The sequence below is a fragment of the Amaranthus tricolor genome, chromosome 8 (assembly GCF_026212465.1).
Source record: "Amaranthus tricolor cultivar Red isolate AtriRed21 chromosome 8, ASM2621246v1, whole genome shotgun sequence".
NCBI lineage: Eukaryota > Viridiplantae > Streptophyta > Magnoliopsida > Caryophyllales > Amaranthaceae > Amaranthus > Amaranthus tricolor.
The window spans coordinates 19737693-19809781 of record NC_080054.1 but is presented as its reverse complement, the minus strand read 5'-3'; the positions used below and the strand labels follow the sequence as shown (position 1 = coordinate 19809781).

General features: G+C 31.3%; 4 protein-coding genes across 6 annotated transcripts; all 4 read left to right on the top strand.

The window, feature by feature from the left end:
* Positions 1 to 18663: 18663 nt before the first annotated feature.
* LOC130820229 (GPI ethanolamine phosphate transferase 2) lies at positions 18664 to 34032 on the top strand. 3 transcript variants are annotated; one of them, XM_057685519.1, is made up of 17 exons: positions 18664 to 18934; positions 19011 to 19104; positions 20801 to 20845; positions 20995 to 21162; positions 21252 to 21336; positions 21430 to 21536; positions 22213 to 22293; positions 24141 to 24193; positions 24277 to 24379; positions 27548 to 27694; positions 27920 to 28016; positions 28140 to 28362; positions 28511 to 28607; positions 29148 to 30152; positions 30330 to 30422; positions 30572 to 30855; positions 32951 to 34032. In XM_057685519.1, the coding sequence occupies exons 1-17, from the start codon at positions 18801 to 18803 to the stop codon at positions 33093 to 33095; spliced, it is 2961 nt and encodes a 986-aa protein (XP_057541502.1). In that variant the 5' UTR covers positions 18664 to 18800; the 3' UTR covers positions 33096 to 34032. The 3 variants fall into 3 exon arrangements, with proteins under 3 accessions (XP_057541502.1, XP_057541503.1, XP_057541504.1); XM_057685520.1 differs by lacking the exons at positions 18664 to 18934; positions 19011 to 19104 and having other exon boundaries at positions 20823 to 20845; positions 20920 to 21162; XM_057685521.1 differs by lacking the exons at positions 18664 to 18934; positions 19011 to 19104; positions 20801 to 20845 and having other exon boundaries at positions 21015 to 21169.
* Positions 34033 to 34972: 940 nt separating this feature from the next.
* Positions 34973 to 39877, top strand: LOC130820227 (uncharacterized). The gene is made up of 2 exons (XM_057685517.1): positions 34973 to 36250; positions 37951 to 39877. The coding sequence occupies exon 1, from the start codon at positions 35105 to 35107 to the stop codon at positions 36221 to 36223; it is 1119 nt and encodes a 372-aa protein (XP_057541500.1). The 5' UTR covers positions 34973 to 35104; the 3' UTR covers positions 36224 to 36250; positions 37951 to 39877.
* A 2428-nt stretch (positions 39878 to 42305) lies between these two features.
* Positions 42306 to 43439, top strand: LOC130820228 (protein PELPK1-like). Its single transcript, XM_057685518.1, has one exon. The coding sequence runs from the start codon at positions 42758 to 42760 to the stop codon at positions 43310 to 43312; it is 555 nt and encodes a 184-aa protein (XP_057541501.1). The 5' UTR covers positions 42306 to 42757; the 3' UTR covers positions 43313 to 43439.
* A 1761-nt stretch (positions 43440 to 45200) lies between these two features.
* Positions 45201 to 57918, top strand: LOC130821627 (uncharacterized). Its single transcript, XM_057687414.1, has 18 exons — positions 45201 to 45287; positions 45407 to 45478; positions 48281 to 48337; positions 48444 to 48580; positions 51382 to 51479; positions 51651 to 51806; positions 51891 to 51959; positions 52188 to 52280; positions 52424 to 52468; positions 52553 to 52588; positions 52722 to 52757; positions 52867 to 53104; positions 53210 to 53261; positions 53369 to 53488; positions 53628 to 53681; positions 53766 to 53922; positions 54083 to 54134; positions 57645 to 57918. Exons 1-12 carry the CDS (start codon positions 45201 to 45203, stop codon positions 53046 to 53048), a joined length of 1068 nt encoding a protein of 355 aa, XP_057543397.1. The 3' UTR covers positions 53049 to 53104; positions 53210 to 53261; positions 53369 to 53488; positions 53628 to 53681; positions 53766 to 53922; positions 54083 to 54134; positions 57645 to 57918.
* The last annotated feature ends 14171 nt before the right edge of the window (positions 57919 to 72089 follow it).

Genomic DNA, 72089 nt, shown 5'->3' with positions numbered 1-72089 from the left:
ATATGGCAAATCCCTATCTCAAAAAATAAATATGGAAAATCCCAAAATATGCTTCTTTTTTTCCAACCAGCAGAGTACTTACTACATTCCTTGTTATGTTCTATAGCATCTTCTTGTATTCTAAAAAACAAAATTGTTCTATTTCAGCTAACATTTCATATCCCGAACGAAATGAAGGGGAATCTCTTTTTTCTACAACCCCGAACCTGAAACAAAAATTAATGTTTGTCTATTGTTTTATCACTAATAATTTATACCTATTGAGGCAAACTAAAAATGTGTACCTGAAATTAGTTATATTTCTCATTCATGTCTAAAAACCTCCTATGATAATGTAACCAAAGTCAAAAAACTTTTGTAAATTTTTGTATAAAATAACACTATTTAATGAACCAAATTACATAGAATTATAAACAACCAACTTGCAAAATGAACGTTAACAAGCCCGCGACGAATACCTCCACAGGAACGTGAAATTTTGAAAATAGCGGTGACCTTGCGACCGACAAATCCGTCGCAAATTTGAAATTCAAAATTACGATGAATCTTAGGACGAACTTTGTCATCGCCATAATGCTAATGGAATTTGCGATAAATTTGGCGAAGAAATTGTCTCTCGCTAGTGTACATTATTGCAATGACAATGTTTTCGTCGCGATTCCGCGCAATATTGTAAAACTCGTGACGATTTCAAATTCCATCGCAAAAACCGTCGTAATTGTCAAAAAATCGCAAAAACAAATGTAATCACAATTTTACCGTTGCTATTTCGACTTTTCCTTGTAATGTACCTATTTCTTTGAAATCCATACTACAAAACTTAATTGATTGATGTTTATTTCACAACTAGATAGATTCTCGTGTCAAGCACGGTTTATAAATTATTCAAATAAATAATTATTAATTTTATATATATAATTAAGTTATTATATGATTGCTAAATCATATTGAAATTATAAATTGAGATATATATTACTAATATATATATATATATATATATATATATATATATATATATATATATATATATATATATATATATATATATATATATATATATATATATATATATATATATATATATATATATATATATATATAACATAATCATAAAACCATGCACTAAACAATATAGATTATAAGTAATTACATAAAAATAATAAAAACTTTCAACACATGAAAATAATATAAATAATAATTTAAATGTTTAACGTCTTTGTAAAACCTTAAAAATAAGTTTTCAGCCTAAAGAACATACTTCCACCATTTCTTAAAGAAGTTTCTATTTGTTATTTTGGAATGCTCCATTTGTTGTTCATACAAGGAATCTTTTTGCTTATGTCACAAATTTTGAACAAAATAACCTTATTCAACCCAATTTAATATTTTAATAATACTTATAGTCTCCATATATCTTTCACTAACTTCAATTTAACATTTTAATATTTTTTATGCCCCTATATATTTTCCACTAACTTTAATAAAAATATTTTTCATTAGTTGTGGTCCTTATATTTTTTCCACTAACTTTTATTTAATATTTATTGATGTTTATGGTCTCTACTTTTCCTCCATTAAATTTATTATTTAATAAAATAATATGTCTATTATTTAAAAGATTTTATTTTTCTTAATTCCCATGAACATTACTTGTGGGAACTTTATTAAGAAATGGAGGGAGTATTTTTTTACTATAATAATCAACATATAACCTAATTTATTTATTTATGTGTTATAACTTTGTCAAACATATGTGATAGAATTATCATTTGAAATTTATTTCACCAACATCTTTTCTTTGTGATTTACTTAAATAATTAATGTATAATGTATTTGATTTGTTTAGTTTTTGTAATATAGCCATGTAAGTAGTGTATATGATCATCTATAAAAAAACCTATTTCAAAAGTATTTTCTTTACTTAATTTATTACAAAATATTTTAATGAAAATAAATTTTTTACATAGTTAATTAATATGTTATCCGATAATTATCCATTGTAATTTAAGATACTACATATCTTAATTGATTTTATATGTAAGATATAATTTTAAAATCTTTTGTAACTAATCTATTAAACAATCTAATCAGAAAGATAATACATGATATGTTAAAATATATTTGCCTAAAAAGAACATGAAAAGAGCGGGAAATTTTTATTATAAAGTTGACATATGTCCTAATTGTTTTTTCATTAGTATATTGTATAGAAGATAGATAGATTCACTAGTAGAAAAATCCTTATTTGTCTCATATATATATATATATATATATATATATATATATATATATATATATATATATATATATATATATATGTATATATATATATATATATATGTATATATATATATATGTATATATATATATATATATATATATGTATATATATGTATATATATATATATATATATATATATATGTATATATATATATATATATATATATATGTATATATATATATATATGTATATATATATATATATGTATATATATATATATATGTATATATATGTATATATATATATATATATATATATATATATATATATATATATATATGTATATATATATATATATGTATATATATATATATATATGTATATATATATATATATATATATGTATATACATATATATATATATATATATATATATATATATATATATATATATATATATATATATATATATATATATATATATATATATATATATATATATATATATATATATATATATATATATATATAGGGTCGCGTTCAGGTGCAAACCAAGGTTTTATGCGAACCGTGAGAACCAAAAAATGTGTTACCTTTTTATAGAAAACGTGCTACTTTTTCATAAAAACTGTGTTACTTTTGTTTTTACAAAAATCTGGTACTTTTTATCAAAAAACAGTAACTGTCAAAAAAAATATACTAATCCAAAGTAACACTTTTTTCTAAAAAAAGTAACAATGGTTCTTACGATTCTCATATAAGGATGGTTTTCACTTGAATTTTTCCCCATATATATATATATATATATATATATATATATATATATATATATATATATATATATATATATATATATAGGATCAAATAAGAAGGATTTTAAAATGAGAAGGGTGAGAGGGTTTTTGTTTGAATTTGTTTGGTTACTATATATAGAAAAAAGGATATTATGTTATAAATTAAGAACATTTTAAAAATTATTTCATAGTTACCTTTCTGTGTAACATAGTTACTTTTACAATTATGAGTTTTTGGCTCAATCGTGACCATAGATTTTTTATTTTTATTTTAGTGAAATCAAGGGTTTAGAGTCCTTCTTACCCTTCTCATTTTTATACCCTTCTCAATGGATCTTTCTCTTATATCTATATATAACAAGCGATTGAATAGTAAATTAGAAACTATTCTTCATACAATCAATTCATCTATTACAGAAATGTATTAGACACAAAATCTGAACACTTGAACTAGTTAACAGTGTTGTCTTCATTTCACTACCAGCTTCTGAGACTGAGTTGTAGTCCCTCGATGCAGAAGCTTTAGTCCCTGCCTATGTAGATACAACATTAGCTACAACACTACCATGTTGAAAGACACCTTTTCATAGCTACTGTTGCTTGGGCAACTTCAGCACTGAAAACAACAAGCACATTCTTATCATACAACCACACGAGCTCACATTCACACCAAAACGCAAAACCAATGTGCTGAAGTCTGCATCACTGGAAAGATCTAGCAGGGCGACAACATCTGAAGGCAGTATGCATTTGGATTAGAAGGCAAGTATGCATTTGGATTAGCAGGGCGACAACATTCACACGAGCTTGGTAAAAATCATGTTGTGTACCTTGGATTAGAAGGCAAGTATGCATTTGGATGAATCCAACATCTGAAGCAGTAAGAATGACACCAAGCCCTAAATGCATTTGTTGAGTAGATAGGTATATAAGTTCGATTATAGACTGAGTGTCTAATGTCATGGTTATTGTTCCTTCTGTTGTATTCTCTTGTACCATTCTCATTCTTTGTATGTCCGGTGAAATATGAAGCTAACATCACCACAACAACAAAGAAAGCAACTACCTGAACGCAACATCAGGTCCCCTCGCACTAAGCAACAATCTTGCATTCCCTCGCAACACATGATATCGAAACATGACTATGAAAATAATCATAGAAGTACTTACTGAATAGTTGTAACAGACTTTTGATACCTTTCATAAGTTTATTAACCCCAATTGACAAGTTAGGTCTTGGAAGTGCCATAAACCTTGAAGAATGCTTCAAACTCTCACAACATAAACTCTCATCATCATCCTCTTCTTGAATTCCTTTATAAGATTGAACAAAATTCAACACCTGAATTTAAATACACTTAAAAAATCACGAAAACAACAATGTCAAGGCTTGAAACTCACAACATTAAGAAAAACAAGAAACTTGATCATACATACTTAATGAAGGTGATAGTAAATCTGTTTTTTATCCTTTATTCATTATTGTTCAGCCACAACAACACTAGTCTGAGAAACACATCCCATGGAGAACGGAAGAACGATGAATTTCTCCATTCGATCTCACTTTAGAAGAAGTGTTAGATACCCCATGTTGGTTTGGTGGGAAAGAAACAGGGAGAATAAAAAAGTTCATTTAGAAGAAAATTTGTAGTTTTGTATCCTTATATAAGTGCGATTGGAACGCAATGCCACTTCTTTTGATCAACCAAATCTCCATAAACACAACCATATCGCTAAAACAATCGTAAATTGTGTAAACAAGACAGAATAAGAAGGGATATCATCTTCATGAACAAGAGGGAGAGATATCTAAGTCCAATACATATTGCACATTCAAAGCCTTAGAAATTCAAGCTATAATATAATCAATTAAGCAAGACAAACAAAATGTAGCCGGTGCCAATTCCTGAGTTCACTGTTTTAATGCAGCAATTAGCATTGATATATAGAGTAGAGTGTAAGAAACATTGTAACAATCCGTCTTTCTAAACAACAAAAGGTTTGCGGAAATAACCTTTAAAACGGTTGTCACTTACTCTTAAATAAATAAGAATGACATAACCTTATAAATCTAAAAGTATAAAAAAAAAAGCTTAGAGGAGCTAAGCCTTATTATATCAAGGTAGAACAAAATTCCTTTAAAAGGAAAAGAAACAAAAGTCTCAAAGTCTAAAAACAAGAAACCATATGGCAGAGAAGGTCCTAGAGTCCACTCTTACACTCTCAGCCCGCACGGTATTGATCATCAAAATATAAATCCACAATCAGTGGTGAATAACTAGTTGTCCTTCCTAATTATCTATTATCTTTAATTGCAAAGAAATTTAAACATCTATACATTATTCATATTAATATATAAAATCAACTTAAAACCAGTCAATGTTAGAAAAACAAATTCAAAACATTAAAACTTCATTTAATATAAATTTCATATATTAATTCAAATAATTTAATAAATCAAATATGGTTTCAAAAATTTCAAAACATAATCAAAAAGTGGAGAAGGAGCGAACGTCGGTGCTAGATGCCCACAAGATGGTCTTACACTAAGACCTCCTAAGGTTTGTTAAGCGAACCCCAGTCTATTAAAAATAGACCTGTCTAAGAATGGTCATTTCTCCTCTAGCAGTAGATGCCTCCTTTGCCTTACACCATTGGGTACCGGGATGACAACAATTAACCCAGGTATATAAATATCATCAGAAGTATGTTCTAACCATTTAGAGATGCCAAAACAGGCCTTACACTCGTATAGCTCCTTGCAAAAAATATATAAAGCTCAAAACTTGTAGACACAAAATTATTATCGCAAACGTTCATGTGATGCCAAATAGGCCTTACACTCGGAACCGTCATCAAAACACTTAACACAAATATACTTTATCAAATAATTTTTTTTTAAAATAAAAATTTCAACTAATAAATTTCAATTTTTATATGAATACCAAAACTAATGTTATAAGTAATGTATGACTTTGGGAATAAAGTCAACTAGAAATTTAACTTAGTCAATAAAAGTCAACCCTATTACTAACTCTTGACAAAGAGATATTAATAAAAGTGTTATTTGATTCAAAAATACAATGTGTCAACAACACTCTTAACATCTTGAAAAGAAACAATACATTCAAAAATTCATCAAGCCTCAAAATTAAATACTAATTTTGCAATTTTGATCCATAATTATAAGGTATCAAAAACAACCCAATAATTAACTTTAAAGCCACTAATTAGCCAACAAATTGCCACGTTACTCAAGTAATTAGTTTTGACCCTAACATCACAAACTTTAAATGAAAATGTATTATGATCGACCTTTCTAATTAACCATACTAAGCTACCATACTAAGTTTGGAGAAGATTATAATATTTTGTACTCAAAATTGTTATACTACGCTACTATTCAAAATAACGATAGTACTTTATTTTATTATTTTTTTTCGTACAATTACCTTTTATATATATATATATATATATATATATATATATATATATATATATATATATATATATATATATATATATATATATATATATATATATATTTGCACGATTCTCATCTGAAAACTATACCAAAATTAATCTTAATCATAAAATGGATTACAAAATAATTAATTTTAATTATACTTATTAGGTTTACTTTTAATTACCCCTAAATTACTAATCCACTTATAGAAGGATAATAGACCAACAGTTCGAATTATACGTTTCCTTAAGTTCATACACCACAATAAAAAAATTTAATTAGACTAATTTTACATGCATTATTTCGATTTCTAAAAACAAAATTTAACTTGCATATATATTTTTTTCCATGTCTAATTTCAAATATAATTTTAAAATAATTGAGTAGATAAAAGAATGATAAATAATAGCCTTAGAAAATAATAATCCTTAATTAGGCTTGCGTAAATAATTTTTTTAACCCAAGTATAAAAATCGCAAAAAAGTATTCTTCAACCTTGAGTATCTGTTGCTTGATATAAGTTTAATGGATGAAGAACAATTGATTCAAAAACTATTGTAGTTAAAAGGTAATAAAAAAAAAAAAAGAAGAGAAAAAAAAAAGAATAATAATAATAATAAATAAATCATTGCCGTGAGCATTCCTCATCAAAAATGCATACCAATCTGTCCTTTTTATGCTTAGTGTAAGAGTAAGAATATCAAAAGATGTATTTAAATACAAAAAATAAGCCATTAATAATAGTAATTATTGTACATACTAGATAAAATAAGATGACTAACCAAAACTTTTCAAGATTAACCCCAAACCATTACCTTCTCCCTCTTTGAAAACCGTAGAATTACCTTCACCAATTTAATTAATTAGAAACTTTCAATTTATTAATTCATTATTTATTCATTTATTTTATTTTGATATATCTTTATTAATTGATCAATAGTCCTAAATTTGATATTATGCTCAATAATTATTATTATTTATACATGACCTTTGAATTTGTAAATCAACTACTACAATTACTATACATAAACTCATTTAGTTAATTAGTTATGTATGACCTAATAACAATGAATTTTTAGTTGGCCTTTCTAACTAAACGAAGCTATTATATAGTATTTTTTTTTACCCACTTTAAAAATAATATTTTTAGTTAGAAATAACTTGGGTTTGTTTAGTAATACCATTTTACGGTTACTTAAATTATAAAGTTTTCCCTACATTTTGGGTGTTACAAACATAATATGGATACACCTAATGTGGAAGTAGAAAAATATTAGAGACTCTATTTTTAGGGTAATGCGCGGTCGAGCATGTGCCTAGAATCTCCCGGGATCAAAGAAATCTGTGTTTATTTACACATAAAGAAAACTCTCACTTGGAGAAATATGGAATTGAGCCAGATCATCTTGGCTCTGCCAAACAACAGTTACATCAGAAGCATTCAACGCAAGTGTAGACGCGAATATATTTTTTTGCGTGATTCGGATGTAAACACTCACGAGGATCATGCTTTCTCAAATGATAATATGCATTTAATCACCAAGCAAATATGCTATAAATGATAATTGTTACCTTATTTACTAATTATTATATTATAAATGTACAACTATCAAACAAAAAGCAGATAACATCGAATGCTATTGGTGTGTAATACTTTTTTAATATTATGAATTTTATATTTATTAATCTATATTCTATAATTAGGGCCCATAAATTCTGAGAATTTGCAGAATATTATCTCCCATGAGAGACTTCCAACACTTTCAGAAAAATAAGCATATTTTTCTACAATAATACCCTTTAGAGTAATATAAGTAAATTTTTTAGGCCTTTAATTAAATAATACTATCATCCAAGAAATTATTATTAATTTTATACTTCTATACATTGAAGAAAAATCGGTCTTACTTGCTGTCTTAGCCACTCATTTTCTTCCATCAATTGAATACCCTGTAATAAAAATAATAAAAGTAAGAAAAAGACGGTAACAAACAAATTTCGTAAATAAAAAACAAACATGACACGAAAGTGTTATATTTTTTTTTTGTTCCACAAACACTAAAATTTTCTTTTACATTCAAAGTAATTAAATCTATTTATTATTTTGAAATATCAAAACATTACCCACAAAATAAATAGCTCTAAGTCGATCACCACAAAACGGACAGTGGAATTTGTACTTGTCATATTTTTTGGGCTCTAACAGTATGTTAAGATAAGGAGATCTACATATATAGACATACCCTCTTCTTCTATGTAGTATCACAGAATGTCTAATTGAAAGCACATTAATAAATATTCTGTTTTGCTTCCGCAAATTATCACACAGTATAAAATAATAATGCTACATGTCTACATAAAACATTTTTGATTCGATACGAGAAATGAAATGAAAAACGAGAAATGAGAAACGAGTATTTATTGTTTTGGAGACTTAGGAAACGAAAATTGATCCAATAGATGCAAAGATAGGGCAATGATATTGTTAAAATAATATAGAAAAATTTAGGATTTTAATTAAATATAAAAATATCTAAACTAAAGAATTAAAAAATAAAAATATCTAAGATAATATAATGGAAGATCCTAGAAAAGTAATTAAAAAATAAAAATATCTAAGATATTTTAGTAAACTTGTAACCAAACTCAACACTATAAATACCCATTGATATAATCAATTTTTTGGCAATGAAGAACAATATTCATTCTACATATTCACTCATCTTCCTCTCCAAATAAATTCATTTACTATTTTACCATCTAAATTTTCCTACATTTGGTATCAAGAGTTAATTAAAACCAAGACCTCCAAACAACCTAAACGCATTAACCAACATACTCCACAATAAAATAAACCTCTAACCACAAAATAAAAAAATAACCTCAACCATTAATTACTCCCAAGTTAATTGGGTTCCCACATTTAAGGAAGAAAAATATGAACAATGAGCTATGCAAATGAGGTCAATATTTATCTCTCGAGATTTATGGGAATTAGTACAAGAAGGTTACGAGCAACCACCCAAAGATGACACTAAAGAGTCATCTTGGGATGAAACAAAAATAAAATAATATAAACAAAATAGGATAAGGGAAAACTATGCCCTATCCCTATTATATCGTGGAGTCGACGAGGCAATACTTACAACGATTATGCCTGCAAAAACAGCTACGAGGCTTGGAGGATCCTGGAGACAAAGTACAGAGGTTCCGAAAAGGTAATTCTTTTTAAACTCCAATCACTATGGAGAGAATTTGATAATATATTAATGACAGAAAATGAAACAATACATTTATTTTTTGACCGAGTCACTAATATAGTTTATCAAATAAGATCAAATGGTGGTAAAATAGAAGATGAAAATGTAATTCGAAAAATATTAAGGAGTCTATCACAAAAATATAACATTATTGCCACAATAATGGAAGAAATTAACAAGAAAAATTTATCTCAATTAAGTATACCCGAACTAATGGGATCACTACTTGCACATGAAGATAGATTAAAAAGATTTAACGAAGAACCACTAGAACAAGCTTTTCAAGCTAAATTAAAATTTTCTAATGGTGAAAATAAAAATAGTCATTGTAAAAATTATGAAAAAGGACAAACATCAACTAATTGTAGCAAAGGGAGAGGAAATTTTAAAAACCAAAGGAGTCGATTAAATAATCAAACTGACCTTTATTGTAAATTATGTAAGAAAACTAACCACAATACTAATGATTGTCGGTACAAATGTAAGAGGTGTAAAAAACACGCTCACCTCGAAAAAGATTGTTGGTATCGACAAAAAGAAGAAGCAAACTATTCCGAAAACAATAATTCCGGAGAGCAAATATTTTACAATGGATCAAATGCACAAGAAAAAGTAAGTGACATATGGTATATTGATAGTGGTTGTTCAAATTACATGACTGGCAATAAAAATTATTTTGTCACTCTCGACGAAAATGTTAAAACACACATCACTTTTGGCGACGCCGGAAAAGGAACAATCGCCGTTAAAACAAAAAATGGCTCATCAAAATTAATTCATGAAGCTTTTTATGTTCCCGAACTTGCACAAAACTTATTAAGCGTAGGCCAATTAATTAAAAAAGGATATATGGTTAAATTCGAGAATAACAAATGTCAAATCTATGATAAAAATAAGGGTCAGATAATAACAACTGTTGAAATGGCTCCTAACAAAATATTCCCATTAAAATTGTCATTTGAAGAAAAATTGGCTTTAAGCTCAATAAATGATGAATCCACCTTATGGCATTTGAGATTCGGGCATCTAAATTTTAACAGTCTAAAACTATTAAAACAAAAAGAAATGGTAATTGGACTACCATCAATAAGAAATGAAAGAAAAATTTGTGAAGGTTGTATATATGGCAAGATGCACAGATTGCCATTTCCTACTGCACCTTGGAGGGCCAAGGCTCCTCTAGAGCTTATTCATGCAGATATCTGCGGTCCTACCAAGAATCCGTCTCTTGGCGGAAAAAGATATTTTCTTTTGTTCGTAGATGACTACTCCCTCATGATGTGGGTATATTTCCTGGAGAAAAAATCAGAAGCTTTTTCCTACTTCATGGAATTCAAAGCCGTCACAGAAAATCAAAGTGGGCATTCTCTTAAGATTCTTAGAACGGATCGTGGCGGAGAATTTACAAGCAACGAATTCAACAACTTCTGTAAGAAGCATGGAATTAAAAGAGAACTTACAGCAAGGCGTACACCTCAAAAAATGGTATCGCAGAAAGGAAAAACCGCACTATAGCATAGATGGCCCGCAGCATGATGCATGGTAAACATCTACCCAAAAGATACTGGGCCGAAGCTGTTCACACGGCAGTATACTCAATAGATCTCCCACAAAAGCAGTTAAGGATTTAACGCCATATGAAGCCTGGCACAAGAGAAAGCCAAGATTAGAACACCTCAAAGTGTTCGGATGTGTAGCTTATGCCCACATCCCAAAGGAGAATCGGGAAAAGCTCGATGAGAAGGGAGAAAAAATGCATATTCATTGAATACAGTCACGAAACAAAAGGATATCGCCTTTACAAGCCTGAATCTAAACAATTAATCATCTCTAGAGACGTAATTTTCGACGAAGCAGCCGAATGGACATGGAAAGAAAAAGAAACTGAAGCTCGCGAAGGAGATACTCTCCTAAGAGATCCAAGTGAAGAAGACGGAGTAAACCAACCAACAAACCCATCATCTCCGAGTTCAAGTACACCTGAAAGTATAAGATCATTCCCAAGCTCAAGAAGCCAAACATCACGTTCAACTCCTCAACATCAAGAAGCCCAAAGATCAACACGAGATCGGCAACCGCCATCATGGTTACAGGATTACCATTGTGACCAAGCAATGATGGCTCTCTTCTCTAGTGAGCCACAAACATTTCAAGAAGCAGCACAAGAAGAAACATGGATTGAGGCTATGAACGAAGAAATCAAAATGAACGAGAAGAATCACACATTGAAACTTGTAGACAAACCACAAGACAAGGTAGTCATCGGACTCAAGTGGGTCTATAAGGTGAAACATAATGATGATGACTCCATCAACAAGTACAAAGCAAGGCTCGTAGCAAAGGGATATGTGCAACAACCAGGAATCAACTTCAACGAAACATATACACCAGTTGTCCGCATGGAGACAATCAGAACAGTCCTGGCATTAGCAGCACAACATCAGCTACCAGTCTTTCAGCTCGATGTCAAATCAGCATTTTTAAATGGAGAACTCGAAGAAGAAGTGTACGTCGAGCAACCGCAGGGATACGTCATCAAAGGCCAAGAAGACAAAGTATACCGCCTTCGAAAAGCTTTGTAAGGACTCAAACAAGCACCCCGAGCGTGGAACAGCAACATCGACATTTATCTTCTCCAGCATGGTTTCATCAAGAGTCCGATTGAACCTTCATTATACATCAAGACACAAGGTAACAACTTTCTCATTTTATGCCTGTACGTGGATGATTTAATCTATACAGGCACACACCCAACGATGATCGAAGAATTTAAAAAGGCTATGATGAAGGAATACGAGATGATAGACCTTGGTACAATGAAATACTTCCTTGGCATACAAATCAAACAAAGCCCAGGAAGAATATTTCTATCACAAGAGAAATATACAAAAGACCTTCTCAAGAAATTCAACATGGGTGAATGTAAACCGCTGGCTACACCAATGGCAATCAATGAGAAGTTATCAAAGTACGATGGCAAACCAAAAGTCGACGGAGCAATGTATCGAAGCTTAGTCGACTCTCTTATCTATCTTACACATACAAGACCATATATAGTCAACGCTGTCAGCATCGTATCCAGGTTCATGAGTGAACCGAGCAAGGATCATCTAACAACAGCAAAGAGGATTCTCAAATACATTATGGGAACAAAAAGCTATGGGATCATGTACGAAACTGAAAAATATTTCAAGCTCACAGGATACACCGATAGCGACTGGGCTAGAAGCGTGGATGATAGAAAAAGTACAAGCGGGTACGTATTTCAGCTTGGAAACAAGATGGTCTCATGGTCATCAAAAAAACAGGCGACAGTAGCTTTATCATCAGCAGAAGCAGAGTACATTGCAGCAACAAGTGCAGCACATGAAGCAGTCTGGCTTAGAAGGATATTAATCAATCTACAACATAAGCAAGAGACACCAACTACAATGTTCTGCGAAAACATGTCAACAATAGCAATGACGAAGAATCTAGTGTTTCATAGCAGATCAAAACACATCGAGATACGACATCACTACATTCGTGAGTTAGTAAACAAGAAAGAGATCGAACTACAATTCTGCAAGACGAGAGAGCAGCTCGCAAACATTTTCACAAAACCCATATCAACTGATAGATTTATCGAGTTCAGAAGACAATTTAGAGTTCAAGACTTTTCAGATTAGGGGGAGTGTTAAAATAATCTAGAAAAATCTAGGATTTTAATTAAATATAAAAATATCTAAACTAAAGAATTAAAAAAATAAAAATATCTAAGATAATAATGGAAGATCCTAGAAAAGTAATTAAAAAATAAAAATATCTAAGATATTTTAGTAAACTTATAACCAAACTCAACACTATAAATACCCATTGATGTAATCAATTTTTTGGCAATGAAGAACAATATCCATTCTACATATTCACTCATCTTCCTCTCCAAATAAATCCATTCACTATTTTACCATCTAAATTTTCCTACAGATATTGTCCAAAATCATAGATCGTAAGTAAGAAATATAACCACAACACTACTCATAATGAAAAAGTCTTGTATCACAAAGCAGAATATAATATAACTATAACAGTAAAAGAAAAAAGACATGTTTTTCATCGTGATGCAAACAATAACCGAGAAACATTAGTGATATGACGAGTTATGACCCCATTAGTGATAAGTCCTTGCACTAGCTTGTGCCTAAGAGCAATATGACGAGAGTTACCATTATACACTTGACTATAAACTCTACCCAAATCCGTTGTGCAATCCGCATGAATTATCACTGGTGAAATTGGCTTAGGTAACAAAGGTATCTCAAACATAAGATTTCTCAACCACTTCGCTTTATTTGCTGCTGAGGCAAGCGTTATGAACTCTGCAAATATAGTGGAATCAACTAGATGTGTTTGTTTCTTTGAGGACCATGAAATAGCACCTCCCCCATAAAAAGAAACCCAATTACTACTTGAAGAGTTATCTTTTTCATTATTGATCCAACTAGCATCGAAATAAACTTTCAAAATAAGATTTCACCACTATAAATAATACCATAATTTATGGTACACAACAAGTATCTTAATACTCTTCTTATCACCATCCAATGATGGAGACCTAGGTTGCTTGTAAATCTACTCAGTTCACCAACCGCAAAAGTTATGTCTGACCTTATACAGGTCATAGCATACATCAAGATCCAATGACCTTTTTGAATACTTCAATTGTGTAATTACTAGTAAAACTTGCTCATGGATCCACACTTGCATTTGATACAGCCAAAGCTCATTGTTAATAGGAGTATGTATTAGTGTGGCCGGTTCTTGTGTATCGGAAGAGTTGTTTAGCTTGAGGAGGAACTAGTAAAGCAAAGCAGCTTTCCACATGCATATGATACTTACGGTTCCAAATTGGAACTTCCAATAGTGATTTTCTAGGAATAAATTAATCTGTGAAAAATAATTGTATTCTACCTTAGTTATTTGTTCTCTTCCAACAAAATCGATGATGTTTTGCATGTTGGTCCTTCCATCTCATTGTGTCTAGCAAATAGTGAGGATAATAAATTCGTTCAGGAGTTTGCCGAGTCTTGCAAGCTGTCAAGCAAGAGACTTGTCCTATTTGTTGTAAATGATATCGAAGATTTTGATTCAAATGATGGTGGAAACCATTGGAGCATTCTTGTGTATGATAGGCTGAGCAATTCTTTCTTACACTATGATAGCATGACAGGAGTGAATAGCATAGCTGCCATGAAGTTGTATGATGTCGTTAAGGCATGGGGCCAGGCGGTGAAGTTTCAACCCTACAAACCTCATCATCTTTACTAAAGAAACAGAGGAAAAAGAGGAAAAACGTACAAGTTGTATCCAAACATCTGGTAAATGCAAAAACCGATTCTGTTGCTGCTACCACATCTACGGTGGAGTGCAAAACCCCTCAGCAATCAAATGGATATGATTGTGGTCTGTATGTCTTGGCCATTACTAAGGCAATCTATAAATGGAGTGCAAAACACCTAAATATGATGTCGGAAAACTCTTCAAAGCCTGTAACCATTAGAAAAAAGGCTGGTTTGTAGCTCTAATATATTAATTCTTGGTGACCGTGTAAGTAATTAGAAGAAAAGAATGTTGTTGAGATCTCGGTGTAAAAATTTCATATTTAGGGCTTGCCTAGATCCCATATAAAAGATATAGGAAAAATATTAGAGTAATATTTCATAGGAGAAATTATTTAAGGTGTATTAAATACAAATATTTTGTATTTTTACCACTTATTATCTCTCTTACTTTACTTATTTTATGTTGCTTCGTCCTCTTTCTCATTCTCTCATCAAATTAAAATTTCCAACTATAAACATCAATTAATACTCAATACATTTTTTTTCTCTGATTATTTCCTTGTCTATTGCTATTTTTTTTCAACCCGTTTAATTATTTCTTGTAGTACCCAACTAAAAGAAAAAATATATATACTTATACCCACCTTTGATTTTGAGTTTTACAATTTGAATCAAAATAATCCTTAATTTAGAGATGGGGTAAATATTAGAGTATGAGATTTTGGAAGGAAGTTATTTTGGCAGTTGATGATTGTTAATTTTTTTAGATACGCCACTCTTGAAGAATAAAGAAGTTTTGAGATCTGTAATTAGATTTTGAAAATTGAAAATTGTTTGTATTAGTGATTGGGAGAAAATGATGTAAGAGGAAAGAGAGAGTTGGAGAAGACTATAAGGCGGATACATTGTACTTCGAGAATATTTCCTCCGGGAGGGAGGGGAGAGGAGAGTAAATATTCACCCTCAGATAAGGATTAAAAGTTTACTCTTGTAAAAGTTTATTCCAAATCCAGGCACATAATTCAATCTCGAATTTACTATGGTGTACTTAGTATCTTGTAGTTCTTCCAATCCAGGCGATCTCTTAAATGTGGCTCATGAATTAGCCACCGAGGAAGATTAAGGAGACCGTATAGGCATATATAGGAAAAATAGTTACCAATGTTGTAGTTATTGTACAGGCATATAGTTACTTCAATGATGCTTATAAATAAGCAACAAAAACTTATTGGTTAAACAACATGGAAGGTCTCATATAGTTTTTGATCTTGGTGGTTGGAACTTTTGATGTTCCAATTCTTGAAATGTACGATGGTGTTTTTGAAGTAATAATCTTCTTTGTTTTAAGTTATATTTTATTTTTTTATTCTATTAAAAAAATAGTAATAAGGGTATTTTTCCACTTGCCTTTACATCATGGGAGAAATGCATATCTACATGTTCTTGGTTTATAGTGCATGTGACACATTGGATGGGAGTAGTCATATTTGATAGGCATGCGAGCATACTAACTACCGTGGAGGAGCTAAAATGGAAACAACATCATGCGTATCACAGATTTGCATTTGTCATCTACTTAATAATTTCAATCGCCAAATGGAAAATACGAGATCGAAGAAGATGTTTGGTAAAATTGTAGAAGAATGTCAAGCCCATGATGTCATTGAAGGTTTGAAGGCAATAGATTCTTCTAAGAGAGAAGAATGTGTATATGCTTTGTGTGTCATGATAGAGGACAAAGGTACAATATGCTTTAAAACTAACATGGCTGAGGTCTTCAACTATATGATGATGGGTGTTTGATTCATGCCAATGACGACACTAGTTGAATTCTCCTTTTACCGAGTTAATGATTACTTTGTTAGAATGCGTGAAAGGTAATTAAATGGAAAGATGGGAAAATATTTATGTATGCTTCTTACGCCACTAAGATCATCTCACACATGGAGAAGGAGTTAGAATGACAACCACCCTATGTGCATAACATATTTTGAATTGGTCATCTACTTAACAACTTCAACTGCCAAATGGGAAATACGAGGTCAATGAAGATGTTTGGGTAAAATTATAGAAGAATGTCAAGCCATAAGGTCATTGAAGTTTTAAGGGCAATTGGTTTTTCTATGAGAGAGGCTTTCATTAGATTGATCAGGTTGAGGAGATGTGTAAATGGTCTGTATGTCACGATGGAGGACATAAGTATGTGTGACTAACGTACATTAACCTAGCTGAGGTTTTTAGCTATGTGATGAAGTGTTTACTTCTTGATAATGACAACAATAGTTGGGTTCTCCTTCCACCGGGTCAACAATTACTTTGTTAGACGGTGTGAATGTGCAATTAAATGGAAAGATTGGGTAAATATGTATATATCTTATGCCACTAAGATCATCACATGCAACACGCAGAAGGATAAAATCCACTAGATCATTGTCTTTAATTACGATGAGGTTTATATCAGGTGAAGCTTGGATGAGGAAATAGAAGTAAGTCGAAGGATGCTATGATACATATCGTGAACTTGGGAGTGAAGATATGTACCTACCACAAAGGGAAAATCTACCATTTACCTTAGTCTTATGTAGTTGCCATATGCATTTAAATACATTTGTCTTATACGACGTTTATAGACCCTTGTTACATAGCTACACTAGCATAAATAAAACCATACTACATAGCGTTTTATTCCTTAATACAATCTAACACATTATCCAACATTACTTATTGATTATCCTCATGATCCTCTCAGTTTCTTCAATCGCGTGAGTGGTCGAAATTTCCTCTATTTGCTTCTTAGCTTCTAGTTGTCTAATTTGGTTTAGAGGCCTTTTCTCACCTTATCAAACTTAATAATGATATCTTTTTTGTCATTTCTGCCCTTTGGATCAACTAATCTAAAGTACAAACGAATCTTTCATCAAGCTAGGAAAAACGGACATGCAACAAAATATCGATCTTAACCGAAGTCACTTCGATCTCGATCATATTGAACGTCATGGCCACAATGACACTACTTTTCATCGATATCAATGTTTGACATCTAAACAGAAAGAACATCAACATTGACTAATTAGTACATACTAAAAATAAATAATTTATGAAAAAATATTATAAAAAATAGAGTAAAGGCCACTTGATTGAAAAATAAGAGTGGATAATATAAAGCTAGACATTTTAAAATATTTTATAGACAACTTATTCACTATTAATAGCGAATGAAATAACATCTAGTATGTAAAGTCACAACTATGAACAAAGAGAAGTTGATCAAATAAAGACAATCAGATCCGCATTCGCTATCAGTAACAACGAAATAAAGGAATATGGTCAAACAAAGTCAATCAAATACTTGTTCATTGTTACTAGTATAAGACAAACAGAAGGTGACTGTATTTGACCAACTCTGCTTTGTTTACTGTTTAGTAACATGAAACAAAAATTTGACTAGCTCTTTATTAGCCAATCATTTGTTCATTATTAATGACTAGGAAACAAGACTTACCACATTTGGAGTCAAAAAAAAAATTATTTTGTGATATATTTTGCAATTTTTATCAATTTATTTTTAAGTCGCTATAAATTTCAAAAGTTCTCTAATAAAGAAGTATTTGTCTATATTTTCTCCTATGCTTTTCCGATTTTCATACTCCATTTTTTGTTTCGAGAGTAGTCTATGTATTAGGCTTCCATTAATGGCAGCTTAAGTTTGAACTTATCAAGTTAAAAAGAAGCAGAAAATGCCGTCATCGTCATCAATAACATGCACAAAGCTAACAATCTGGACAACATGCGCCATGACATTACAGATGGCAGGTCTCTCTCTCTTTGTCCTCGGTTTCTTCCCCGTCAAGCCTGCTCTTTCCGGCGTTAGGTTTTTGCTTACTCTCTCTACTCTCTTTCATTCAATCTTTCTCTTTAATAAATTCAGTTATTTGATTGTCAATTAGTGGTCCTGAGAGTTTTCAACCACCGGAAATTGAATCCATTCAAGATTTCAATTTTTCCTCAATGCTTCCTGATGATCTCCGATCTCTCTATCAGGTATTTAAAACTTTTTTGCTTTCTTTTTATCTAATCATTCTTATCATTTTAATTTGCTGAAAATTATTCACTTATGTTATTATGTTAAGGATTTATAGTTTGTAGCTCGAATATAAAATATTGGAGTGCATGAAGCCATGAAGTATATTTTTTTTCGAGTATTTGTTCATTGTGTACTTTGTTCTAATAATAATGTTTTGAATTGGAATAAATTGGATCAAAATGAGTTAACATAAAACAATGTCAAAGCAATCCCAAAAGAATGGGGGAGTGCATGTTACATGACCAATAAATGGATGGTTCACATGAATTCTTCCTCTCCGATCGTTTCAATTTTGCGATCGACTCAATAATTTAATAGGTCAATTCTAGTGGTTGTCAAGAACTTACGTTATTTGAAGCATCACTTGGAGCGATTTATTTCTGTTCCAGTTTTATATTATCTCTACTTATCTCTTTTGTGACACTTTAGGTACTTCGTCTTAATTAAACACTCGTGACTCATACTTTTGTGCTCTTATCAACCAACACAATCGAACTTGCATCAAGACACGTCTCCTTGAAAAGATGGAGTTAACAACAATAAGATAAGGGATTAGGGCCTAACGTTGGTGGAGGCCAATTGTGACTGAAAAATTCTCTGTTACACCTTTATATGTCGGAACAATTTTTTCACTTTTCGATATGTATCTTGCACTATATTGATGTATTTTAGGGAACACCCTTCTTTGTCAATGCCTACCAGAGTACTTCTCTTAGTACCTTACTGTATGCGTTTTGCTGATCGATGAAAACCATGTGCAAGCCTTTTTTAGCTTTATAGTACTCCATCATTAGTCTTATTAAATGAATAGCTTCTGTGAATCTTTCCAGCATTATCCCAAATATATATCTCCTCATACATAATTCTATTCTCATATGTAAATCTATTACTCTTGCCCATAACTTGATATTATGGTTCATGAGTTCTATTTTCGTAGTTGGAGCAATCTTGGACATCTCCTTTGTTCTCTAAATAGGTACCAAAGTGCTTCTTTTCCATTCATTTGGTATCTTGTTTGTTCTCCAAATCTTATTGAATAAATCAAAATGAGTCAACATTAATGAAATTAACAAAATTGTCAAATTCTTGAAATAATCAAGGATACGACATGAATTCAAAATTTGGTATTGATCTTACTGATATTTGCAAGTTTGATCATGCACCGTCACTATCTTGAAATTTTTAAAATGAGTACGTTTGAAAATAGTACTCCTAGACCTAGTATATTTGCAAGGTTAATATATGCATATAGTATACTAGGATACAAATACAATATTATAATATTTTTGCGGTGAAACTCATTGCATTTTGTGTTGGTGATTATATATGGTGTTGAACAATGAACAATGTCTGCATATTTTTTTTCAAAAGTTTCCTAATAACATTCAATACTTAAATTATGATGTATATGTTTACATGTGTCATGTTTGACTTTTTAAGAAATAATTACGGCACAATTTTGAATTAATTTGACGTAATGTGAAACTGTGATATTGGACTTAGAGACTTGAATTCAGTATACAATATGTATTAATACTTGGTATATGTGATGGTTATGCTCAAACAGAGGGAGTGGTTTAAAAGTTGATTTAAGAAAGGGTGTTTGATATAAAATATGATGTTTTATGAATTGATCGTGTGTTCATGGTGTAGGAGCTCTCTCAACTTCCTATATCGTATGGCCGGTTAATACTCATGGTAAGATACTGTTTTCTGTCTTACAATCTTAAAGTACAATGCAGTGTATTTACAGTGCCACAACACTCATACAGATAATTTGTTGGTAGTAGCTTGCTGAATGTGTGGTGTGTGCTTCATTATTTACATTCTAAAGCATGGTAGTTTAGGTTATTGATGGTCTTCCAGCAGAGTTTGTGCTTGGGAAGGATGGGAAACCTCCCAACAAAGCTTTCGTAGATGCTATGCCTTACACTCATTCATTGTTAGCAAATGGAATGGCACTTGGGTACCATGCGAAGGCCGCACCTCCAACTGTCACCATGCCTCGTTTGAAGGTCACTGGTATCATTTTATGCTGCTTGATTTCGTTTGATGAGTCCTACATTTGTTGGGTTTTCGGCTCACTCTGGTACTTATATAACAGGCTATGATTTCTGGTGCTATTGGGGGATTCTTGGATGTAGCATTCAACTTCAATACACAAGCTTTTTTAGATGACAACCTTCTGGGTCAGTGTTGTACGATCTTGTGACTTTAATTGCAAGATGATTAATTGAGCGTAGAGGTGACCTTGGCTAGCCTTTTTTTTTTTCTGATTGCAGACCAGTTTTTTAGAATCGGCCGGAAAATGACATTATTTGGTGATGAAACTTGGCTGAAATTATTCCCAAAGTTATTCACTAGACAAGATGGAGTTAGTAGCTTCTTTGTGAGTCTCTTCCTTACATGATGTTTCAATTGAGTACCTAGCTAGGCATTTGTATAATTGGAGAAAAAAAAATACTCTCTCCGTTTCTTTTCAAATATTCCATTTGCTTTTGGGTTACTATTCATCAATCACTCTTAATTTGCATTTTATTCTTAGTCCATGCATTACAACATAGTTAAATGTGATTTTGTTGATTCGTCTCAACATAAGGTTTATTGATATCTATTTTTTATAATTTTTAACTATTTACAATTATCGCTATTAAGTATTGAATTAGTGCATTGGCAAATATGCAAAAAGCAAATTGGACATTTGAAATGAAACAGGGAGTACTAAAAAGAGATAATTTTGCAATATCAGTTTGCTTTTGATTTATGGACACATTTATTTTGTTAGAGTATATGTGTGCATTCACATGTAAAAGTGTTAGTTTCCCTTTTACATGTACTGTATGAAAACTTTCTAATTATTAGCACAAATATGAAAAAAGAAAACTCTCACGCATAGATAGATAATACAAGTAGCAATTTGAAGCAGTGTGTGCAACTGTGCCTAGCTGCCCTTATCTTTTGCAGATTTTTTCTTTCTTTTGTTAGTCATTAACAAGCTTGCAGAATGATAATAAAGCTAGGAGTTGTGATCTTTTCCTTGTATACTGGACTCTGGTTTGGCATAGGTCAAGGATACTGTAGAAGTTGATCTGAATATTTCTCGACATTTGCCTGAAGAACTTTATAGAGATGACTGGCATCTTATGGTAAGTAACAAGCCTTCCACTTTTAGTTCTTTTCTTCTTGATAAGCAAGTTTTGGATTTCCGTAATAGGCACTTTTAAACAACACAAGGATAATTTATTTACTATCATTACATTCTGTGATGTAATATCTTTTAGGAAATTTTGGTATTAATGAACCCAAGTCCCAACTATTCTTCACCAAATCAATACATCCAATTATTAATTAACTCAAAATATACTCAACTAGTAGGGTTGTTAACTCCAAATACTCCCAACTATTCCCCATCCACTCAAAATGCACCCTTATTATTATTAAGGTTAGATTTTAAATTTATTTTATTCGAAGTCAATAATCCCAATAGTTGGGTGTATTTTTTGAAATAATTGATAGTTGAGTAGATGAGGAATAGTTGGGTTTAATACTATCAGATTTTCCTATCTTTCAAGCTGTTAGCTAAATAGGTTTACTAAGCTACGCATGAAACTAATGGTCTTCTTGGACTCACTATTGCAGTAATAATTCTGAAACAATATAATCTTTATATTTTAAGGATTCATTAAGTCGATTATTGTTTTGAAATATAGTCCGAGACATGGTATGCTTTGATTGCAAGATATATGATTTGTTGAGAAGGTCTTTATAGTTTATAGTATACTATTAAGAATACGTTCAGGAGCAAATGATCCAGCCCAAATCACCCATAAGTTTAACCTATTCTGTGTGAACTCATGGAGTCATGGTTGTGCAATGGGATAGTCAACATTTATGTTAGGACTTAATGATGTGGGTGTGACGCAAATTAATTAATGATGAAGATAGGCATCTAATAAAAGGTGCTTAAGGTTGCAAGAGCTCGCATGGAAATTTGTGTCTTTAACTTATCGGAGTGATTTAAGGCACTTGATCTCTTAGATCCTCTGATAGGATATATTTTGGGTGTCTTTGAAATAGAATCATACAACAATGTTACTATTTCTTGTAAGTGTCACTCTGATGGTCTGACCCTTACAACATCTGCCTTTTCTCATAGATGTCTGTTCTATAGTGGTGTAAGTGCTGAGCCTTGTATGCAATTTTGTATCGTTTTATCTCTGCGTGTAAAACATTACTTATGCTAGTATATAAGCTATATTGTTTGTATTATACAGAATATTAATGTATCGCTGTGATTTAAACCTGCAATCAAAAATTGGGACATTCAGTACTGAAACTGGAGTCAATCAAAAGTAATCAGACAAAACAGTGAAATAGGAACTCCTATTATTTATTAGTTTTCCTTTTCAACAAATTGTTATCTTTTCTAAGCATGCTGAGGTTTTATGCATTTTCATTTCCAATGAAGCCAAAAAGTTTAGTACTCTTGGTTTTAGCTTGTATAGACTTTATGAGCTAAATAATTTGTACTTCTTATCAAGAAATACCGAAGTGACATTGAGTTACTTGGATCAAGGGTCAATTATGAAAGATTCTTTATTGTCATTTGGAATAAGATGATGTACTTAGAACTCCCACCCACCAACATGTTGATGTTGCTTGGTGGTTTCTTCACTTCTTGTCTTGGGATAAAATCCCACATGTTAGATAAAATTCTCTGTCTCTCTTTTCACCAAATTTACCAGGTTGTCCAATGGAATAACGTAAAAGATAATAAGTAATTTAACTAGTGGGTTGTAGCATGTTTGGCGAGTACTGACTAATGTTTGTCATTGATTCATAGAATTAGTTGGATTTCATGTGGCATCAAATAACTTTTTGAATATTAAGACCTGTAAAAACTACCTGGATTAAAATTTTAATTCTTTTTAAAATGCTTAGGTTGAGGAAAGAAATTGATGCTCATTTCTTGTTCCTTGCAACATTTTTGCAGATTCTTCATTTTTTAGGAATTGATCATGTTGGACATATTGGTGGACGGAAAAGGTATTTTTTCTGTCTCATTTTGCTGAGCTTGCTTGTGTGCTTAGTTGTTTGGATTGTTATTTATAATGTTCAAAAAATATCAGTGTCATGATGCCCCAAAAGCTTAGGGAGATGGATGATGTGATCAAGATGATTCATATGAATAGCATTCTATCCAGCAATAGAAAGCAGGGAGATACCCTTCTGGTATGTTTCTACTTGCTCCTGCCTTGTCCTTAATTTTAAGCTCAAAGAATGTTTGATTTAAATATCTCATTTCATGGGTTGTAGGCTTCTCATAATATTTGTAGGCTATAATTTCTGATTATTATATTGGATGGATTGTATGCATTACTCTTTTGTCCCACAGATTTTAATACATTTACAATGTGTCATTTTTTAAAGATATTTTTGGGATTAAATAGGAAAAAAAGATAAAGACTTTGTAGGTGAGGAAGTGTGCGAATGCTATGAATAGAGAGTATGAATTTGATGGATTATATGAGAATAGAGAATGTGGATCAATGTCCTCATAAGAAATTGTAGGAAATTTGTTGGGACAATTCTTTTTTGTTGATATAGAAAATTAGTGGGACGGAGAACCTAAAGGGAAAGTCCAAAGAGAATTTGTGGAATCATCAAGAAAAAGAATATATTATTTATGTCCATTGAAATGGGAGAAGTCTACAAATCACTATGGAAAATGTCAAATATGAGTATAAGATAAAGGATCATAGAAGGGTTACTTCACATGTTTACCAAAAATGCAAGATTGACAAATAGTTTTAATGGAAGTCTTATTAGTATCTATCTTCGCTTAGGCCTCAACATAATACAGTATGATTAGCAAGATATAGGTAGTACTTGGCTGTTCTACTTTGTCTCTACATTTCACCCAACCATTGACACTGACTTGTGTATGGAATATGGACTATAGACACTTCATACTGGGATCAATATTATGATTTCTTTTCTAAACAAATTACAGACTGTGACACATTTCATTATCTTATTTTGAATTATTTATCACTTCTATCTCAATAGTGTTGACATCGAAAATCTTTTATTTACAATCTATAAGAATTATTTTGCAAATTGTTGTGTTTTTCTCGTAGCCTGGGGACGTGGAAATTTTACATACTGCAAGCGCACGATGTACTTGTAGTTGCAGGTCAAAGATGAGAAAGCTTAGTTTAATGATTTTTGCGCTATATTAGATGTCAGACAGTGAGAAAGCAAGTAAAATGCGGGATTCTATATCTCAACTACTGAAAATTTAATCAATAAGGATGTAAACTATATAATGGGAGAGTCTAGGATATTAGGAAATACCAATTCTCATATGGACAACAATTACTATTCAATATCTGTAATGTATGGATAAAAAACGTAAATAGAAGTGATTAATATTAATTTCAAGCTTTCACCATATCAATTAACTAATTAGATTGAGACCCTGTTAATTTTTATCTCTAACTCTCGCGATATACTTATTAAATCAATAAGATTTTAACTTAAGTTTGCCTTGAATCTAAGTTACTCCTAGTATCAAACTCTCGTTATATCGATAAGGTTAACAAAGAACATTTAATTCAAGACTAATTGGCACAATTTTAATTACAGATCTATATATAAATATTTTCAGAACAATTTCAGTCCATATTCAAATTGGGATCAGTTCCTATATCCTAAAACCTAATCTACTCACTAATTATGGCAATAGACATAAAAAGTTTTAAATGAAACCCTAAACATGCTTTTAGACATTAATTTTAATTATAATAGAAGGAATGAAAATATATAGCAACTAATGATAATAATCACACGAAGAACAACAATTGAACATAAAATGCAAACTTAATGGAAATTAGATCTAATAAAAATGGAAGTACTTGAAATAAATGACAGGAAATGAATATCGTAAAAGAAAACCTAAAGGAATCCAATATGTTAAAGTTAATTTTCCCTATAGCCTTGTACTTGAAAGGCTAACTTAGGAAAAAAAAATAAACCTAAATATTACCTTATTTAATCAAGAAAAATAACAAAAATTATAACAAATATTAAAAAACTAACTAAAATCTGGATCTGAACAGCCAACGCGTCCAAGAGAAGGGTGGCGAGTTGTCGCATAGAGAACTGCGAGTCGTCCGTAGGGAATTATGACTCGTCGCTTCTTCACTGACTGAAACTGCAAATTCCAGATGCTAGGCTGCAAGTCGTCACTTATAAATTGGCGATTTGTCGAGTGGGCTGCTGATTGACAAGCTTCAAACGGTCGTCATTTCTTGCTCGAGTGTCGGAATCGGGCATATAATATATTGTTGGAAAGCTATTAATGTCTAGTCTTGCATTAATACGATATTCATGTCAAAGCTTATGCTCAAACTAGTGCACATGTATCAAACTTCATCTCAATTTTGTATAATTAACACATTTTAACTCTTTTGTTCTTTGTCACCATTTAAACCACTCAACTCCATCACCATTTAAACCATAAGAGTTATGCTTAAAAGTGAAAACGATCAAAACCACTCAAAAATCAACATAAATATCCAAAATGAATAAAGTAGCATAAATCTTCTAAACTAAGCACAAAATCACTACTAATGGCCATCATAAAGGAGTATAAATCATGTAAATAAGTGCAAATAATTGCGCTTATCACCAAGGAACTAGGAACATGGAGCGGTCCGTGTAGAGATCATATGTATGAAGCAAAATAAATGAGATAGTTTCGGTTTTTGTCATATTCTACTATTCGAGAACTTCCAGCTATTTCATGCATCATTATACAACATTTTAATGTGTCTGAGTATGCAACAAGTAGGATCTAAAGCCACAATTCTTACTATTAATCTGTGAAGTTAATGTATATCGCAAGTTGGAAAGTCATTTGTTAGGCATGTGTGTCTATGGTGTATCATAAAAAACACTACTACACATTTTTAATTGAATCATGAATATGTGTTACTTTGAGTTTTCATTTGACAATCATTTGGATAATAGAAGAGAAGAATGACATGAACAATTGAGATTTATAGGATTTTTTGAGACTAGTAGGAATAAATGGAGGAAGAATATATGTGGATGATCATTGGAATTGATTCTCTTAGTGGTGCATTTACTATTAGAATGAGCTGCCTGAAGTATATTTGGTGATACTGATGATCTCTCATGTTGATTTGTTTTGGTTCATGTGGGTGACCACATGTGTTGAGATTAAGGCTTTGGCATTATTGTTGTTATCATGAATATATGAACATTGTTATGTAGAAGCTACTTCTGAGCAGTCTCTGATGATCATTCTTTGCTGGCGAATGTTTCTTTTCAGTTAAAAACTTTTTTCTAACAGGCCTGCGCATAAATTTACAGCTTGTAGTCAGTGATCATGGCATGACTGACAGTGGGAATCATGGTGGCTCATCATATGAAGAAACTGATTCTTTAGCTCTTTTCATTGGCCGCAGTTCAAAATTGCCAAGAGATGACATATCAGCTACTCAAGATACTATTAACCAGGTAGCTTTCTATCAACACTTTGACCTGTCACAACAAACTTATTTGGTTACAATGTAGATCCTACCTCTGTCAATTTCTTATTGCAAATTTGATGGTAAGAGAAAAGCATGTTTTCTTATTATGCTTACGTGATTTGAGAAAGTTATGTGTATCTTGCAATTTTTCTTCGGGGCTACTAGTGACGTGTAACTTTATGTCTAACTTTACATGCCTTCTTCGTTCTAGATTGACATTGCTCCAACGTTAGCTCTTCTATTTGGCGTGCCAATACCTAAGAATAATGTTGGTGTCGTTACTGCGGAATGTTTGTGGCCTTTGACAGGTAATTATTGTACAAGTTGTTGGAAGCCTTTTAATGAAATATATCTTATATAAAGATGATTATAGTGCTTTGTAAATTCTTTTTCAATGTTTATAAATTCTTGTACCTTGTTTTTCTGACCAGATGGTGGACTACTGAGGGCACTTGAATTAAACTCATGGCAACTACTGAGATTACTTAAAGCTCAGTTGTCTGGCCTGTCTTGTGTGGTTTCAGCTTCTGATTATCCTGGCAATACAAAATGGTCCAATGTGGGTCAGTGCAGTGGTACAGCTGAGGAGATGTTTTGTTGCCTATACTCTAAAGCTGCTGCCCTTCACAGTTCCTGGATGTCAACTGCTTCAAGGTTTGTCCAGAAGATACTATAGTATGAATATATGATATTAGTTTGTCCAGTTTTCGGATAATTGTGATATGTATCTAAATTTCTTTTTGTTAATGTAGCAAGAACATTCTGATCTGATTTTCTTTCTCTCTCTACATTCCCTTCGCAGCTCTGATAATGATGACCATCAATTTAATCTAACTGTCACTGCATATCGTGACTTCCTGATGACTTCAAATGATTGGTTAACTCGCAAAGTCACTGATGTATGTCCCAACTCCATTGCTTCTTAAGTTGTCAACATTTTAAATTTCGAGACTGGTTATGTATACTGTAACAGATCGCCAAGACCCGTTACCGAAACTAGATAATATGGACACTTCGAGTCTGTCCACTAACTCCCAAAGACCAATTCCTTCTTATTAATATTCAAAAGCCAATGAATTATTATAAGGGTGGCTCTATATATAGCCTAAACCCCAAGAGACTACTAAAAAATAACAACTAATCTAATTACAAAATATCAAGACTAATTAAATGTGAAATGTCGATAATGCCCTTGGATCCTTTGACCCGAGTCATTACATATACCTGGAGGAGTAGATAGGGAACATCAAGACACCATGTTAGAGAAAGGAATTTTGACTGATATCTCCATTTCTTAAACTATCCCAAGTCCCCATTTTCATAGAACAAATGTTCTCTGGTGTGGACCTGCTAAAAGAGAAACTAGTGTGCGTTTAAATTATTGATATGCTCATTTATTCTATGTTCCTATTACTAATGAACGGATTTGTCACTTTCAGAAACCTTTGGCTCAACTTACTCTTGGTATTCTGGCAATGGTCCTCTCATCTCTAATATTTCTGAGACTTCTGTTCTGCTTGAGTTCAGCCCGAAGCCTTAACGAGAATCAAGGGTCTTTTGATTGCAAGAAGAGTATACATCACTGGAGTCTAGAGGAAAAGTTTATTGTGGCTGTGATTGTCATCCTTGTTGTGAGCATGGGATCTAGTTCAATGGTTGAAGAAGAACAATATATTTGGCATTTTCTGACATCAACATTGTTCTGGATTCTATTACGCAAAACGATTAAGTCTTTACCTCTAGGAGAGAGAGATAAACTTAATAAAAGCAACGATAATTTTAGATGCTCACAAGTATTTTCAGTCATTGTAATGTTAATATGTGGAAGGATTATACGAGCATGGCATCAAGGTGGTGTGAACTGGACATATCTTCCTGACATTTCAAAATGGCTTGAGCAGGCTGGAAGCAATCATATAAAAGCAATCAGAGTGGCGTCAGGAATTCTAGTGATCAGTTTGAGTATACTTGCATTTTCTAGGTCAAGTTTGAACAGAGTTTTCAGCAGCCTCCTCCAGCTCATCTTTCTTCTATCAGGGTACTTAGTTTTGCAACACATTATGAAATATCAGGATAATGGTTTCCTGGCATCTGGCCATAGCGCAACATTCATGGCTCAAACTATATACACTGTTCTGAGCATTGCAACAGGTTTTACAGTATTAGCCTCTCCGTGGTTTTCTGCTGTCTTCATTTGTAAATCAGCATCTAATAGACTGTTAGCTGGTTCTCAATCAGCTAAGAATGAGATAATCCATCTTTCAAGAGGATTGAAGGAGTCCTTCTATTTGACTGGCTGTGCATACATGATATCGTGGTCTCTGCTGCAGCTGTTATTGCAGCAACCTATCAACTCGATGCCAGTTTTTCTGCTGCTGCTGCAGATTTCAGCAGCTGTAATGTACTTTTCTTGTGATGGAGTGCATCAAACGCCATGGGTTGAGGTAATTTAGTTTTATAACAGGCTCACAATCGTTGACTTTGGGGATTCTTGTCAATATTTTACAGACCAAATTATGTAATGATTCAAAAACAGAGATGTCTTGTTTTTTCATTATGTCAAATATGTTTAATAGCCAGTGCTAAACTGCTAATACTTGGTAATGATGCTCATCTCTTAGGTTGCAGCATTGTATTTTGTTGGGATGGCTGGTCATTTTGGTTTTGGCAATAGCAACACTCTTGCCACCATTGATGTAGCTGGAGCTTTCATTGTGAGTCAGCTGATAGAACATGAGTCTGCATCCTCCACTTTCAGTTTTTATTATTATTTATATTATTATAATTATTATTATTATTATCACTGTTGGCTTGTTGTCCTTCCTGATACATTAAGAGAATTATAAAAATTGTAAACTTCCAGGGCATCTCAAGCCACTCAAACTTATTGTCTGGTATACTGATGTTCTGCATCACTTATGCATCACCAATATTGGTGCTTCTGTCTTTGATCATGTACATCTCCTTGAAAGATGAGAGTTCTTATGGACTTGACTACGCCATGGATTTTGGGCAATTGTTGAAGTCGGTGCTTGCTGTTCCTCTTCTTGTTCCTCTGGGCATTAATTCTGTTATCTTAGTCGCATATACTATCGTATTGCTCCAGATGCGGAACCATTTGTTTATATGGAGCGTCTTCTCTCCCAAGTAAGTGTATACCATGTTTGCATTATGCTTGCATTGTTATGGAATCATAAACTCTGGCTCAGCAGACTTGTCAACTTGTAAGACGTTATGAAAGTGCAAGTGAAAGTGATGGGAAAATTTATGAAAACTCATCTAAACTATATAGAATTTATCTGAATAAAATTACAGATTCTTGTTTAGGACCGTCCCAAAATTTGGACGCTATTTCATATGTGATCGCTATTAAAGCTTATGTGATCATTTTTTTGTAAGGCTTGTGTGATCACTCTTTAAGGCTATATGATCACTTTTAAGGTCTATATGATCACTTTGAAAGTCATATGTGCTTATTTTATTGTGTGACCACTTTGAAAGCTTATGGAGATTGTTTTTTATGGTGGTGATGGCGGTGGTGGTGGTGAACTTGAAAATTAAGAATGATCATATATGCCTTAAAAGTGATCAAATAGACCTTAACGGTCCGTTTGGTTAGTGGTATTAAATGGTAGTAATGGGAATGATTTATAGTGTAAAATTTCATCAAAAGTTTCATATCATTCCCATGGTAATGAAACTTTGATCACAAAAAAGTTTTTTTGCTTACAAATTTCCATTACCACCTAATACCATCTCTCCCAATGGTAATGCATTGGAATGAATTTTATGAAAAAAATGAGATGATTGAAGTTGGAGAAGCATGACCATCAAGGTACTAAAAGATTTTTCAACCAAAATTACACCAGTTTTTCATTCCCATTGCCACTGTTTATTACTACCTACTAAACGCGCCGTAAAAGTAATCACATCTTAAAAAGTGATCACATAGGCTTTAAAAGTAATCACTCATAATAATCAAAGTGATCACATAAGTCTTAAAAATAATCATATATGTTTTTAAAGTAACCACATATACTTTAAAAGTGATCACATAGTAAATAAAAAATGATTACATAGGCCTTAAAAGTGATCACATAGATCTTAAAAGTAATTACATATACCTTAAATGATCATATAGGCTTTATAAGTAATCACTTACAATAGTAAAAAGTGATCACATATGCTTTAAAAAAAGATCACATAAGCCTTGAAAGTGATCACATAAGCCCTAAAATCACATAGTGAGCTGATCCATTTATCATGTGCTAAATATAGGACGGCCGTATATGAGATTGTCTCGAATAAAATTGAATTGAATTGAACTGGTCATAACTGAAAATATGTTGGGGAGGACAAGTTCTACATACACATGCTAAAATGAGGGGAAACAGAGATTTTAAAGCACAACTTGCATTGGGCGCCATAGTGCCAAAATGCAGTTTCGCTAGAGATCACGGTACCAGTCATTATGATGTAGTGACTAGAGGTGTCCAAACGAGTGCTCGGATCGGTTTCAGGCGGGTAAAAATTAGTTTGGTTGAAATTCGAGTCGGTTCCAAATCAATTAATATTCTCACTCGGTTCACTTGCGGCTCAGTTTGAGTCATGTTCGGTTCGGATATTATTAAGTTATAAATCAAGTTGTGTTGATATCGATTTAGGGTCGATTAAATAGACATCGGTTGTGAAACAGATTTGATAAGATTCGAGCGAGTTAATGTTGGGTTAGATGTATTTTGGGTCGGTTGATCTTCGGCAGCGAGTTAATTTTGATTTGGATAAAGTCCTATTACAAGTTAACTTCGACTTGGATGAAATCAGTTATATTGATCAGGTCAATTTCACTGCAATTAAACCTTGAGTTCAGGTTAAGTTCAATTATATCTATTTTTTTTAGGCAATGGTGAGTTTATTTTATGTGTTAAATATTAGTTTCATCCAAATGTAAATGAAGTGAAAAATTGTTGCAATACAATACGGTCTTTTTTTACACTATGTTGATTCAAGTATTGTCGTTGAACTCTTGGTCGATCAACTATGCGAGCAATATTGGTTTGGTACATTTGAAAACCTTACAACCCAGCCAATACAATACAATACGATCTTGTTTTTGCACTATGTTGGGCACATATTATAGAGAGAGAATACTGAATGCATTTCATATGGCCTTGTTATATGCTGTGTTGGTTTCTTCTTGCTTCTATGTGCAAGCATGATAATTAACAGAGTGTGATTTCAGGTACCTCTATGTATGTGCAACAACAGCATGTGTTTATATTGGTGTTTCCATTGTGGTCGCAACTGTTCTGTACATATCCTCGGTCCATATGTGGTGTATGAAGAAGACAGTATCTGTCAGAATCAGTACGGAGGAAAGTCATTGACGAATAATAGTCCATCTCCAGTGTTGAACAGACACATTTGAGGGATCATTAGTCATTCGTTATTGGGATGTGGAGGTCGCTGGGGACTAGTAGGTTTTTTGTTATGATTTCTTTTGAGAGATAAAAAGGTATATACGATGAGCAAGTAGGGATGAATATGATAAGTTAGCGTCTCTCCTTTCTTTTGGTCAGACTGTTACAAATCTTTATTGCTATACAAGTTGAACATCTGAATCTTCGAGTAGTGTTATTGAAAATCCTGAATCCTTGGAGGATGGTGCCTAAGATTTTCAGGGGAGCATCAGAGTTGATTGTGGAAAATTAGGGTGTGATAAATCAATCTGCCGATGAAAATTCTGAAATTTGCTTGATATTGAAATCTGATTGTTGTAATTTATATTACCTAAGTTAGCATACATTCGTTCAGCTTTCTATTGGACGACTTTTTGCAGGGTTTATGTATAAGTACTTGAAGTTGAACGAATCTCTTGTAATGATATTAAATTTTGATCAATCATTTCCCACGCTGATACGTTTTCACTAAACATATTTCACTTCATTTTTAATAATGGCAAAATCTCTTTTTATACTAATTTACGAAGTTTTACAAAATAACACTGCAAAAAAGGGAAAATTTGAAAAAAAAAAGCACTTTTTCAATAAAAACAATTTCCAAAATACTCGTGCAATCAAAATAATTCTCAAAATTAGCCTTTTTGTGTTTGAATCTAGAAGCAAGAGATTAGCTGTAATGGATATTTACTCTTGTCGACGAAGAGTAGAGTATATATATGAGCTAGAGAATATACACTTTGGAATAGCAACGCATTGTATGGTCAATCAACTTCAGCAAATAGCTTTGAAAAATGATCATTGAACCAAATTAAGTTCAGGGACAACATCAATAATGGCTTAAATGGATCTTTAAGGATATAAAACCACCAAGCTCCATATTATAAAGGTATGTCCTATTATAATACTCTATCTGTTTTTATTTGCTTTTCCTATTTATTTTTTTCAGATCCTTTTGCAAATTTAAAAGTTAAGTAATTATAATTGTAAATTTTTAAAAATTCTAAAAAATTGATATTTAGAAAGTATATATTGAGACGAATCTATCAAGATTCGATATGCATATTTTTTTTCTATATATCAATTATAAATCATAGTCAAAGTTACTAAATTTCATAAATTCTATTTGAAAAGAACATATAAAAACAAATATAGTATTATCTTAAGGGTGTGAAGATCTAAGTATCTAACAATACAACAACATTCTACAGTGACATAGTGGCTAGCCTCACCCACAAAGAAATGGAAAGTATAAGACTTCTGCCTCCATCTCTCCTTAAGGTCGTGATAAAATGGTTTGTTAATATCAACCCCAATGCACTTACATACTTAATATAAAGTCTCACTTGAATCATATGTATGTAATAAAGCTCTACCTTTTGAATCAGGTATAACATTCTATTATATACCGTCATGTTCTCATCAGTAATCCGTAACACAATTAACAAGTCAATATCGTGGATCCCTCACCTCTCTATACGTCTTGATTCTTGTGATAATATATATATAACACACATTATCACATTAATATAATCTAACCTGACATCAACAAATTCAAACCTACATCAAAAATTAAAACTTAGACAAAAATCCTTAAAGATTAAGCTTTTATAAGTACTTAAACAAAAACTTAAACAACGCTAATCATTTATATAATCTTTAGAAATCATGATTAGATACTATATAATTGGTAATGAAAACCAAGTAACTATAGAGCTCCCGTATTAATTTTTCTAGATTTTCCTATCTCATCTCATACATTGTGTATTGTACTATAACTCCTAAAACAACACGTCTCAATCTCTCATTGCATTTGCTTTGTCACTCCATATTGACTAAAACAAGACTTTCAACATTTTCATCCACCGACCAAACCACCATCACACAAAACTCTTCCATTTCTCTCTCCCCACAATCTTCGACCCTCAAAAATCACCATGAACAGACAACAAAAACCTTCATCTTTTTCCCAAGAAGAAGCAAATTTATCACCTTCCCAGCTTCTCCAATTAGCTGAATCCCATCTTCGTCTACGAAATTTCTCTCTTTGTAGTCAATATGTTCTTGAATCTATACAACCGAATGACCCAAATTGTGCTTCTAATCATCAACATGCATCCCAACTTCTTGCAATCTCCAACATCTTATCTTCTCCTAAAAATTACTACTCAATTCTTCATATTGACACTTTTTCTAATGATACTGCTTTGATTAAATCTCGATTTAAGCACCTTCTCTTTCTTCTTGACCCAGTAAAGGATAGATCATCATTAGCTGATGAAGCAATTAATTTGGTTATCGAAGCTTATGATTGTTTATCTGACCCTACAAGAAAAACCCAGTTTGATTCGAAGTTGTCTGGTCAAATTGAAGATGAAAATATTGAAACTTTCTGGACATTTTGCCCTTATTGTTTTTACATGTATGAATTTTCTAAGGTTTATGAAGGGTGTAGTTTGAGGTGTCAAAATCAGATTTGTAGAAAAGTTTTTCATGGGGTTTCTTTGAAGTCTCTTCCTAAGATGGAATTGGAAAAAGGTAGGTTTAGTGGGTTTGGGTTTTTTCCATTAGGGTTTTCTTCTGGAAGTGGGGAAAAGTTTGAATCTTGGTCGCCTATTGTAGGGATGTTTCCTGTCCAAAATAGCGGGGAAAATCATGCTGGTAGAGTTGATTTAAATGATGTTAATGGTGTTGGTAATGATTATGGAAATGATAACTATGTTTATAATCATGGGTTTGATGATTTTGTAAAGGTTATGGATGAGAGTGATGAATCAGAGAATATGGAAAATGCTGGGAATCACAGGATGATGAAGCGAAAATCGGTTGCAAGGAATGCTCAAAAATTGATGAGTAGAAGGAGGGATAATGATGGTAATGCTGTTAATGGTTATGGGAATTATGCTAATGAAGATGAAGATGAAGATGAGGAAGATGTCTTTGAGGATGATCATGCTGGTGTAGTGGATGGAAATTGCTTCGAAAGCGAAAACATGGCCTTTTTCGAGGAGAATGGTGAAATTTTTGTTGGACTTGGCCCTGATGGTGGACTCTAATGGATGTTATGGTAGAACAAGGTGCAGGTCAGTTTCATGGTATGCTTTACAGTTGAATATAGCTAATGTAGATATGTTGAAACAAACATTGTAGTAGCTGTTTATGGTGGATGACAGTCAAGCATTTTTTTTTTGGGTTAAAAGGCTGTCTTGTAGATGGCAGGAACTTAACTTTGTATTTAGATGGGATTAGCCTATTTTTTGTGTAGTTGGCTGCCCTTTTTGGGTTGAAGTAATGCAAGTTTGAATTTGGTCTTTAAAGGACTGGTTTTCTGCATGCTAATTTTGATTTATTTCAGCAACTTGGTTGAATGTAATGTATTTCTGTGTTTTAAGTGTTTAATTTAGTCTTAAGTTTCAGCAGATTTTATATTTTGTGTTGTAAGTATCCCAATTGCATGGATTCTGTTTCTTTGTGTGGTATTTGGCTCTTTGTGTGGTTATCAAATACCTTCTTTTGAGTTTCTTGCATGTGCAATATCATTGATGACATGCCCTATTCTAATAATAGTGGAAATTTATCCCATAACTCTTTATGTAGTTTTTTTTTATAACAATCAGTTTTGTTAATGTATGTCGCTAATATACACAAATACCCTATAGAATTCTCAAAAGTCAGAACACACCGTTAGTATAAATGATTAGAAAGGTAGGAGTTACTTTTCAAGGAAGCTTAGATAGACTATTATGGTTGAATGTATGACTCAAGTGGATGAAAAATGAGTATGAGATTGGTCCTTGATGAGAGAGTCTCAAAATTGTTACGATTTATTCATTCAGAAGCAGGGCTTTTCTGAGTGTTGATGTTGCTTTGGGTCTGTCTGTCAGATATCAATCCTGGACTTCCATTTATTTATCACGTTAAAGTTTAAAAACGATGATGAAGAGATTGAAAATTATCTGTAGGCAAATTCATTGGGGAAGAATGGGTGTTAAATTGGTGGGTTTGTTGAAGTTTTTTTGGATTTTCATCATGTTAATTTCTAATATGGATATACCTTGTCTATGGATATGGCTTCAACGGATTGATTGGAGAAAGGGAATCCATGTAGGGGACTACTGGAACTGATATATTGGTTTGTGTAGCAAAATCTCAGTATTTAGACTTTGGCATTGTTGTTTTTGTCTCTTGGCCTGTTGTGGTTTAACAGATGCCTATTTATATTGTGATGGTCTTCTTTTTCACTCCATTACTATTCGAAATGTCCTTGCTAGATCATGCAAGTCTTAAGTCACATCGTTGTAGAAATACTGAATTTGGATTTGTTTCTTGCTTTTCGGTTAGTTATTGAGGCCCACGATATGTAACGTTCCTTTTCAACCATATGCCAAACAATAAACCGCATTGCCACTTTGCAACCACATTGTAACCGCTTTTGAGGTTATAGCAGCCGTTATATAAATCTCATTCGTAAAACCATCCACATCAACCACAAAAGGTAGTTTTACGACCATGATTGCACCCCACTTTTTTGCACGATTATAGCTTATTCTAGAAAGTTCTGCACCATCAAAGAAGACAAGAAGCATAAGCAACATAGTAAGATCAAGGATCTGATTTTTCCTTTTCCATGTATGCATTGTTCACTTGTAGGGTTTTTCCGAGTGATTGGTAAAAGGTGTGTGTGCATGTAAAGGTGGATTGTATTTTGTGCATACAGATGATGTTTACATGGAAATGGGACTTTCATATATCTGTTGCTAAGCTGTAAGGTTATCAATGACAGGTTACAACAGTTCTCTTGCTGCCGATTCAGCCTTGTGCTATGCTAATCGAAATGCATAATTTTTGTTCCATATTATGGAAGGGTGTCGTTCCCCTAGCATTTCTGGACTGCATATTGTGCATGGTTCGAATTCGGGGTCAAACACTTGATTCTCCCCTCTTTCTGTTCCATTCATCTGCTCATTGATCATTATGTATGTTCTATTGGATCTGTGAAGAACTTGCTAGCTGATGACTACAGTCCCTGTAGTACAGAGGACTTTTTCCAAACCCGAAACTTGAGTCCGGCTCTCCGACATCTAACAAATTGGTAGGCTGATTTTTTCTGCTTCTTTTATTAGTATTGATTTTGCTTTGCTAAGAGAAGAGAGGGAATGGAAAGATTAATGGCAGAAGTCTTGCCTTTTTAACTAGACTGCTGAATTGAACCCAACGGTTTATTAATCCATAATAGGATAGATGATGCACTGTGGAAGCATTAGAGAGAAGTCTTATATTGTAGATCCACTTTACTCCAATGGCTTTTGCATTTATCATTCAATCTCTTCCTCCATGAAAATTTTCCTTTTTGGATACCAAACTGCTTCTTGATATTTTTTGTTGATTCAATGATTGCTATGTGACATTACTTATAATTTTCCATCTCATTTACTTCTGTAAATTTAGCATATAAATTTGTGATATGCTTCTTTGCTTAGGTCCTGTTGCATTCTTTTCTTCTAATTTTTGTTCTGCAGTTCTAATTCTGACACAAGTACAAGGAAACCGGTACACTTATCAAATTCTTGCTCAAATCTGATCCATACAAAACTTTTTGGATGTGTTTTACTTCTTTGCGAGTTTCTATAGCAATTGTGTCTTTACCACTTGAACTAACGTCACCAATCTCATAAGTTTAGACTGAAGTATCAAGTTGAGTAAAATTGGATGAATCTTTGGTCATGTGTTTGCTGCCCCCACTATCAATCAACAATTCATTAGTTGATTCTTGCCCATTTTCATGCACACTGAACAATTGACGTACTTTTTCTGAAACTTGTGCTTGTGCTTGAGTCTGTTTTTTTTTTTTTTTTCAATTTTTATCTATTATCTCTTTGGCCTTAACATTTCCACTTCCTTAGAAACTCCATGCCCATGTGTTTTGGCATAGCACCTGCAATATTTGGGTCTCGATGTGCTGATGCTGAGGCCTTTCTTGTTTCCCGATAGGGTTGATTGATAAGATTCCCAATAGTTAGCATTTGCAATGCAATAACCCAATATCTGTTTACTTAACTTATTTTTGCTGAACATAAGTTGTATTTTTTGGCAATTGTTATGTAACCAAACCATTTAAACATTTTATAGTTATTACCAAGCCACCACTCATGCGTGCACACATTGTTATGTAATTAGAATCATACTCACCTACTACCTACTAGAAAGATTGATAATCGTCTTTTTGTCCAAGCCTAATGTCAGGTTTGTTCACTCTTACTAACAGCGAACAAGAGAAAAAAATTTACTATGACTTTGTTCGCTGTTACTAACAACAAACGAAAGAGAGATAATGTCATAGTGTTTGAAGGAACAAAAAAATCACATGTTTTTTTTGTCCCTTCCTACGCTATGAAATTCCCTTTATTTGTTTGCTGTTGGTAACAACGAACAAATAATTTTAACTTTTTTGACTATTTTCTTTATTCCCTGCTAGTAACAGCTAATAAATATATGACCTTAGCTTTGCTATGGCACGATTATTTTGGGATTTATTTCTTAAAATAAGTTAATTTTTTTCAAATTTTCAATCATGGTTACATCTTATATCACTTTAGCTTTTTCACCAAAGTACAGATTCCCTATAAATACAAAATTGCATGTTTAAGCATGTCATTAAGTAATTTTCATTTAGGAAAGGATTAATTACTTAATTTTATCCTTATTAGTGTTAACAAAGAGTTTGTTTTTTATTGGCTCTTGATAATAACTCCACATAAACAAGTACACATACTTTAATGAGTTATTTTCCTTGTAATTCAAAATTAAAGAGCTATCCTATTGGCCTAGCCTAATCTATATATATATATATATATATATATATATATATATATATATATATATATATATATATATATATATATATATATCAAGGGTAGGTTGAGGGAAGAGGTTAAGTAGTACACTGAGGTATTATTCGGATCATTGGATTGATTTCGGAATTTGGATTATGTGTTTCTGGTCGGTTCAAGATCGGGTATTGTGTTCACATTGGTTTTTACATACATTTTGAAGTTGGGTTTAGTCGAATTTGGTTACAAAGTTAGGTAAATATCAAATCTTCAGATTTGTTTTTAAGACTACACATGTAATGATATTGTCCTGTTGTCCCACATAATTAGCCATATTTTGAATTTTATTCTAAAAGCCTTTTCACCTAAATGTTGTTAAATGAGTGGGCTGAGACATACTCCCTTTATCACATTTGATTTGCATTATTTGTCATTTTGGTTCGTTCCACTTAATTTGCATCATTTCTAATTTTAGACAATGGTCTACCATTTTTTTTATCTCATCCACACATTTTAGCTTTCTTTTAATTTCATCTACACAATTCATTCTCTCTCTTAATTTATTACCATTATTCACCTTTTTCATAAAAAATACCAGTTTTTTCTTTGCATCAAATTAACCACATTGGCACCATAATGAAAGATCGAATAAAATAATGTTTTTATTTAAAAAATCCCAGAATAATTTTGAAAAATTTTAATTTAAAAATAAGCATTTTTGTGCTCGAGCCTAATATTAGGATTGTTTGCTGTTAGTAACAGCGAATAAGAGAATAAAAAATTACTTTATTCGCTGTTAGTAACAACGAATAAAAAGGTGACAATGTTATAACGTTTGAAAGGAAAAAATTAAATAACAAATAGTTTAACAGGGAACAAATTTTGTCTATTTTTTTGTTCTTTCAAATGTTATATTTGTCCCTTTTTATTCGCAGTTAATAACAACAATCAATGTCGAGGTAATTTTTTTTCTCTTGTTCTAACAACGAACAAACCTGACCTTGGGCTTGTACATGAAAACACTTAATTTGAAAATTAAATTTTTCCGAAGCTTATATTGGGAATTAAATTTCCTAAAGCTTATTTTTGAATTTTTTATTAAAAAAGCTTGATTTATTCAATCTTTACCCCATAATTAGGTTAAACCGGACCTGTTTTCACGAAAGGCTCGAGTTATTCGACCTAGCTAGACTCAGCTTCAAACTAGATGAAAATTTGAAAAAAATAAGATTATTTAACAACTTAATTCCAAAAATAAGCTCCGTGAAAACTTATTTCCCAAAATAAGCGTCCGTACATCCAAGCCTAGCCTCGGTTTAAATCGCTGTTACTTACAGCGAAAGTAAAAAAAAAAATTAAAAGGCCAAAGTCTCTGTTACTAGCAGCGACTTAAGGAGTTGACCAGTCAACTCCTTAAGTCGCTGCTAGTAACAGCGACTTTGAGGTTAACTGGTAACTCCTTCACCTCGTCAGCTGGAATAAGGAAGTAACTGAGAACTGAAAACTTAAAACGCATTAAGTCGCTGTTACTAACAGCGACTTAAAAAAATTTTTTTTTTTTAAGTCGCTGTTAGTAGCGACTTTGGGCTTTTAATTTTTTTTTTCTCTTTCGCTGTTACTAACAGCGATTCTTACCAAACCTAGGCTTGGATGAACTGACACTTATTTTGGGAAATAAGTTTTCATGAAGCTTATTTTTGGAATTAAGTTGTTAAATAATCTTATTTTTTTCAAATTTTCAAACTAGATTAGGACCATAATGACCCAAAAACAAAAGTTTCTCACAAATATAGTTTGAAACTTTCTTAATATGAAATATGTTCATACAAAAAACCTCAAAATTTTATAAATGAGTATTTTAAATAAGAAAATGAATATTTTAATTAATTTTACTAAACTATGTAGTCTAATTTTAAAATTCTCTTATTATAAAACTGTCTAAAATAAGAATATGTTATCATCATTTAGTTATGTATAATCGTTTCTTATATTTTGTTGATCTAAAAATAATTTTTACAAATGTGTAAAAATTAAGAAAAATTGTCGTGAATAATACAACTTTTAGTTAATTTTCCTACAATAATATTAATTATTGATTAACCATGAATAATACCAACTTTAAGTGGTGTTTTCCTAGAAAATCCATAACATGTTAAAAATCAAACTATAGGTAATTATAAGACAAAAATAATTGGTAAACTAGTTAATAAACTAAAGTTGATATTTTTCTGAAAAAAAACACCCCCTAAGTTCGTAATATTCATGGTTAATTAATAGTTTGTATTATTAGAAAAAAATTAACATAAAGTTATATTATTCACGGTAATATTTTCTAAAAACTATGTAAGATATTTGAAATGGTGGGTGACCATGAAAAAAAAAGCTCATGGTACGACAAAATAAAATGGTTCAACTATGAGATTACCATACAAAACTTTAGAAGATGGAGCATAAAGTATTCTTGAAACCCTCACGCCATCTTAAACTATAAAGTTTGTTCAATAACCCATTGACATTTGACATAAATCATATTCCAACTCAACTAAACAAAATACTAAACTTTTTGCTTCATTACTACACATGATTTGGTGCAAATAACGTCTTTAGTCACATTAGAAGGTAAACTAACAAAAACTTGTACACTTTTTGGCCAACTACATCACACCAAATTCTTCCTATAAATGCCAAATCCATAACCAACTATCCCAAAACAAGCTATTCTTACTTCTTACTTCATAGTTCATCCTAGTCCTAACAAAAATGGCAATTCCAAAGCACTGCCTCGTCTTAATTTTCGTTTTCGCTTTGTCAATATCGACTCATGTTGAGATGAGCTTAGCAGCTCGACACCTTCTGCAGGCACCGAGCATGCCCCAAATCCCAACATTACCTACGCTTCCTCAACCCGCTGCATTGCCACCAATGCCAGCACTCCCGAATCTTCCTCAACCCGCTGCACTGCCACCAATGCCAACTGTCCCGACCCTTCCTCAACCTGCTGCACTCCCACCAGCAATGCCAAACCTACAACAAGCAACTTTACCACCACAGCCAGCAATGCCAAATCTGCCACAAGCAGCATTACCACCACAGCCGGCCAATCCCCTGCCCACAATCCCGTCTGCCACGAGCCTGCCAAAGCCTACAGCACTCCCACCATTGCCGGCAGCCCCAGCTCTACCAAAAGCCGCTTTGCCACCAATCCCATCTTTACCTTCCACTCCAAAACTCACAATGCCACCTCTTCCTGCTATGCCTACTATTCCTACTAACTTCCCTACTATACCATCGGTTGCACCACCACCATCCCACTAAAACATTCATCTACATTTTGTAATATAAGTCATTATTGGGTTTTTTTTTCTTTTCTTATTTATTTTCGGTTTAGTTTTAGGAATTGCAGTTTGGCCTTGCATTTGGTGTATTATTTGAGAGAGCGTTGCATTGTATACATAGTTTGAAATGGTTATTTGTTGTATGTTCAGTTAAATTATACTTATTTGTAAAATTTTATACCATGTTTGTACTTATAAATGGAATTCTTGTTTTTACTTTCTAAAATGCACCCTCTTGAACAATTTCCTAAACTAAGTTTAGGGTTTGAAATTACTTTTTTATTTTATTCTTAAACTTTTTAGTAGAATGTAAGCTCATATATATATATAACATAATTAGAAAATAAAATATCCTAATATTAAGGATATGAGGAGACTTAATAATGACTAATTCAAATAATAACTACTCTTCTCCGATGACTTAATCTAATTTTCTATACTCCCCTCAAGTTGAGTGGTAGAATCTTAAACACCTAATTTGTACAAAGTTTTTTCAAATGTTTCAGATGCAATAGATTTTGTGAGAATATAAGCTATTTTATCTTATGATCTAACAAAAGGTATCTAGGCTATTTCCCCTACAAGATTATCTTATAAAAATGTCGTTCTACTTCACCATGTTTTGTGTGTTATGTTGAACTAGATATTTTGAAATGTTGATTGCTAGCTACCTTATTATCACATTAAAGTTGATATTTTTTCTTTTTGAGGAAAGTCAAGGTCATTCATTAACTTTCTAAGCCATTTCCTTTACCAATTCTTCAAAATTCTACTTCTACACTTAACAAGGCAACAATTTTTGGTTTCTTACTCTTTCATATGACTAAGTTCCTACAACCAAGGTAAAGTATCTTGAACTTGAATTTCATTTGATTTGTTTATGTTTGGTGACTTAATCTAAGTTTGGAACATGGAAAGAAATAAAAGGAGTAGTGGAAGAAGTTTCTGTCAGCAACATACTATAATCTCGATCATGATTAATATGAGAAAAGATAATAACTTTAGGCGAGATTGAGTCTACGAGGGAGATTGATTATCTCGATCAATTTGGTCGAGATTAAAGTTCTTAGAATACCGTAACGTAAGGAAAGATTTATTTTTGCCCGAGACTTAAAGTGGATTTGGGCGAGATTAATAATATCTGCCAATATTACATTAATCTCGGCAGAGATTATGCACGATTGCACGTTTCCACTTCAGATTTCAGTAATTATGGTTTTTTAATCAGTTTTCTTTAAACCTAATTTCCATTTGTATTAAGAGGGTTACTATACAAACCACCCATTACTTAGGTTTAGGGTTAAAAAGAGAAAGAAGAAAAACATTAAATTAACAACCACAAAATTAGTGAGCTAACAACTTATTTTGTATCATCTTGTTTGTGTATTCTCATGACATAATGAAAACTGTTCTGGTAGCTCGGTGGACTTAGTTATCACATTGATAGTAAACCTCGTTAAATTGTTGATGTGATTTCTTATTGTTATTTATTTCTTTATTATCGTTTCTCGGCTGTTTTGGGTAATTGCTTCCGCTATTCGCACAACAATTGGCATCAAGAACACATGTTTTCGCCTCAAAGTGTTTTTTGAGGGAAACAATGGGTAGAGATTCATTAATTAAAATTGAGAAATTTAGTAGCAAGTAAAGTTTAGGGCTTTGACAGGTAAAAATGGGAGCGTTTTTAAAGCAGCAACAAATTTGATGTTCGTTTCTAAAGCGTTTAGGGCTTCTACTTCAGGATCTAGAGACGGATTGACTGAGGGGCAGTTAGAGGCGATGGAGTAGAAGGCTCACTCTACCACTTTGCTAAGTCTGAATGAACATATCATCATAAAGGTCGTTGATCAAGTTACGGTCTTGAACTCATGGTTGAAATTGGAGTCGTTATATATGACCAAATCTTTATCCAATATACTGCTTCTAAAACAACAATTATCAAGTCTCCGAATGTAGTGAGGTACACCATTAAGAGAGCATCTAGAAAACTTATTATATTTTATTAGATCTACAAAATTTGGATATTAAGATAGATGATGAGGATGTTGCTTTGATTCTACTTGTTTGTTTACAGTCAAATTATGAAAATTTTGTTGAGTCATTTGTGATGGGTAAAAATTCGTTAACTCTAGAAGAAGTAGTGAAGGCAACACTTCATACTAGAAAATTGTGTCAAAAACCAATCACAAATTCTTGTGAGAGACGGTCTCTTTAAAAGACCATCTCTAATTGGGCTGGCCCAAAAAGAAAAATATAGAGTAAGTTTCTTGATAGACATTAGGAATATTGTAAGTAGCCATTTGGATTATTGTAAGTACTTAAGTACTTACTCGGTGGGTATTGAATATTGTAAGTAGGTTTAAGGATATGATAAGTATGCTAGTAGGTTAAGTTTCTAGATAGGCATTAAGAATATTATAGAAGGCATTTTAAGTACTTTTTCTGTGGGCATTAAGTATATTATAAGTAGGCATTAAAGATACAGTAAGTGGATATTAAGGTTTAATGGGCTGGGACTGAGAGATGTCTCTCAAAGAGACGGTCTCTCAAGAGAACGACTGAAAAACAATAGTGACAATAGGGATAATTTTGGTAGTGGATTATTTGTTAAATCTTGTAATACTTCTAAAAAGAAAAAAGGGTTTAATAAAGGTAACAATTAGACTTGGGAAAAATTGATCAGACCTGATAATTGATCCGAAACCTGACCGAAAAAACTGGCTTGAAACCTGGAAATTTTGACTCAAACCCAAAAAATGATTGAACCTGAGAAACCCGTAAAATAACGGGTGGAACGGATCAGGGTCAGGTTAGACCTTTTGGATTGTACAACTTTTAAAAAGGGGTAAAAATTGTCCTTTTGGGCGCATAAACAAAAAAATTGATGTTTCATTATTGAACGTAGCAAAATTACTTAAAATAATCTAATCTTTTATTTTATTTTCTATAATAATCCCAACTATGATTAACCATGAAGAATCTCAATTTTAGGATGACTTATTCAAGGTGATCTTATTACAAGATTTGACTAGATAGCAAAAACTAACCCCAAAACAAGCATAATCTTTCTTAAGACAATCCATTGACTAATCTTGACTTAGTCCCAAATCAATTGTGTCCGGTTCACAATAAAAACACCGATAAATAAATAAAATCCAACTAACGAATTAAAACTTGTAAGAATATTATCAACAAATGAAGTACACATATAAACTTAAAAGTCAACAAACAAACATACTAATAAAAATCAAAATCAATAAACAAACATATTATACATTAAAGACTGACATTCTAAAAAATAATTTGTTTTATACCTTTTGAATTATACTCGTTTCGTTCCCATTTGATTTTCCTCAAATAAATATTATATTTAAGAAGAGAGATTTTTATACATGATTTATCATGTATATATATCTACATGTCAAAATATTATTTCAACGGGAAATGTTGGTTAAATTTTGTTTCAACATATGAAATTTTATCATATACTTTATCTAAATATATTGATTGGTATTAAGCTTGGAATACATATTTGAAAACTACGTAAAAAAAACAATGAGAACAAAGAAGCGCAAGGCATGTTTAACACTGATTAAAGCTGGAAAATTAGATTTTAAAAATTATTTTTGCTAACAATGTTGTTGGGGATTAAAAATCCCACATACTCGAAATACCCAAAATATCCTTGGTCAATAGGTCAAGGGTCAAAAGTACAAGTCAATATCGACCCTTAAAATCAATAACAGTCAAAGTCACATAAATTATACATCACACAGCAGTTTCTCACTTTCACTTCAACTGAAAACACTTTCATGGATAACCGCCCACCATCTCAAGATAACCACAGTCACTATGTTACTTCCCTGGACATATTCTCTATGAGGCAACACTACAAATTAACCAACCGGCAGTTACAATTCCCATACATAAACTCTTATAAATAAATCATCCTTCTACAGAAATGAGGTTACGCAATTCTATTCTGAGACTCACACTCAACAAATTGATACACTCAACAAAATTGGGGAATGTTGGATAGATAAAGATCAAAAGCTATACAAATAAATTATTTGAAAATCACCAACAGTTTGAAGATCAACAAGAATAGTTTGAAGATCAACAAAAATTAATTGAAGATTAAACACTAATTCAAGAAAATTATGAAAAAAGGCAAAATTTAGAGCATACCTAGTATGAACTTGACCAAGTATGAAATTTGTTAGAAAATCGCCAACTGTCAGAGCTTCTCTCACTAGAATTCAAGTTGAATTTGCTTGAAATTTTCTCTCACTAGAAGATTTTTGAAAAGTATTGAAAATGATTGGGTAGGTGAGTATTTATAATGCCATAAATGCTCTGACAAACACTGTTCATGCTCAACTTGAAACCTGGCAATGATACCTTTCCAAAATCAAGCCAAGTCTTGATTCCTTGTCCGAGACTACAACAAGTCAGACCCCCTATTGGTTTACAGAGAGTTGGGGCCAAAATCAAGCCAAGTCTTGATTCCTGGTCCGAGACTTCAATAAGTCGGACCTCCTATTGGTCCTATAGAGAGTTGGGGCCAAAATCAAGCCAAGTCTTGATTCGTGGTCCGAAACTTCAACAAGTCGGACCCCCTATTGGCCCTATAGAGAGGTTGGGCCAAAATCAAGTCAAGTCTTGATTCCTGGTCCGAGACTTCAATAAGTCGGACCCCCCTTATTGGCCCAACCAGATAGTTGGGGCCAAATCAAATCATGCCTTGATAATAATCTGAAACGTAGATGACTCAAATCAACTTTTAAGGATGGGAAATTAAGTGTTCAAGGACTTGGCTGCGTAAGCTATCTCCGAGATCCGAGACATTTCAAATCCAAGATATAGCACCTCTAAGACGACGAAATGCCTTTGATAAGGTGTATTAATCTTCTTGAAAAGTAATTTAACCACATCTTTCCGTATATAGGCCAAGATCGTCTTTCACAAGGAGCATCCTCTTTTCTCCTATATGCGTGGGGCCAATGTTGGGGATTAAAAATCCCACATACTCGAAATACCCAAAATACCCTTGGTCAATAGGTCAAGGGTCAAAAGTACAAGTCAATATCGACCCTTGAAGTCAATAACAGTCAAAATCACATAAATCAGACATCACACAACAGTTTTCCACTTTCACATCAACTGAAGATACTTTCATGGGTAACCGCCCACCATCTCAAGATAACCGCCGTCACTATGTCACTTCGCTGGACAAATTCTCCATGAGGCAACACCACAAAAATAACCAACCGGCAGTTACAACTCCTATATATAGACTCTTATAAATAAATCATCCTTCTACAGAAATAAGGTTACGCGATTCTATTTTGAGACTCACACTTACTACTTACATTTTCCGGTCTGACTTAAGCATCAGAGGGCTTTTTTGGGACATTAGCCCCCGATTTAGTCTTTCTTTGTAGTTGTAGTTACACCACTCGCGGAGGTCAAATCATCTCACTTCCCTTAATTCTAAGGTATTTCCCTCTTAAAGTCTCCTTTACAAATTCGAAAGTTTCTTAACAGAAACAAATATAATAATAACTATGACTTTTTATAGCATTACCATATTGTTTTATTTAAGTCCACATACTTAAAACTCCTAATTATGTTTTGTAATAATAAACCAATGTGACATTAAGGGGTTGGATTTCATTGTTGTCCCCAATCATTTGCTAGTTCATTCATGTGGACCCTATTTCCCTAGTTGGTGTTTACTCTAACTTTCAATTGTTGTGCAATTATTTTGATTTGTTAACCTATTTTCTAATCCTCTCCTTATTTTTGGTCATCCTTTTTATTATTTTTCCAATTTTATTAGGAAAATTAACTATTGTGAATCATCCAATTTATTTTCCATTATCCGTCCCACTTTTTGAAAAATTTTTAATGATTCGACCTCTGCTTTCAATTTGTTGCCAATGGACCCTTTAGAAAATGACCTGCTATATCAGGTTACATCTCATCTTCTTCTTTTTTATAATAATCGAATCTATTTTTCATTACCTGCAATAATCCAAACTACTGATTTTTTTTTTTTTAATAATCCAACCTTTGTTTTCAGTTTGTGGGCCATGGACCTTTCAAGACTATAAAAGTATATAAATAAGAGTACAAAATTCAAGTTTTTTTTATTTATTATTTTAAAATAATCATTATAAGTATTCTTTTTCAAACTTAATAGATTAAGTCAAATAAATTTTTATTTACACCTAAAAACCAAGAAAAAGAACAAATATAATTGATAATCAGTTATCCAAAGCATATTATCGCATATTTATAGGATCACATGGTCCTACAATACGATTCTACTAATTTGGATCATACCCTCTCAACAATCCTAGGTAGAATCCTGATCTAACAACATTATATATATATATATATATATATATATATATATATATATATATATATATATATATATATATATATATATATATATATATATATATATATATATATATATATATATATATATATATATATATAGAAGTTCAGGCGTAAACCTCTGTTAAAGTGCAAACTGTGCGAACATTCACTGAGGAGCGTTGGATTTGAATCGACGGGTAGGATTCACGCGGGAATATCTTGTCAACTTTCTTACTGTTTCTTGTACGTTATTATTTGTATTCAATTTTCATTCCCTTTTTTTGGTTTTCTCTCTCTAGAATCCTGATTTCTTCATCATTTATACTCTTCACTGGTGTGTTTGGATTATTACTTTGGTTTCTTTTTCATCATATTGTCTTCGATTTTCGCCTTTTGGTATGCATTTTACTTTTTCTTCATTTTTGTTGTTTTCTCTTGCATTTCCGTTTTGATTATTTTGTTTGATTTCCGTTTTGAATTGGGTTTTTTTTTTTTGTTAGGGTTTCAGTTTGTTGTTTTCTTCATTTCTAAGTACTTTCTTCAATTGCTACTCCATTTCTCATATTAGGTTTTTTGATTTCTTCACTTGCACTTTCGATTTGTGTTTCAAGTATTTTGTGATTACATTGTTCATGCTTTTCAAGTATGTCCGATTTGCGATTTGTCATTGCTTTTCTTCAATTGCTGCTACTCCATTTCATGATTACAATTGTAAAGCAACAAACATTTCATGATTTAACTTTTTTAAACAACAAACATAAACGTTTTGTGTTGTTCATGTTCATTTTTATGTTGCTTTTTATTTTTCCTGAGTTTTTATCTTTTTCTATTTTTGTGTTCATGTTTTTTCTTTGTATTCTTTTGTTTTACTGTTGTTCATGGGTCATGTTTTATTTTATTGTTTTTATTTTGATTTTATTGTGTTATTTGATGTTCTATTTTATGGTTTATGTGTTGTTTTATGTCATTTTTGTATTGTTATTTTCTTATCTGTTCTCAAAACGTATTCTAATATTATGTGTTGTGTTGTTGTATATGAACTCATAATTGTCATTTGATTAGTATAAGCATGTATCTTTTTTTATGAGAGTAGTCTTATGTTCTTATAATTTTCATGGTTTATATATTGTTTTATATTATTTTGCTGTTTTTATGTCCAAATTTGCGTTTGTTTTCAGATTACATAAGTTGGTTGTCACTATTGTTTACTTGATTACCTCACAATCGTTTATGTATCCTTTTTTTTTGTTTTTGGTAAATGTTTTGTGTTTTTTATGTTCATTTTAATGTTGCTTTTTATTTTTCTATTTTTTTGTTCCTGTTTTTGTGTTCATGTTTTGTGTTGTACTATTATTCATTTTAATGTTGTTACTGTTTTTGTTTGTACTGTTGATGTTCATTTTGTTTCTTTTTTATTTTTATATTGTGTAATTTGATGTTTTTTTATGGTTTATGTATTGTTTATATGACATATTTGTGTTGTTATACTTTTTTTTGTTGTGTTTTTGTACATGTACTCAGATTTGTCATTTGTTTACTAAATGTATGTATCCTCTTTATGAGAGTAGTCTTGTGTTCTCGTTTTTGTTTTGTTTGTAATGTTATTTTTCATGGTTTATGTGTTTTTTTATGTTATATTCCTGTTATTTTCCTGTTTAGTTTCTGCATGTTCTTATTTGTTTTTCGTGTTTTCATATTATATAAGATGGTTTTCACTAGAAATTCTCAACAGTCTACTGAACCAACTGAGGTTGAGAGTATTAACAAACTTATTGCAAAGAGAAAAGAGGAAAAGCGGAAGAAAAAAAAGAAAAAGTTGAACATGAAGGTTGCTATATATTCATTTATTATTTTTTTTTAACATTTTTCATGTTATGATTTGTTGATTTATTGTTACTTTCTAATATATTAATTTATATGTTTTTTAGACTCATTGAAGCAAAAAACAACAAGATCATCCAAACGTCAAAAATCCATTGATGTTGATACAGATATTGCAGAGCACTTGAAAGAAACTCTTTCGTTGCCTTTATGTTTTACTCCATCGTCATCAAAACGTAGAAAAGGGAATGATGCAAGTAAAGGTATTATTATGTTTTATTAACTTATATGCTTTTTTAGATGTTTTATGTCAATTTTAATTAATATTTTTATAAATGCTATAATAGAAAAGTGTGTAGTTTTTGTAAACAAAATCACTGATACTGAAGTGCAAGGTGAAGAGCTTGAAAATGAAGGTACAAAATTTAATCTATTTCTGTACCATTTCATGTTACTCTACATTGTTTTCATGTTATTTTCATAGAGTTTCATGTTATTTGTACTCTTTATGTTAACATATTTCATGCTATCATTTGATCATTTATTGTTACTTTCTAATATATTATTTTTTATGTATTTTAGACTCATTGATGAAAATACATCAACATCATCCAAACCTCAAAAAACCGTTGATGTTGATACAGGTATTGAGGAGGAATTGAGACAAACTTTTTTGTTGCCTATATGTTCTATTCCATCATCATTAAAACGTAGAAAAGGCAATGAAGCAAGTTTAGGTATTATTATGTTTTAATGATCTTATTAACTAATGTTTATTATTATTTTTGTTCTGTATAATTTGATGTTACTTTTCATGATTGTTATATTACTTTTATTTAAATTTCATGTTATTTATACACAATTCTTGAAATCATTGCAGAGCAAGATTTAGGGACACAACGTGAAGATGATCAATCCAAAGAAGGTATGCAAATTTAAATTAATTAAATAATTATATATTTAGTTAGTTTTCATCATATAAATATAAGTTATAAATTTTTTAACGCAGTTAAGGCTGTACCAATGCCCGAACCTGCAAATGAAGGTGCATAATCTAATGTTGTTTTTTATTTGTTTTGCTTTGCTTTATGTGAAATTCATGTTGCTTTTAACTACTGTCCAAATTTATAACTATGTCAAAATATATAACTACTGTCTAAATTTTTTTATATACGCAGTTGAGACAGCAACAACGCCACAAGTGGCAAATGAAGGTGCATAATCTAATGTAGTTTTTTTATTTTTTTGCTTTGCGTTATGTGAAATTCATGTTACTTTTTAAATAATATTTTTAACTATTGTCAAAATTCATGTTATTTTTAGATAAAGTTAATGTTGATGAGCAAGCAAAAGATGATTTCATTTCAGAATATGAATCAGTAACTAGCGGACATGAAGAAATTGAGCAAGATGAAGAAGATATGCAAATTATATATTATTATTTAATTTTATATTATAAATTATTGCATTTATTTGATAAACACATGAAAAATATCTACAGATGAAAAAGCTAATATTAATGAGGAAAATCAAGAGGCTGAACAAGTTGTACCTGAATAAGGTATCCAAGTCTAAGATAATTTTAAATTTTTTAAATGTTATTTGTACATTATAACATGAAACTATATACTTGTATATCTAGTGATGGAAAATCTTACACGTGAAGGTAGACGAGGTTCTACGTCAACAACAAAAGAAAAAAAATGGAAAGGAGGCAGGTAAAGCTATAAAATTTATTTTTTTAATTTTAATATGAATTTGTGTTACTTTCTAACAATTTATTGTTTTTAATGTGCTGTATAATGATTGAAAACTATCAAAAAAGTTTCAAAGCTCGTGTCGTCATAGATTTTCACTAGCACAAGTTCAAGTGAAAGTGAATCTGCGAATGATGTTCAAAGCGAATCTGAATTGGAAACTAATGACAGTGAGGAGGAAGAAAAAGGTATTTTTTTAAATGAGTCCCTATTATTTTTTTGTGTGTTTCTTGTTGTTACTTTCCAACAATTTATTACCTTTTAATTGTTTCATGTTGTTTTTCATTGAGTGTTATTGTAATTAAAATTTTCTTTTTTCTATGATAGAAATTGAAACAAAGATGAAGATTGTGAATAGAAGGAAAGGAAAATAGTCAATAGGTTTGCATTTTAAGAACTTTAACTTATATAAAGTTTTTTTTTTTTTTTTTTGCTTGCTTTAAAAGAAATTATTTTTCTTTGTAGATGTTCAAAGTCAATCAACTTCTAGGTTGACTAGAAGTCGTGCTTTGCAATTAAGTTTAGCTTCTCAGAAAAGTATTGTTAGCAAAAATATGTAATTGGTAAAGCGTAATTCGAAGAAGGATGTTGCATCTACGTCTATTGTTGTTAAACTTGAGGAGTGAGTGATCCGAAACTGTTATTTTTAATTATTTTATTTTGTTCTGTAGTGCATCTTTATGTATACATCTTGTAAAAGAGTTGCTATCGATGATAATTATGTTGATTTTTAAATAGTTTTGGTTTTTAGTAACATATTTTTAATATTTCTTATGTGGCAGGCGAAAAGAATCCTTTCATTTACTTTCAAATGCGGGGGACTTATGCTTTTAGGTGATATGATGTCTTTGAAACAAAAAGAAGATTTGAAAGAAATTGGTTTTGATGGTCTATTGCATGTTAATTTGTTGAAAACCTTTCATGGTATTGTGCCTTGGTTCATCAAACAATACGACACTGAGACAAGTGTCTTTATTGTGAAGGAAACCACCAAGTTTACAATAACGGCGTTTGATATATGTGACATTTTTGGTTTGCCAATCAATGAATCAAACCCTATTATTGAAACTAGTAGGCAAAGGAAGAATAACCCTGATTCTTATTTGGTTGACCAATGGAAGGAGAAACTAGATGATTGTCAAAGTAGCGAAATATCTTCGCAAAAATTGTTTGATAAGATTGTGACCAATTTAAGGGATGGAGGACCTAATTTTAAACGGTTCTTTGTAATGTATGTGATGGTTACCTGTTTGGCTCCCACTCTTCACAAACAAGTAGATTGGAGCTTAATTAAGCCTTTGGATGATGTTGATGCAATAGGATCTTTGGATTGGTGTGGTTGGGTGTTGAAAAAGCTTAGAGAAAATGTGAAAAAGGCACAATATAAGGAATTGAAATACATTCATGTTTGCATTACTATCTTGAAATTAGCATTTTATCATAGGTTTAGTATGAGAGGAGTTTGACCTTCAAAAGAATTACCTTTAGTACAACACTGGACTTACGATCTGTTGAAAGAGAGAGCTAAATCTGTAACACCTCGAGATTTTAATGACGTAATTATTTAATTTTTTAATAGTTTTTTAAAGATTTTACAATTATATTTAATTATTTCTGGACTAGTTTTAATAAATTTCTTGCATACATGAATTTAAATGTTAACTTTTATATATATATATACACATATATATATATATATATATATATATATATATATATATATACACATATATATACATATATACACACATATATATATATATATACACATATATACATATATGTACACATATATATATTTGTACACATATATATATATGTACATATATATATATGTACATATATATATATATGTACATATATATAAATATATGTACATATATATATATATATATATATATATATATATATACACATATATATATACACATATATATATACATATATATATATATATATATATATATATATATATATATATATATATATATATATATATATTAAAAATATAGTTACGGTTTCTTAAGTAAAGAGGTTCGAATCAAAACGATTATTTTATTAAAATGTGTGAGCCCACGAAGGTGAGTATCTTAGTTGTGTCTCGCAAAAAAATAAATCGAGATAAAAATAAATAAATAAATAAACCTAATAATAAATAAACATAATAATAATAATAATAATAATAATAATAATAATAATAATAATAATAATAATGATGATGATGATAAGAATAACAAGGATAAAACGCATAAAACCTCGTTGCTCAAAACCTAGCCGTCATTCTCCTTCTTCTCCTTCTTTCTCTTTTCCCTCTTCTCTCACTTCCCTCCCTCAGTTTGAAGAACTAGCAGCCGCGCCACTGTGACCACTACCAGCAGCGGGCCGCGTTGTTTTGTTCTCCTCTACAGGCGGCCACCGCAACACACTCTCTTCTCCCTCCTCCCTCGCTGTGAGTAGCCAGCAGCCAACCCACGAGCAGCCGCCAGCTGCTGTCCGATTTAAGGCTTCTCTCCAGCCAGTTTTGGCCCTCGTGCATCACCACCACGACCTTCATCCACCTCTTCACCATTCTTGCTAGTTTTAAACCTTGTAAGCCATCTCCTCTTCTTCCATTTGATTCTTCTTCTTTCAATTAAAAGTTTATAAGGGTTATGTGTGATGTTGATTTTTGTGTTAAGTTCTTTGAATCTTAGTGTGGGTAGTAATTAAATGTTATCTTTGAACACGAAATGATTAGGATTTGGATTTAGAAATGAAATTACAAATGGTGTGCGTTTATCCTATATTTTGATGGTGTGATGATTGATTATATAACCTTAAACGTTGTTTGAAACTTAGTTGATTGATTTTTGTTATGATAGTTAGTAATGGTGATGATTGTGGTTGACTGTGGAAGTGATCTTGGTTGTTAAATTGGAGATAATAGTTGCTAGTTGTTATGCTTTGATTGTTGGGAATTACAAGTATTCTTATTAGGTTGTTATTGAAATCATAATACATAATCTTAGTAAGGCCATGAGAATGATATCAACTTATTGTAGAAGGTTGTTAAGTTGCTTGTGGTGATGCTCGATTGTAGTCTCTCTAACTTTGGAGGATGTAGCGAAGAATGTTGCGATCCGACCAATTTAAGAATTGTCCTCATGTCATAGTAGTGTTATATTTAACCTTATGAGACTTAAGTGTGAATCATTATAACTCAAAGTTAGTTGGTGTAATGAAACAGTCGAAATAATCCTTTTATTCTTTGCCAGTGGAAAAACTTGTGTTATTGTTAAATTGAGGATTATGTTTGGTGTTGAATGAGATGCGTACGTGCTAGAAGTAATTGAAAACTTGTCGTGAATGGATGATAGTGGTTACCTTGGGTTCTAGCTGGTATGACAAAGTAGTTAAGAGAACTTATAAGTTCTATTCCTAACTTGTATAGGTTCCTAGTTTATAAGAGGAAAGTAGACCCTTAGTTGGGTGATTTTTGTAACTTGTGATCGTGCAGTAACGCTTGTAGGTACGTACACGCAGTAATTAATTATCATATTCATTGTTTCAAAGTATTATCAATATTTCATGATTATATACATTGTATTAGAATTATAGAGCGCCAGAAAGTAAACTATACTAGCGTATAGTCATAATAGTGATATAGGCAAGTAGAATGAAAACATTAGGAGACTATGAGAACAGATTTCTAAATAGTAGAGAACGCACCATGGTTGTGTGTGGTATCGAAGTGATTTCTTACTTATTAAGCCTTGATGTATGATTAGTTGGCGTGACTCAACTGGATTATGTCCGATTGATTTAATAGTCCCCTAGGTGAGGTTCGACGGGACCACCGTAAGGGGGGTATGAGCATGCTTGGGTCACTGGGCGCCGGATGGCCGATACCGCTCCTTGACCGAGGTGATACCATGCGGGCCTTGCAAACCCCAATATGGTGGCCTCTTCACTGATAATACCCCAGTGTGTTAGTTTTTCCCGAAGGTAGGACCTAAGAGGGTCAGCTAGAGGGGGCATGAGCTCATACTTTGCCATGGGAGCCGGATGGCCGATAACGCCCTTGGCCGTGTCACTATGCCATGAATAGAGAAAGGATTCACTACCCTTGAATATATTTCGAGAGATTAGTAGTTTGAAAGAGAAATTATGAGTAAATAGAGGCGTTTAGACAGATGAGTAGACTTGCTATTGCCACACTATATTGTTGTCTATAGTTTTGTTCAATGACTCTAATTGTTATAAGTTCATTAATTACTGACGTGTATGTGTTTGTTGTTGTTTTCTCATGACTCTCTATGATGTTCCTGTTATGACACATTTGACCATGGTCATTATGTTGAGCAGCAGGAGGATCATAGCTTGACATGACAGGTATAGGAGCTATTTTTGCTTTGCATTGGGGAAAAGAGCGGAGTACGATCGTAACAATTGTGTATAAATTGTCTAATGCTTGTAGCTTCTATAATACTTGTAAAGTTTTCTTTTGGGATTGTATAATTTCTTTTGTATGGAGCCATGTGACTCCTCGTATGATCCATAGATCCGCTGTGTAGTTTTTGGATGTACAGTAGGGAGAATACTCCTTTAGTACCCGTCAGATCGATGCATTAACACTGGAACCACGATCCTCGTTAGAGTTGATGATTTGTGAAGCCAACGATGATTCATTCCGTCGTGACGTTTTTTTTTTTTTTGAAAGACGTTAAAGGCCTTAGATTAGTTTAGTCATGTTAATCATTTATATATATATATATATATATATATATATATATATATATATATATATATATATATATATATATATATATATATGTATATATATATATATATATATATATATATATGTATATATATATATATATATATATGTATATATATATATATATATATATATATATATATATATATATGTATATATATATATATATATATATATATATATATATATATATATATATATATATATATATATGTATATATATGTATATATATATATATATATATGTATATATATATATATATATATATATATGTATATATATATATATATATATGTATATATATATATATGTATATATATACATGTATATATATGTATATATATATATTCTTGACACATTCTCAGTTTTAATCGAGATTCTGCCGAAATTTCCACTCACTCACCTTTTTAATTAATCTTTAGCGTTTATTTTAATTATTTTTCCCTTTTGTTTTTTATGTAACACCCGAATTTCCTCCCTTCCTTCACGATTTCTGGTTTCGTGTAAGGGGTTGGAAATTCAGGGGTGTTACAAAAACTGAATTGAAAGCAAAGATCTATGGGCCTTGGGGAGTTTGATTTATCTACATACCCAATCACTTCAAAGAAGATAGAGAGAAACATTATCCAATTTCAACAACGAAATGTGCTGCAATAAGATTATTTGTCGATCCCTTTGCCGCAAGGGTGCAAGATGGTTAGCGATGAGGAGATTCATAATGAGTCATAAGATGTGAGTTTACTTTTAATTTGCTAGTACTGTTATGTTTTAAGACTTTTAAGACTTTTAACGTTTCGTTCTAAGAGTTTCATGTTACTTTTTGCAAACATTTTTAAGTTTATTTTTACTGATTTAAGTATAATGTTCTGTCTTATAATTTTTGTTACTATTTTAAATAGTTTTCATTTTTAGTGATTAAAGTTCATTGTTGCAAACAGTTTTAAGTTCATTTGTTTATGTCAAACCGTTTAATGTTAGCTTTTTAACAATTTTATGTTATTGATCTTGAATTCATTGTTTCTTTCTGACTGTTTAATGTTACTTTTTATCAAGAAATTGTTGAGGAATTAACAAAGATGAAGAGGAATATGGATATTGTTACTTAATATCATATGAACAACTTCAAGAGATGGAAAACAATGGCTACTCAAGCCACAACCTCAACTGGGCAGAAAAAGCGAAAAGACTCTTTATCGCCAACCATTTTACAATGGCTTTCTAACCCTAATGTGTGGAAGGAAATTGATGATGTGGTTGACAAACTTATGGATGTTAGGACAAGAGCTTCTAACATTGACTTTTCATCTTTTGATTTAGGGTTAGAAGAATTTGAGAATCTTAATGTTGGACAAGCGAAGATGAAAGTAAATGTTGACAAAGGGAAAAAGAACATGAATTGATGAATCAAAGAAATATGAAATGTTGTGTTTAAAAAACTCATTTGTGTAATCTTTTATGATGTAGTTTTCAAAGATGGTTTTTTGAATGACTTAGTTACTTTTGTGACGGTACTTGGAAATTATGTATTTGAAAATAATGTATGGTACACTAGTACCTGTTTTATAAGTTTTAGCAACATATAAGTTCTAAAAAAGTATCATTTATGCTTCTTTTATATTACTCTTAGTGTTTCTTTCAATTTATGTTATATTAAATATCTTGTGATACTTTTGTCATGACTTAGTTACTTTTTGGGATGTAATTTAAAAGGATGTACTTAGAAAACAGTGTATATTAAACAAGAATAATTGTTTTATGAAGTTTAGCAACATTTAACTTGCAAAAAGTATCATTTATGCATCCTATAGTAGTGTTTACTTACACTTCATTCATCATTCATTAAATTACACAAATATTTTCATAACATTCATACTGAAAATAATCCATGATGTTCAATTACATTTTTCAGAATGTTCATAGCTAGTAACATCAATGACTATTTATAATTATATGTTTTTTAGTAGAAAGAAACATATTTGTAGTAGACAGAAATATAAATATCTCCAATTACATTTCTAACCAGTGTTGATATTGAAAAGCACAAAACTACAGTCTAATCAATTTTGATCTTGAAATCTGCAATAACTTCTTCTTCTTCAACAGCAACACAAAATGTTGATTAATGTGTCCCTAATCAAAGTATAAAAGAGTAAATTTTAATAGAATATTGAGGTTATCAAAATAATTATAATTAAATAATCAAAAATCTTACCAAAAAGATAATAAAATACCCCTAAAAATCATGACTTGAGTGATCTTGTAGTCCTTTTGCTGCTTGTATCGTTTCATAAAAGGAGTTGAATAATATAAATAAAAAATAATTAAAAACTTTGATAAGAAATAAGTTCAAAAATATGTACGACTCTTATGACCAGCGATCTTTCCACATGTTTTACAACGCTTCGAAATTATAGACCTATGAGCTTCTTTGTCATTAGTATCACTTTCCTTTTTAGTGCCCTTATTTGAAGATACTTTTGGATTTTGGATGCTAATAACTTCGGGTGCTTTACAACCAACAAAATCCTAAACATCCTGATCTTTTGATTATTCCACTAAACTGTTTTTGTTTTCTAAAACTTCACTTGAATAGACTTTTAATTCCTCCAATAATTCTTGAAGACCATCTATACTACTTTCAGCCAGACCAACACAACGACGAACTTCGTTCGAAACATCGCCTAATATCCTTTTTTCTGGATCATCAATAATATAATCAATTAATTGTACTCCATTAACATCATATATAGGAGTTTTTAAAGCAAGCTTAGTCCACCTACTCAAAACGTGTTGCTCAGACAATTTATTAACACCCTTAGCATTAAAAACCCATAGAGAATGCCTACATAAAATTTCAACACGTTTAAACATCTTACATGAGCAATCCACCTCAAGTGTTGTTGGATCAAAGAGAACATTAAAAACCCTTTTGTTACCCCAATAAATCACTGAAAAACAATCTTTACCATTATCAAAATGGTGTTTGTCCAGCCCACATTCAAAATAAGCAGCGCAAATTTCAGCTTGAAAATCATAAAAAGCAGCAAGAGTATATATAGAAGCAGCATGTTTTTCCAACATTAATGGTGTCTTAAGTGGTGGAGTAAACAACTTATCCTTACGTTCAAGTATTTCAATTTATGACGTGCATCCATTGCGCTTTGAAATGGCATTTGGAGCTCGACTAAAGTGAGAAATCTATTGACAAAAAAAATAAAAAAGTTATTCTCACTTTCTGACCTTGATGTAGTCTTAAACAAACCTCCCATATAAATAGATCTAAAATAAGCAGGAACCCACATTTCGCTGATATTATACATAGTTGACAACCAAACATTTTCATCAAACTTATGTTCCTTATAATCAAATAGCAATTTTGACCACTCAGATTCAAATTCATGTGGCTCGATGTCCCTATAGTACACCAAATAATTAATTTGTTTAAGTTTTCATCACCACGCAATTCAACAAATACTTTATCCTTAAACTTTTTCATTATGTGCCATACACAAAATTTATGAACACACTTTGGAAAAACAGTCGGCAAAGCAATCTTAATAGCGGGGTCTTGATCAGTAATGATAGAATACGGTTGTCCCCCCCCCCCCCCCCCCCCCCATAGAATTCAAAAAAGTATGAAAAAGCCACGTATATAACGCAACATCCTCCTTGCTACTTAAACCAATGGCAAATGTAACACACCGCTTATGGTTATCTACACCCGTAAATGGCACAAATACTAAATTATACTTATTAGTGTTATATGTAGCATCTATACATATAGAGTCACCCAAAAACAACATAATTTCTTCTACATGCACCATCTGCCCATAATGCCAAGCATAGGGATTTGGATTCATCAACTTCAAAGTCAAAGAAAAAGCTAGGGTAATTTTCTTTTTTCCTAAGAAACATTTCAACAAACATTTGACCATCAGCATCATTAATATACCCTTTTAAATCCCTATAAAAATTCTTAAAATCATCTAGGGATGAACCAACGCTCATGTAGCTACCTACTTGCTCTTTCCACATTATAAATGAACTAGTGGGACCTTCATTCAACTTTAAATTATTAAAAATAAACCTTTTTTTTTCCAATGTGCATGTCAGATGAACCTTTCATATGCAATCTAGTAGTAGGAGATGCAAAACCATGGTTATGACCTTCTACAAACTTAAAAACAACATATTTTTCGTCTTTAGTTCTATGAAAACCAATTATAGCAGGACAATTCACACAAGAATGTAAACGTTTTCTCGTAGCATTAGATTTCACAGTTCTTTGCCCTTGTCTATTACAAACACAATACTTAATCATAATAACACCATTAGACTTTTTCTCCCCAAAACATCTAACTTCAAAGACACAAGCATTTGCATAATTCTTATAAAAACATAAACCATCATCTAATGTATCAAATATCATATTTACTTCAGGAAGTAAGTTAGCTTGACAGTGAGGGATTACTGTTTTGGGTTCCTCATCATAAAGGTAAACATAAATCAGATATTGGCTTAGGTGTGGATGAACTAGCATTATCTACAACTAATTCATCAATTTCTTCTAATTGAACCTGAAAAAGAGAATTACACTATATTTTAATAAAAAGAAACTCTTATATTTTAAAAAATAACACTAATAAAGCAATATGTATATCATTTAAATAATTACAACAGTTATTGTTCACCATTTATTTCAGAAACTAACTTAGCTTCAAACAACATTTTTTTTGAATAAAATGAAACAATTATACATCAAAAAGCAACACTGAAATAAGCAAATATTATACCAAACAAAGTATTCATAACTTGACTTAAAATGTCTACCGGAAAATTGAAAAACACTAAAAAAAAGAAAAAAGTTTTAAACAAATTTTAAAAAGTTTTAGGAAAAAATGCAAGAAATAAGAGTAATAGGATTGAAATTCACCATTAATTGTAGACGAAACAAATTTTGACTTTGAAAGAAATTTTTGCTGTGAAACAGTAAATCACCAATGTGTTCTTCAACCTCCTATAGAATGAAAAAGAAGCTAGTTATTATCAATTGATTAAAGAAGAACATGAATGTAAGAATTTGTTCTTGCCTTTTTCGTTGATTTGTAGTCGATTTTTGGAGTTCTTGCAAAGCTCATAATCGAGTTTTTCACGAAGGAGAAAAAATTCGAAAGAGAGAGAAGTAAAATTGTGTAAAAACCACTAAAAATCTGAATGTCACGAAATTACAATTATGCCATTAATGACCGTGTGAAGCGTAGCCGTTTACTGAAATACAACGCTCCTTAAGCCTTGTTCGCACGGTTCACATATCAAAGTGGTTTACACCTTAATGCGACCATATATATATATATATATAACTCCAAAGATAGTTTGTTTATCCCAGGAGTTTTGATACATTTTTCTTCTTATTATTTATGTTTTATTGCATTTTATTTTACATTTATAACTCACACTATTGCTTTTATTTTTTTCTTCTCATTTAACTGACTCCTAATTTTTATCTCATTTAGACATATTACGTCTACTTATTTAAAAAACATTTATTTTCCTTGCTCGTAGTAGGGATATCAGTTAGATCAAAATCTTACCATAATCCAACTACTTGATCGAAGGAAAAACATCTTATTTGAATATGAGGAAGAGAAATTACACTCTTATTTCGATAATATAATTTGACTCCGAATCTTAGTGATGTCGGATGTGTATTTCAAGGAAAAATTCGATAATCCGACTCAAATCTAACTCTGATTTTACAAATTTGATGCTTTAATATTGATAGATATATACATATTAATGTACTTATGTTATGCGAATTTTCAATTAGATTCATGATTTTACTAAGTCTTGCAGAATAATTAGAGTGTACATGCATCATAGACTCGTAATTGATCAAGTTCGATCCATCGAGTAACCAAAATTCGTCATAAAACAATGTTAGATTAATCAAATAAAACAATTTTAATTAATTGGTTGAAAAGAGTGACCGTCCAATAATAATACTTTCTTTGTTTTGTTTTTCTTACTACACAACACATTGGCAAAACAATTAAGAAAAAGGAATTTACGTCTTAAAAGACCTTTTTAACGCTTATAATAATTCTGATTTGAGTGGAAAAAGAAAAAGGAGATTAATGTAAAATTAGAGATCAAAAACCCATATTGCATATAAAATCGGAGATCGAAGTAAAGCAAATTAAAAACCTAAATCTAAATTTGGTTTGATTTCCAAAAATGGTTTTCAAAGCAAAGCAAAAACCCAAAGTAAAACTCAGATCTCGACTTCAGAAGAAGGATTTCAAGGAAAGCATAATGATAGGTGGATTTCAGAAGATGAGAGTGGGAGAGAGAGTGAGAGAGATGCACGGTGGAGGGGCGGTGGATTCATAAGATGGATGAGAATGAGGGTGGGAAATTGGATTTAGAAGATGATGGAGGTTATAAAGGGGGAATTTTAGGGTTAGCGAATGGACGGTGCAGATTAAGTATCAAAACACAATGAACGGTGCAGATTGCATTGACAATTGATTAAGTTGGTTGGAATTGAAGGCAGAATAAATAGGGAGATGGATTTATAAAGTTGGTTGGAAGAGTAAAAATCTTTGGGAAAGAGAAATAAATATAGATGGAAGTATTCATTTTAGTTGGGAATAAGTAAAGATTAAATAACGGTCGATATAAAAGTTAATGAGGTATGGAGTATAATAAAAATAGGGGTAAATTGTAAACATTTATATTGTTGTTTTATTGCTAAGAAACAAAATATAGTAAGTAACATAAACTTGCCAAAAATGAACAATGTAGCAAGTAATATAAAGCGAAGGAAGTATAAGCCAAACATATCTAGCCCATTAATAAACTTTTGATCAATTACTATTTAAACATTATATAATGTACAATCATATTGGCGAGATATTAGCTAATAAGTACATATACTCACTCTTATTCTTCCTACTTGTCTCATTCACTTTTTGGTTACTATTTACTAATCGCTCTTAATTTGTATTTTATTCTTGATCTATAAATTAAAATATAGTCAAGTGAAATCTTGTTTCATTCGTTTCAATGCAAAAGTTAATAATATCTACTTTTTATGATTTTTAATTTGAACAATTAGAAATATTTAAATTAAAATGTTGGCACGACAAGTGTGGAAAAAGTAAATAGAACAAGTAGGTTGAATAGGAGCGAGTATAAGACTCACAATTGACCTAATCCATAATATTGTACTTAAAACTCATTCCAACATCTAAAATTTCGAATGCCAGAATAAATGTTTAGTGACTTAGTGAGTTATAATAATCATTTCCAAAAGATAAAAATATATTTATATATTAAGTAGAATTCACAACTAGCTAAGTATTTGAAAAGTCTTAAGAATTTATGTATTGTTAAAAAATAATTTTTTTAAAGGAAATAATCTAAATCCGCTGAAGATCCAAGAATTCGAGTCCAAATAAAATCGGAAGACATTAAATTTAAGTTCGCGTCGAAAATATAAAAAGTTAATATTAATGAAATTTACAATAAGACGAATTAAACAAGATTCCACTTGACTATATTATAACTTATAGATTAAAAATAAAATATATAATAATAGTGATTAATGAATAATATTAATAAATCAAATGGAACATTTAAATCGAATAAAAAGGAGTATATAACGTTCAAGCATGCCAAATGAGATTTGAGTTTAATTCATTGTCACGCCTAAGGTGAGAATATTAAGAACAATTTGAAAATGAAAAGAATGGGCAATTGTGGAAAAAATCAGAAGACAGAAGTGCGAATCTTTGGTGGATTTGTAAAAAAAGGAAATGATTAGGGCAAAGAGGGAGACAGTTAAATTAGATTTGATGCATCCCAATTTCATGATTTCCCTACAAAATCCAATATCCTACTACTTCTACTAAAGTCGGTGACAGATGCTATCTATTTTCCTATCAACAAACCTCATTACCTTTTTTATTTTCAACAATTTTCAAAAAAAACAAAAAACATAATGAATCCAAATTTTCACTACACCATGCCATTAATTTTAATTTCTACTATATGGTGTAGTCTATAATTAGAGTTAACAGTTGACTAAATACTATCACCTAATTATGATATACTACGTATTAGAAAAATATCACTATTTGTTGTAAATATAATAGAACGAAAATTGTATTTTTAAGTAATAAATAATTGAAAAAATTCTCTTAACTACTATAATTATTAGCGATTTTATCCAATTAGAAAAACTCAATTATCATCTAACTAAAACAATAAATATCATTGACATTGTCAACGTTTTTTTAGAAAAAGATATAAACATAAACAATTTATGCAGATTTTTTTGTAAAAGGAATATTGCTACTGTTGAAAATTTAGTGTATATTAATTCCTAAGATATGTTACCAAGAACTACAAATACTAATGGTGGACAAGTTGTATTAAAATACAAGGTCCAAAGGGGTTCAAAGGGATGGACAAAAAGGCAAAAACAAGAACCTAGTTAGCAAATAAAGCCGACTCGGCTTTCCTGTGGGTCAAGGCCACAACCGAGTCGACTTTTGTTGCTGCCTAGCCCCTACTTGCCTTTTCGTCTTCTTTGAACAATGAGCATTGAATTCCTTTTCTTATTCAATCTTTATTTTGATGTTATAAGAGTGTTTATAGCATGGAATAATGCTTATGAATACCATAATTATTATGGTATTGAAGTATGATCATTAAATTTGATCATCAATGGTTATTAGTTTCCCATGACCCTTGGGTATACTATGATGACTTGTATAAATTCTGATATGTCCTCTTGATTTGCATCAAAGAGAAAATGAGTAAATTTAAAAAATGTGGTAATAAATGAAGAGAAAGAATGAATTGTGTAGATTAAATTAAAAGAGAATTAAAATGTATGGATGAGATTAAAAGAAAGTGGTGGGCCATAAGCCATTTCCAAAAATAGAATTGATTTAAATTAAGTGGGACGAACCAAAATGAAAAATGATGCAAATTCAATAAAATAGAGAGAGCAGAGGGTTTTGGGTAAAGGATGCACACACTAAAATATGAATTCTTATTCACTTCCTTAGTTTCTCTCTTGCTTGTGATTTCCAAAAAGAGTTATAAACTTTTTGTTAGTCTTCCAAGTTTTAGAATTCATTCAAACACTTTGTTGTTAAGTGGTATACCCTAAGTACTAACGGCCCGTTTGGTTGATGGTAATGAAGTAATGGGAATGAAATGTTGTAATGGCAATAGTAATGAAGGAATGGATATGAGAATTGGTAAAGATTCTTTTGTTTGGTGTGCGTGACTAAAGAATGGTAATGGAAGATTATATTCCATTGATTGCATTTGGTTGTTAGTAATAAAAAATGGTAATGACTCATAGTTTCATTATTGTATATTTATATCTAAAAGCATTATTGTATCTAAATTATTCTATCTAATGATTATTTTTTTAATAATAATATTTTTTTGGATAATTACATACGTTACCTTTTTTTTCTTCATTATTTTTTTCTTCGGCTCGAAACAACATTACCTTATTTTATTACCACAGTAATACTTCATTACCATTACAGCCTAATACCAGGTTGTTTGATGGTAATAAAAATGGACCTTTTTGGTAATTTCATTACCTTATTTTATTACCATCCATTACCATTGAAGGCATCCAAACAACCAAATTTTTTATTACTTAATTTTATTACCATTACCGCCCTCTAATACCATGTACCAAACGGGCTGTAAGGGTATATTGTGTTGTTTGTATCTCGTTGTTAAGTTTTAAGTTTAAACCCAAGTACCTTTGTGGGGGAAATATCACAAAAGGAAAGTAATCTCACTCCTACAACAAGTATCAAGTTCCCGGATAACAGTCTTTGTTGCACAAGTGTCTTTAAAGGTTTTCATTAGTGCAATTGTGTAGTTCACTAGTTTGTATTTAGACATCAACAAAAGAAAAATACAAATTCTCCATTCTTGTAATTTGTATTTCATTATTATCGTGTAATGGTTGTACACTTGTTAGCAATTTTTCATATTAAAATGACAAGTAGAATCACAATAAATTTATCAAAATTGTGATCTTATTCTTGAAAAAGTTTCTCGTAATTAATAGCGTTTTTGAATAAAAGAATGCTAATAATCAACATCTATTTTAATCATATGCACTACCTGAATCAATAACAATTTGAACTTATTTATTAAATTCATTCCATTTTATTCAAAATAATGTAACTAGAGAAAAAGTTAAATATACTCTTAAAATAATGTGTGTGCTGTAAATAAATAGTGGATTGATCTATTATAGTGCACATTCTTTATTAAGGTCGTCTTACAGTGAAATGACCTCAATTGGATCAGCCTAACGCATTTAAAAAAAATGCTTCTCGTACAAGTGGGAATTCTGTTTTTATTGGTTTTTCTTTTATTTTTTTACTAATGAGCTGCTTATATGGGTTCGTCTTACGGTGAGACGGTCTCATACAAGACTTGCTAAAATTTTAAATACGAAATACCATAATAGAAAATGAAACAAAATAAATTAACCGACCTAATAAAAAATGGGACAAAATAAATAAAACAAAATTAATAAAATGAGGAGTATTTATCATCAAAAGACTTCAGTATTAATTTTATATTTTTACACGAACTAATAAAAAAATCTACTTGTAATTTTTTTTTTTTTAAAAAAAATTGGGGCACATGTTGCATAGTCCCCCATATACCTCCGCCCCTATCACTTATACTGCGTGGAGTGCCCAATTGTCCAATTGGTATATTCTTGAGGTTCATAATTGGTGAATTAGTCTCTCCTATTCAATCTATTAGTCTCATTTACTTTTTTCACATTTGTTGAAATAATATTTTAACTTTTAATATCTTTAATTATGTTTAATTAAAAATTATGAAAATTTGATATTAATAATTCTTACATTTAGACGAATTAAACAAGATTCCACTTGATTATGTTTTAACTTATAAATTAAGAATAAAATACATATTAAGAGTGATAAGTGAATAGTAATCCAAAAGTAAATGGGACTAATAGGAAGAATATCATGGAGTATTAGATTACACTCCTGGCCGTGCTCTCCTTTATGGGTATGAGTTGCCGCCATTCTTCCCTCCTCAGACCCTGGCCTTAGCTTTTTAAGAGCGGGATATACTGAGTAGGATGATGATGATAATGATGATGATGATGATAATGATGATGATTAGATTACACTCCTAAGTCCTACTTGATTATATTTTTTTTACTCATTAACCGCAATTATAAAATAAGCTTAAATAATAAATAATACCAATAACTTTAATATAACAAAGTATTTTAAAATAAAATACTACCACTGTAGAAGTATTTCAAAACAAATTTTGTACTTAGAAACCTCAATTATTAATGGACTCTATCAATCAATGGCCTTATAATCTTCACTTCACTACTTTTGTCTATATTTATGTACTTCTAAGGTCTTAATAGTTTAACTCGTGCAGTAATTAATACTCTTTGTTGAGTGATTGACAGGGTATTTTACGTGCTTTATGGAAAAAAGCTAAAGTTATTTATTTAGATTATCGGATTGATTTTAGATTAGTTGTTTTTAGTGGTTTTAAAATTAAATTTTGTCTGCAATGATTTTATATAATATTAAATTTATTTTGAAGTCAAATTAAATCGATTTTAATTATATTGTCAGATAGATATTAAGTCGTCGGATTTGTTTTGAATAGCCTTGCAAAAAATTAGTTGAGATTTGAGAATAGAATATGTACACAAATTGGATGAATGATTTTATGATACGAGGAGCACCTTTAGAGAAAATTCTGAAAGAAACTGAAATCATATACTCAAGGATTTTGAAGATACTATTAAAAAATATGTTGATAACATGAATAAAAATACTATTAAATATATAGATGAGAATCAAAGAAAGAGTAAGTCATGAAAAAAATACTTTAACTAAGATAAATTTTAATTGGACAAACTTAGACTATTTCAATGAGATAGAGAAAATAAAAACTAAGGTATGTGCCTAAAAATGTAAAAGAAAAAAATTTGAAAGATTGATTTTAATGCTTTCAAATACTTTAATCAGGTAGATATATATATATAAAATAATGTTATCAACGTCAAAAATACATTTAAGCATGTTTATATATAAGGTAGATGCATTTAGTCATGCTTAATTAATTAACTGTGATTCCTATTTGCATGGGTAAATATTAAGCATGCTTAATATGTGGCTATAGTTGCTCTTTATCACATTTATAAGGGTGGTTGATGGTACCTTTGCTACACAGTGTTGGAAATTTTCTAAATGGTTTTATAGTCTATTGTTTTTGGTTTTTCCTCTTATTTTTCCGGACAAATAAGTGTGACTAATGAGCATAATTCATATTTTTAAAAAATAAAATTTAGGGGAGTAATTTCTGTCCGATAAGATAAACGAGCGGAAAATGACACAAAATTAATACTCATGGACTTTTGTAAATAAATTTGAGCTTGCGAATAACTTTTTATAAGCATGTCCGGTTCGCTACCATGCACACCTTTAATTCAAATTTAGTTTTAAATACTAATTTATTATTACTATAAATTTTGCTATTAATTAAGGTTATTACTAACTACAACTTTAAAGTTTAGTTATTTTAGAATAAACAACCTCAATGATCTGTTAATTAACCGTTAACCAAAGTAAATGAAACTGTTCACTAATAAGCTCAGCGATTAGGAGGATATATATCATCACTCATCAGATCATACTTGGCCACAAGGCCCACAACTGAAAAACCTTGGAATTAAAGAGGATAAACACCAAAAAATGAGAGAAACTTTCCGTAAAATTCAAACAATTGTTGGTCCTGTTCCCCATCATGTTTCTTCTGAGTGCAAAGGTGAACTCCAAAATAATTCTTCTAAATTAATGCCGACAAAAAATCAATGATTTGAGTTTTTATGTTGAGAATAGTATCGATGAGTATGAATCTGAAATCCTGATGAAGAAGAAGCGATCATTCAATAAAGCTTTCATTTTCAAACTCAAGATGTTGACTAATTTTCTCAAATCTAGATTTAAGGTTTTCAATTTCAGTTGTTTCTTACTTGAATTTGATTAATGTTAATTACAAAATTAAAATTTTCGAACTTGAAAGAGTGGTTAGCAAATCCTGCAATGGGGAACATCCCTAATATACGCCTTGTTGCCGGATGTGGTGTATATTGGGCTAATATGCAGCTCTTAATTGGTGGTGGAAGAAGAAGCGAAAATAGAGACAAATAGTACATTGATTGTGAATGTGGTTTATATTGGATTTTGGTATCCATGAAATTGAGACATTGAGTGCAGGTAGTGGTGGTGGTGTTGGGGCAAAGGAATGGTGATTGAGGCGGTTAAAGAGTGATTGGGGGAGAATCTTTTGAAATATTTAAATTTTGAACATAATTAATTTTGTTGATTCGAATTTTTAACATTTTAGTAATTATATCTTATAGTGGTAACATATTTTTCACTAATATTATTTTAATATTTTATATTATTTAAGGTTCTTACATATTTCGCATTAATATTATTTAAATATTTTTTGATAGTTGTGGTTTTCAAATTATAGGGATATTGTGAATTACAGCTTTAAAGTTTATTTTTTATGAATTACAATCACCAATTCATGCCAAGTGACCGTTGACCAATTCTAATGACTTTTGACCATCCTAAATGACCATTGACCATATTACTAACCACCTTTGACTTTTGTTACCCTTGTGTTTTAGCATTTTAGCATCGTTTTTACCCATTGTAACTATATTTTTTTTTTAAAAAAGAACGTCACGATTAACCTTAAGGGGTAACCCTTTTAGAAATCTGGTCGAAACAAGTACTTATTCGCCTATTTACCGGCACATAAACCAAAAAAGATATTTAACGTCGATTTTATCCATAACGATATTTTAAAAAATATCGTTATGACGGGTAAAAAGAACGTTAAAGTGCTAAAACACAAGGGCACCATTGGTAATTAGGAAAGTCTTAGGTGATGA

What these genes read in the sequence shown, in the direction of transcription:
- LOC130821627 (XM_057687414.1), top strand. Translation starts at nt 45,201, where the DNA reads ATGGTTGAAATTGGAGTCGTTATATATGACCAAATCTTTATCCAATAT. An exon ending in CTCTAGAAGAAGTAGTGAAG is followed by an intron (nt 45,479 to 48,280) that starts GCAACACTTCAT and finishes TTCCGTATATAG; the next exon opens with GCCAAGATCGTCTTTCACAA. An exon ending in GCCACAAGTGGCAAATGAAG is followed by an intron (nt 52,758 to 52,866) that starts GTGCATAATCTA and finishes TGTTATTTTTAG; the next exon opens with ATAAAGTTAATGTTGATGAG.
- LOC130820227 (XM_057685517.1), top strand. Translation starts at nt 35,105, where the DNA reads ATGAACAGACAACAAAAACCTTCATCTTTTTCCCAAGAAGAAGCAAAT.
- LOC130820229 (XM_057685519.1), top strand. Translation starts at nt 18,801, where the DNA reads ATGCCGTCATCGTCATCAATAACATGCACAAAGCTAACAATCTGGACA. An exon ending in ATCTCCGATCTCTCTATCAG is followed by an intron (nt 19,105 to 20,800) that starts GTATTTAAAACT and finishes TTCATGGTGTAG; the next exon opens with GAGCTCTCTCAACTTCCTAT. An exon ending in TGGAGCGTCTTCTCTCCCAA is followed by an intron (nt 30,856 to 32,950) that starts GTAAGTGTATAC and finishes GTGTGATTTCAG; the next exon opens with GTACCTCTATGTATGTGCAA.
- LOC130820228 (XM_057685518.1), top strand. Translation starts at nt 42,758, where the DNA reads ATGGCAATTCCAAAGCACTGCCTCGTCTTAATTTTCGTTTTCGCTTTG.